This window comes from Pituophis catenifer, unplaced genomic scaffold, assembly GCF_029215685.1.
Source record: "Pituophis catenifer annectens isolate HBS135680 unplaced genomic scaffold, rPitCat1.0.hap2 SCAF_4, whole genome shotgun sequence".
Lineage (NCBI taxonomy): Eukaryota > Metazoa > Chordata > Lepidosauria > Squamata > Colubridae > Pituophis > Pituophis catenifer.
Window position 1 is genome coordinate 39,955,996 of NW_027256884.1, and position 57,888 is coordinate 40,013,883.

Below are 57,888 nucleotides of genomic sequence, written 5' to 3' on the forward strand. Positions count from 1 at the left end.
AAAATTTCTCTGGTGGAAGAAAGCATTTTATTTTCAACTTACGCGGTGGGTAGAACGTGATAAAAAAAAAAACCCAAGAGTGTACTGAGGACAGTGGGCATATACCGATTTTCCCCAACAATTTGAGGTTGGAAAAAAATAGAATTTAAGAACAAAGATTACCCAAGCTTTGGAAAGCAACAGCAGGTAATGGGCCTCTGAAAGTTTTCTTTGCGCTGCTGGGGGATGCTAAGAAACCCGGGGGCGGCGGAGCGTTTTGCTATGCAGGTGCCAGGCAGCCCGACCGGACTCGACCGCGAGAGAAGAGCCGATCCGCCGCCACTGCCGGCAGGGTGGGAGAGAAGGGAAGGGGAAGAGGCGGAGCCTGAGAGGCGGTGGTGGTGGTGGCGGCAGCAGTAGTGTCAATAATACAATAGGGCTCTTGTACCGCCGCCTGGCCTGCCAAGAGGGAGACTACAAGGACAAGGGCCCGCTTCCCCCACAGCGCCAGAGGAAAGAGGGGGGAAGCAGGCGGCATGTTGCCGGGCCGTAGTCAGGACAGGCAGGCCCCGGGGCAGCGCCGCGACGACTGAAAAGAGGACACCGATGAGCGACGCCAGATAGCAGCAGCCCGAGCGAGACTCCAGGCCTGGCGGAGGAAAATCCGTGGTCGCCGCCTGCCTCAGAGCCACAAGGTGAGCTGCGGAAGACAGGGGGCCCCCGGCGGCGGCGAGGTTGCGGGTAGGGCCGAGGTTGTCGCGAGTGCGCCGGAAACACCGCCGGGCGCCCGAAGAGATGGAACGAAAGGCAGCTCCCAGCCCTGGTCGGCGCGATTGAAGGGCCGAGTCGGCTCCAGGCCGAACTCGGGGTGGCGCTTTACCCACATTTGCCGATCCCGCCGCTGCACCGAGTCGCGCCGCGCGCCCCCACCCACCCACGCACGGGCGGCGCTTGGCGCCAAGGCCTGGCCGCTGGAGTCACGCTGGCGGGGCGGGAAGGGGCCGAGCCTCCATGAGGTGAGCGGGGAAGGGGAGGAGCCGCCGTGCTAAGCGCCGCCTCAGGGACCGCTGCCCGTGTTTGGGAGGGGACACGTGGTCGGGCGGGTGGTCGTTGGCTGTTCCCGGCCCGGAGGGTGGGTGGGGGGGTGAGGGATAAGTTTTCTCCTCTCGCTTCATCGCCCCCTCCTCGGCTGGGGGCGGGGGCGGCTTTAGCGCAGCGACTCAGGCCTTCCATTTATGTGGGCTTCTGAATCGGTATGCCCAGAAGCGATGTAGAACCCCCTTCCCTTTAGTTTCCGATTTGTTTTTATTTTATTTATTTTTTTAAATTATTGCCATGTTTTATTTTCTGCCATCGGGTCTACCGTAACGCTGCGTTTGGCCGAGTTACACGTCTGCCGTGGTTTACTAAATTGTTGCCGTTCATCTAGGTTGCCAGATGAACGCGCGCAAGAAATGAGTTCCATCGATTCGTTCCGTTGTGGTTCTGCTGTAGCTCCTATGAATGACTTTGTAGCGCCCACTTCACGGTTGCATGTTGGGGATTTGTAACCGTGATTTTCAGCTTTTCTGAATCCGCTACGGCCCAGAGACAGTTTCCGTCCCGTTAGTAGCTGGAATCCAGAGAGTTGAAATCCGCTGTTATTCTATACAGTTGTTCAGCCGCTTCCAACTTTTTGGTGACTCGATGGATATACCGGTAATTTTATTACCATCAGTAACTCTTAATTTTATCACCATCAGTAACTCTTGCCTTGACGTAAAACAAGCCAGCATGTTTTGAGTTATACTATCCTTTGAGCTTCCCTTGGCCTTTTTTCAATTGAGGAGGAAGATTATGTGCCGTCAAGTTGTTCTCCTGTCCTCCAGTTGTTGTCGAGACTTAACAACCACATACATAGATTTTATCCATGGTGATCTATCCCTACCCCGGTTCTTCAGCTCTTCCAGCCTTGAACTCATTGCTGCTGTAACTGAATCGCTCCACCTTGCTGCTTGCTCTTCTTGTTTCTTTTCCTTCCATCTTTCCCACTTTAGACCTGCCTCTGAGACACATTTCACATGCGTCTGGCACTTTTGCAATAATTCCTATTTCTGTATTAAATGTCCAGTTGAGTTAAGCTTTATCTTTCATTCCTAGTTTTGCTAGCTAGTGAGAGACTGGATTTATTTCTAGTATTTTTGCTGGGACCTGTTGGCTTGTGGCAAATAGGATCTGATTGCTATGCCTTCTGTGTACAAGCAAAAGAAGACATTATTAGAGAGATAGTCTTATGAGATAAGAATTCTTGAATTGCTACTCCCAACCATGTATATATTCAAAGCCACAGTGTGCTATGATCAGAAAATAAATTACTGTGTTTTGGTAAGTGAATGTATCATATCTAAAATATAATTTAAGCAGATGCAGCTGGGGTTACCATATCTGGGCTGCAAATATTTGGTCAGCTACTAAGTTTTTTTTAGTGTGTATGTAGAAAGTCCATTTGTAAAAGATTATATCAGTTACCGCAGAACTAGAATAACTTTTACTTGGTGTTGTCTACTAGCTTAATGTAACTTACTGTATCATACAACAGTTGAAATATTTACCGAGTTGGTTCTGCTTATCCATGAGCCCAGTTCCATTTTTAGAAGTTGCTATCAGTAGATCTCCTTTAGCATAAAGCTCCTAAATGGAATAGAGTAAGATTGGATCTCTTAAATTTGAATTGCTTTGAAGCAAGATGGGCAACAAACAAAGCTAATAATAATGTAAGATTGCCACTAAAACCAATCTAATTGGGTCAAGAACTGGAATAGCTAAATTCCTTTTTTAATTTCAGTGAAGAAGGATATTTAGAATAAAAATATTACCTGTCTGATAAAACCATTCTTACTACTTAATTATAATTGTGGAAGGTTTGATTTTTATTTGATCTTTTAAGCCATCAGGAATGGTTTGCTCAGGTTTAATAAAGTATGAAGAATGAAGCTTTTATACATTAACTGAGATGCATGCTTAAAGATTAAAATTTACTAATGCTGTGTGAAAAGACAGCATATTAAATTTCTAAAGAAATAATGAAAACTCTAATTGGGGATTTGAAGTATTTTGTGACTAGAGATTTCCTAAAATATTACAGAATATTGAAGATATTCCTTTTGATATTAATTTTCAACACTGTAGAACAGTGATTCTCAACCTTTTTTTCACCAGACCCCCTTTAAATATCTTTTGTCACCACAGACCATGGCCTGGACCCCCAAGACTTAACTCAAGATTTAAATCATAAGATCTCTTCAAGCCTTCGCGGACCTCCTGTGATGACATTGCAGCATCCAGGAGTCTGCGGCCCACAGGTTGAGAATCACTGGTGCAGTTATTTTTTAAAAATACAATCAGAAGATTTAAAACTCACTGTCATATTGGAACTACCTATCATTATATACGAATTGTCTTATCTATATAACTTTATTGGAGATATTTATTGGAGATAAGGCAGTTGAAGAAGATTAGATTCAAGAAAACTGCATTTACTGTATATAAAGTGAAAATATTTTCCTTAGGGAGGAAATTTTGCTCTAAACCTGAGTATAAATTTTGCTTTTGTTCTATAAAAATAAGTTACATTAATTAAAGCAAATTAGTAGACTTAATTGAATAGAATATTCAGGAGTTTTGAATAAATAGTAACTCAGAAAAATGAAGTGATATTGAAAAATATTATTAGACTGTATGTAATTGATAGCTGAGATTGTAGAATGGAAAGTTGAAGGCCTTTCAGAAACCATCTTGTTTCCATGTCCTGATCCTGCCTTCTGCTTTGGGTAGTGGTTTGATAGTCCTCATTGCCCTCAGCTATCTTCCAGGGCATGGGTGTCAAACTCGATCACGTCACGTGATGTATCGTGATGTTTGCCTTTGCAGAGCCAGGGTGGGCGTGACGCATCCGGCCCATGGGCTGCCACTTTGACTCCTGTTCCAGGGGCATTGAGCCTCTGCATCCAGTGTACCTGAAAGACAGAATTTTCATATCCTGTGCTACCTTAGTAACTATTAAAAGTAGAAATAAATTAAAAAATGTAGCAATACATGCAGTTTTGGGCATACTGTGGTATACTTATATGATACTGCTGTTATGTGAGCTGCATTGGCTCCCAGTAGGTTTCTAGAAGCAATTCAAAATGCTGGATATTTCCTGTAAAGCCCTATGTATATCCATGGGATCATTTTATTTGTATGAACACCTCTGCCTAGTGGTTTCTCTCTGCTCCACCTGATCTGGCAAAGTGGGCATACTATAGTACCTCAGTACAACAATAGCACTTAGCCTTATATACTGCTGCACAGTGCTTTACAGCATTCTCTCAGCAGTTTACAATGTCAGCATATTGCCCCCAACAATCTGAATCCTCATTTTACTGACCTCGGAAGGATGGAAGGCTGAGTCAATCTCGAGCCCTGTCAGGATCGAACTTCAGACTGTGGGCAGAGCTGGCCTGCAATACTGCATTCTGACCACTGTGCTACCACGGTTCCTAGTCATCTAGCTCAGTGGTCCCCAACCCCCGGTCCGCGGACCGGTGCCGGGCCATGGAGTACCTGGCACCGGGCCACGCAGCGGCCGGGGGACATGAACGCTGCAGCGCAAAGGCTCCTGGGCCGTGCGCAAAAGCTCCTGGGCCGTGCGCAAAAGCTCCTGGGCCGTGCGCAAAGGCTCCAGGGAAGAGAGCCCCGCACAGGTACGCACGTGTGGCCCAAAGCCCCCACCCCTGCGCGCGCTCAGCGGGCCACGGTAAAATTATCAAAGGCTGATTGGTCCGCGGCGATAAAAAGGTTGGGGACCACTGATCTAGCTGATCCCTGGTAGCATGTATTTGTTATGGTGCCTGCTCTTTGGACATCCCCCCTTTCCCCAATACAGACAGCTACTAATCTATTAGCTTTTACAAAGTGGTAAAGACCTTGCTCTTTCTTTAGGCATTGGGAAGTTGAAGTTAGGCTGGGAAGTCTGTCTTGGGTGTGCGTATTCAGTGCTTTGTATATTGAGCTCAATACAGTATTAGATAGGATTTGTTTTAATATAAAACAAATATATTGCTTGTTTACCACCCAGAGTTTCTTGGATAGAAGGACAGACATATAAATTGGTCCTGGCCATTGAATTTAGAGGAATTGTTTCTAGAGCCATAAGCCTTTTCACAAAAGAAGAAAAACAATCCTTATTTTAAAAAAGGAAAAAATGTAAATATTAATTTAAGCTTTAAATATTAAAATGCAAATAAGTATTGGGTAAAGGTATTTCAGAGCTGCCTAGATCACAAAATACTGATTAAAAAGAAACATTCAAAAGTTAATGCGGTGTTCTAAGTAGTTCACAAGAAGGTACTGGTCTGCTAAAAATAAAAAAAAAAGTTCTCAGTATATTACAAATCATAAGGCAACTCCAAAGGAAAAATGTGATTAAAAAAAATTATGAATGCCCGTGAAGTGAGAATCAAAACAATTCCATAACTGATACAGAGAAATGACAAATAAAAAGCTGAGACAATGAGACTGAAGTACCACGGAGAAAACATTAATTAAAGCTCAGTATAATTTTTTGGAGATTAATGTTATCTATTTCTGTAAAATATAAATATTCTAAAACAGTGGCTCTGCTTTGTTCATTTGGACCTCACCACTACTTGGAAAGTTCTCGCTATTTATCAGAAACTACTGGGTGTCATGAAGTTTCATCTCTTCCCTGTCTTGGTCCACGCTTCAGTGGAGTTGCTCCCAAGTTTGCTCCTTATTTAAAAAAAAAACAAAAAACCCAAAACTCCTTGGCTTTAGCAGAAGTAAGAAGTGGAGTATATCTCTTTCTAATTCACCAGCATAATCTCTGCTTCAGAATACATATAGAACATCTGACATTAGGGCCCGAACTTCCTTGTAGGGGGTGTGAATTGATAGTCTGAATGAGGGACAAGACTGTACCCATAGTCATACTGTAGCACAAATCTTTTTTAAAAAAATAGTAATAATTTTTAAAAAGTTGATATTCTGAGTCAGTAAAAATATAGATTTCACGATGCAAAAACCATTTTATTTTATAGACAAAAATTGCTCTATGTTGACTACTTATTTCTTCAGCAAAGTTCTCTAATGGAAATAATGTTTCAGTTTTGTTGATAACAAATCTGCTTAATATTCACAGTAATGTTAACAATTTGAATCTTCATATTTCACAGAGCATCAAATTGATTTCTGTATCTCCTTTTTGAGACAAAATAATAATCAAAAATAAATAAAAATAGCTACCATTTGGAAAATTTCAGCCTGTTAAATCAAGAAAAACACTTTGGAGGTTAAAATCATATGATACCCCATCTCATTTGGTCAGTCATCCACTCAGAATTTCCAGTTGCTAGGAAACCAGGCAATCAATTATTTGGGTTCCCCTATAGAAAACCTCTTACATTCCTGGGAAACACTAAAGCTCCAAAAACTAATTTGGGAAATGCTGAACTAAAACATAGTTGAAATGTATGCCCTGAAAGTTGAAGTATTATACCCTGCAGAAAAAAGAAAAAAAATCTAGACTAGTTAAGGAGAAAATTCCTACCTTTTATAAGGCAGTATACTTTTATAGCAGGTTTTCCTTTTTAAAAAGAGATTTAGTGGTCTTATTTATGATGACAACAAACCTTTATGTAAAAAAGTGAAAAGCTTTTGGTGTGTCCTCTTCATTTTCCAAACATTGCTTTTCATTTCCCTTTTTAAAATCTATGAAGATCTTATTAAATATAGAAGTAGAATATAAATGAATTGATTAATTAAGAAATTGGAATAAATATTTGTGGGAGGTATAAATATTTTTAATAAATATATTGTTAGAGCACATAAAAAAGAATTAAAAGGGCAAGCTTGGAGATGGTTATACTTTTCAAAGAGATATGGAATAATGGTTATTGCATTTCTTTGTAAACTTTCAGAGAACAAAATGCCACTAAAGATAAACGAATGTAGTTAGCTGATTTTTACTTAGTTTTCACAAAGCATCTGGCAGAAAATAGATAAGACAATAAGAGAATAGTGGATGCATTTGAAGTATTTCCAAAATAGGCAGGGTTTTTTTTTTTACGTTCCTTTAAAAATTCTACTTTAAAGTTCATATTGTAAATAAACAATCTTAATTACATTTTCATAAAGCAAAAACTAGATGATTATTTTAAACATTCTATCTGAACTCTTTATATTTATCGCATAAATGCAATGCGTGCTCCCCCCTGCGCGTGTACCCCACGCTCTGTTTTGGGCCTGGAAAGCCGCCTGCACCAACCTGGAACACAAAATGGGGGCACGGGTGGTGCGTAAGGCCCCCCCGCCCCCTATTTTGAGCCTGGAAAGCCGCCTGCACCCCCTGCGCATGTGCCCTGCCCCCATGTTCATGCACACGTGCATTCCCTGCAGACCAGCTGGCTAGCAGAAGGCGCGTGTGCATGCTTGCTGGGCTGGGACAATGGCTGGCGTGCCCGCAGAGGGCTCTGCGTGCCATAAGTTCGCCATCACGGGTATAATGGGTGCAATGCACTTTTTAAGGTGTCTGTTTTCAAAATCTATATCCCAATTTTTCCCTTTTGTTGTAGGTCTAATATGCCTCTATATTTTAAAATTATTTTCTCAAGCCTTCATTGTGGGAATTCTCTATTTGCCTGCATAACACACTCAGAAATGTTTCTGAACTGAATAAAATTTTCTCATAAACTCTTCAAGCAAGCATGTCTGTGATTATATAATACTTTATATAATTATTGGTAGAAAAGGAATTAATGGAAACTGTTACTGACCTTGCAGACTGCAGTAAAAACAGACAAGGATCAGGAATAATCGTTTTGCTTCTTTAGCTATTCCCCACAGCTTTCCCACCAGCTAGATACAGCGTACCTATTCATTGAAAGGATGTCTGCTCAAAGGCAGCATAGGAGTAAAAAAAGAACAGTGTTAACTTGCTTTGGTCCGGAAGGATATGAACAGAGAAGTCCTTCTTTCTAGCATGTAACTGAATAGAAGGGGTAATGAAAAGCGAGTTCTTCCAAAGACATGTAAATATTGTCAAGTATTTAAACAACAGAGTTGAAACAATGTATGGCTATCTAAATAAAATGTAAATGTACTAATTTGATTTCTGTTAGCTGCAATTGTGTTCTGAATGCAAATGGTGTTGGGGATATTTTACAAATTTAAATCTATTGGGTAAATTCTTGGCGTTGGTCACTTCAGGTCTAAAATATAGCAAGGTGTCAGAGCAAAATGGAAATCTAGATTTGCACAAAACAACAGCAATAATAAAATCTGTTGTCTCATCCAAATCACAACTTATTAAGATAGAGTAATATATGTACTATCTCACATTTAATAATTATTTAATGAAACAGCTATGTAATAATTTAATAAAATATTTAAAATATAATACTATGTTTCAATTTTGTTCTTTAAAAGCATAATTGTGGGTGCTATGAAGTTTTTTATGAAAAGCAATTTCTTTAGAAATTGGAAACTTCAATGGGATAGTTAAATTATGCAGTAGTTTAAGCTTTTTTGTGAAATATATTGCTGTACTGTTTTGTGATTCTCATACTGTCTTGTACTTTACCAAACAATGTATTTTAAAAGTAAATGAATTTCTTTCATTTAAATGTTTTTGGCTATTATCTGTTTCTGTTTCTTTTATTTACTTTCTAAATGTGACTTAGAAATAAAATTGGCCCAATTTAATTGTGTAGAAATCTCTGCAATTTATTTCTGCAAAAAGCAACATAGAATTTCAGATCTTAAAATAAACCAATGTTATAACTATAATTTATTACATCCCTATTCGGATAAACCAGTGGTGAAATCCAATTTTTTTTACTACTAGTCCTGTGGGCATGGCTTGGGCATGGCTTGGCTTGGTGAGCATGGCAGGGGAAGGATACTGCAAAATCTCCATTCCCACCACACTCCAGGGGAAGGATATTGCAAAATCTCCATTCCCACCCCACTCTGGGGCCAGCCAGAGGTAGTATTTGCTGGTTCTCCGAACTACTCAAAATTCCCACTACCGGTTCTCCAGAACCTACTGGATTTCACCTCGGGATAAACTGAAAGTAGAATTTGTAAAAATATGCCACTTTATTTCTTTTAACAAGATGGATTTTGGAATTATATATCTTATATATCTTAAATGTTTTAATTGTCTTGTTGTTGATTTTTTGGTATGTATGTCTGTAGTTCTTTTTTTAGACATTTTGTTCTATAAAACTTACGACCTTTATTGAGCCTGAAGTTTATGTTGTTAAGAGAGAAATTTATTAAAGTGAGTTTTGCCTATTTTATGACTTTTCTTGCCACATTTCTCAAGTGAATCACTGAAGTTGTTAAGTTAGTAATATGGTTGTTAAGTGAATCTGGCTTTCCAATTGTCTTTGCTTGTCAGAAGGTTGTAAAAGGTGATCACGTGACCCCGGGACACTGCAATGGTTATAAATATGCATCAGTTGTCAAGCATCCAAATGTAAATCATGTGACCATGGGGATGCTGCAATGATCATGAGAGTGAAAAATGGTCATGTCACTTTAAACAAACTCTTATAAGTGAACGACAGCCTGTAGAAGAGAACTTGAAAAATGAAAGAGTTAATTTTTGTTTCATAAATCTATATATCTTATAACTAAGGAAGCTACTGGGCAAAATTATCTGGTGGCCTAGGGTTGGATATTTTCAGTAGTATGCTGATGACACTCAGTTATATCAAATTCTGCCCAAGTGATGCCATCAAGATTCTGTCTCAGTGTCTATTATAGACTGTAGAAATACACTTCCAATTCAATCCTAGCAAGACTGAAGATTATTGATAGTTGTGAACTGGTGCTGGAAATCTTTCAGGTTAGTACTGGATGGGATCATATTTTTTTCATAGCATAACTGGTATGCAATTTGGAAATCCTCTTAAACTCGCAAAGAGATAATAGTAGGATGGCTAGAATGGTTTTTATACAAATTTATTTTGTGCGCCAGTTATGCCCATACCTAGATCAGGAAACACTATTCATAGTTACTCATCACTTGGTTGCTTCTCTAGATCAGGAAGCACTCTTCATAGTTAATCATCGCTTGATTGCTTCTCATATGGATTGCTGCAGTGTGCTTCACATGGGGCTGCCCTTGAAGATCAGAAGCTATAACTGATCCAGAGCACATTAGTGTGAGTAGTTACAGAACCCCACGAATAACCCCACTAATGCACAAGCCATAGTAGTTACCAGTGATCTTGTGGGTGCAATTCAAAGTGCTGGTGATCACCCATAAAACCATATATGGCACAGGGCCAAGAAATGGCTACCTCAAGTTATCTGTCTACTCAACAAGATTGGACATGCTCCAAGACTCATCTATCAAACATTTTACATCACTCAGATAGCACGCCTTCTCAATTATTTTACTACAGTCTTTGCCCTATGGAACATCATGCCCCCCAAAATATGGATGGCACCAGTAGTGCTAGCCTTTAGAAAGATTTGGACCTGGTTCTTTTTGGCACACTGGGTCAAGAAGTTGCATCAACTGTTAATTTGTGGTATGTGACTTAGCCCTGTTGTTATATGGGACTTCATTTGATTTTTATGTGTTATGATTTTTTAATCTTTCTTCATGGTTAGGGAAGCGGGCAGCCTCATAATTTGAACATAGAAAAACTTGAGTTCTTGAATTTCTCCTTTCTTTGTGTATTGCAGTATTTTTTTTCTTTTTTTTTTGTAATCTTCAAGTTTAATTGCAGATGTAAGCTCTGGTTTACCAGAAATTTAAAAAAGTAGAGAATGATTTACAGTGGAAAAGGGAAGAAATTAGTGCTCCAAATTTGTTCAGATAGCACCAAATTACATACTGGCATTGGATACAAATCTGCTGTTGACTGAAATAATTCAATTGCATGATTAGAAATTTTTGAGTTTTAAAGCAACTTAACAGAACATTCTAAATTGTTGTTCTACAAGAACTCTTTTTGGTAGAAAAGTGATATGGAAAATGATCAAAAAGGAAACTCTGGGACTTTCTTTATGGCAATCATTGAAACTGTTCACTTCATGTTTTTATTGTGTTCTTTTGGAAGTGAAAGCAGTTGCTGAATTTTGTTGCAAAAATGGCACTTTTTTTCAATCACTGTTAGAACTACTGCTATTTTTATATTTAGTTTGTCTCTGATTCTGAAATACAAGAAGTTCTTTCCCGCTGGTATGTATTTTAAGGTGAAATTAAACCTCTTGAAATAAAGTGCCCATCTCACCTGTTTTGGCGACAGCTGTCGGAGGGTTTGGAGGGTCTCCAGGTGCTTGTGGTCTGTCCACACTTCAAAAGGCATCCCCCAAGAAGTGCTGCCATGTTACCAATGCCCAAAGAACCGCAAAGGCCTCCTTCTCCCAGATTGGCCAGTTATGCTCAGTATCCATTAAATTTGGTGACGTATATGCACATGGCTGCAGTCTCCCCTCTGCATTCCTTTGTAGGAGGACTGCAGCCACCACCACATCACTGGCGTCAACCTGCACCACAAAAGGCTTAGCCGGATCTGGGTGTTGGAGCACTGGTTCTTTCGCGAACAGTGCTTTTAGGCGCTCAAACACTTCCTGGCACTCGAGAGTCCACTGTTTCAGATAACCTGGATGAGGTTTCCTAAGGAGGTGTTTTGTCTTTAGGAGGTCAGTGAATGGTAGAGCCACTTGGGCAAACAATGGGATAAACTTGCGGTAGAAGTTGGAGAAACCCAGAAAGCTTTGAAACTGCTTTTGAGTTTTGGGTTCTTGCCAATCTATCACCGCTTTGAAAGTGGGGTCCATCTCCACCCCATCTGGTGAGATAAGGAAGCCTAGATAATACAGTTGAGTCCAGTGAAATTCACACTTGGATAGTTTCACATACAAGTGAGCGGCTAACAGTTTCTTTAAGACCTAGTGTACCAGAGGGATGTGCTTCTCCAAGGTCTTTATGTAGATAAGTATATCATTGAGATATACTAATACCTTGTTGTACAGGTGTTCATGCAGAACCTCATTGATAAACTGCATGAACACCACAGAGCGCCTTGTAAGCCAAAGGGCATTACTCTGAACTGTTAGCTACCAAGGGGGCAATTAAAGGTGGTTTTCCATCGTCCCCTGCTTTTATGCGTACCCTGTAATATGCCTCTCTGAGATCCAATTTGGTAAACACCTGTCCCTCTGCCAATCAGGTCAACATATCTTTCATTAACGGAAGGGGGTACAGGTGTTCCATGCATACTGCATTAATTCCCTTGAAATCTACACATAATAGCAAGCCTCCATCTTCTCTCTGAATAGGACAAGTGCGGCCAGCTGGGATCTTGTGGGCTGAATAAACTCCCGTTTCAGATTCTTTTCGATGTACGCCCTCCTTCAGCTCTGGTGGGGTCATGGAATACATCTTGGGTTTTGGTAATACAGCCCGGGGAGGATCTCTATCTCTATCAGTGGGGCAGTGGGGAGGCAAGGAGTCACATTCTTTATCACTGAATACCTCCTTCAGATCTGCATATAGCCCGGGATAGCCCAATTCTGTGTTCTCCTGTGATTGGGCTATGGCCTCCAGTGCACCCTGGTCTGCGGTCGGGGCTCAAGGCTGTTCTTCATGCCTTGGTGGAATAGGCCCCAGACCTATCCTAGGGTGTCTACAACCCCACCACCACCACCAAATGGGCGGGCCCCACTTGTCCAGCGAGGCTAGGCCCAAGACTTTTTTTTTTAAGACAAAAGGTTTTTTTATTTTTTATATTCAAACAACCAAACACTACACAATTATCATACATCATTTTATCCCCACCCAACCCCCCCTCCCCAATTCCCCCCCGACTTCCCAGAGCAAAAACAGGATATAGCATTTGACAAACATAAGCTAAAATATGCTAACTATTACAGAATTCAAAACTCTCTCACACTTGTTAACTCCCCTTTTAAAAATTACACTTCAACCTTCCTTTTATCACATTTCACATTTGTAAAAAAAAAAAAAAACCATAATCTTATTTTAAACATTTTAAAATCTCTTAGTACATTAGCAGAACATTCTCCAAAATATAAGTTTCAAAACTTTCAAAAAGTTATCCATTAAATTTTAAGTTATCCACCTTTAAACTTCAATACTTTAAAACTACCATAAAATTCAGAAGTTATCCAACTTTAATTAAATCTTTTAACATCATGAGACAATCTCCAAAATATAACCAGTCATTCTTTCTTTCTATATTTTTTCCAGTCCTCCTTCAATCATACTTTCTTCTTCAGCTTTGCTCCTCCCTCTGCTTTTATTTTCAAAAATTTTTGGGTTTGAGATTGTAGTTGATGTGTCTTTGGCATGCGTTCTCTTCTTGGGGTTGTTTCCTTTAATTTGAAGCCCCCATTTCGACTCTTCCTGCATTTGTAGACCATCAGTTCGTTCCTTATATATTGATTCTGTCTATAGAGCCAAAACTTGTCAAAATATTTATCAACCTTCAGTAAAGAGTCTTCTTGCTGTTTCTCAATTAATTGAATGGAAGCCTCTTCCAGAACCTCTGTTCGATATAATAATCTCCATTTTAGCCCCAGCAATGTCTCTTTTATCTTCCAAAGGCACATTATCCTGATTAATTTCTTCCTCTTTTCCAGCCAGCAAGTCATTATTATTCCCCAATTTAAAATCTTGAATAGTTTTTTTAATTATCTGTCTTAACAGTAAAAGATTTTAAAAAATCTTTTAAGTCCTTCGCAGTCACCACTTGTAAATTTGCTGACTCATATAATCCATCTTTAATTTCTGCCATTTTTCAATTGTCTCTTTATGTTTGTATTAATTCGGCTATCAGGTCATTAAATCCAATTATTTTCCACGCAAATTAAGGATGTAAGTTAGTTAAAATCAATACCACAGTCTTTTCCATTCCACTTCCACTTTAAATCTTTTTCTTGAATAACCTGATAGCTTTACCAATGTTACTGATGTTAACAAGGACTTTCACTTCACTTATAAATTTCGTTTTCACGCCCTAAGGCGCAATCTTTCCCTTTTTAAACGGAGTTAACATACAATACTTGCATTTTTAGTCTTCTGGATTAACTCTGCCAGCATCCAAAATCCATAGTCCAAATTCTTTATAATCTTTCTAGTTACTTTGCTGGTGTGATCGCGACGCTTCGGTCTGCTTATTTTTAAGCAGACTCATCCCGGTTCCGGAGCTCTTAAGGGGCTTTCAGGGAACTCTCACCCTGCAAACCCCAGGCTAAAAAAAAAAAAGCCTGGGGGTCTAGGGGAGCTCTACCCAGACCCTTCTGCTCTTCTCTCCCCCTTTTCCCTGGGGGAGAGTTTTTAAGCCGCTAGACAGCTAATTTTTGCTGTTCTAGCGGCTATACGGAGTCACGGGGCTGGAGCTCCTAAAAGGAGCTCCGTCGGCATTTTGCGGAGCTACCAGAAGTCCGGCCCAAGACTTATTTTTGGTACAACCACAAATCACGGTCTCCTGGTGGGCACCCATCTCCAAAACCACCTCAATCGTAACATGGGTGGCTGGCTGACCTCCTAGCAACGACCCGTCCATCTGCTTGAACCTTATGGGATGAGACAGCCATCTGAGTTCCACCCCCAAACTCTTGGAGACCCCCGCGCTTATCAAGCAGTGGGTGCACCCTGTATCCACTAAAGCGGTACAGTTTCTCCACCTCTGGGCCTCTACCATGATCAGGATTACGAAAGGCTTAATGGGCATACCATTGGGTTCGTCTCCACTTCCCCCTCGCTGCTGCTGTTTGGTCCTTCAGTTGGGTTTAGCATCACATCGCCTGGGTCACGAGTACAGCCTGTTGAGCCCTCCGTAATTTTTCTGGCGTGGTCTTGATACTTTTCCTGGCCATCCCCTGCCATACACTGCGGGTTCCTTCTGCTTTTTTCTGCCCAGGTTCCATGCATTCAGCTGCTCGATGGCCCGGTTTCCGCATCTGAAGCAGATCAGGGGTGGCCTAGCTGGCGCAGGCAGGCTTGGTTCCACTATCGGTTGGGGCTTTATAGCCGTGGGTTAGCTTCTTGAAGTGAAGCCAGTAGGACGGAACGGGGCTTTCTGATCCCAGACTGGCCCCTTCGACTGGTCCTCCCTGAACTCCACCCCTAATTCCGTAGCAGCCTGGTACCAAGCAGTCAGGCGGGAAGGCAACCCCTGGCATAGGCAAGCCTGCCATAGGTCCGGTCTAACCCCTCCCTGAAATGGTGTACTATCAACACCATACCTTGCCTGCCAGACGACGGAACTCTCGTATGTATTCTTTCACAGGCCTTCCTCTTTGTCGCACAGCCAGCAGCTCCCCCTCCGCCTGCTGGGAACTGGTTTGTTCCTGGAGGGAGGCTAAAAAGAGGCTGAGGTCCTCCAACACCTTGGTGTGCTCTCCATATTTTTTAATGGAACAATTTTCACTTTTGGGATAGGATACATATTGATGTATCAAACTTATATCTATCCTTTTCTCCAGAGTTCAAGGCAGAATATCAATGTGATATTCGTCTCTCTCTCCACTGGAAGAAATGGGCCCCAGAAGGTGGAGCAAAGGAATGGTGGCTGGGGCCTTCCAGGACTGGGAACTTTAGGGCCCCACCATCCACAGGTCCTGTGCTTACTTCTGATGAGCTTCAGAAATACTCATCTTCTCAGCATTGGTACCTGAGGTCCTCAGTATTGATGGCTGAAGTTTACAGCTACATACTCAGGCTAGTTAAAGCAGATAGCCATAATATGAATAGGATAGATGACTTAAGCCCGTGATGGCGAACCTATGGCACGCGTGCCACAGGTGGTACACGTAGCCATATCAGTGGGCATAGCAGCTCAGCTCTGGCGCGCATGTGCGTGCCGGCCAGCTGATTTTGGGGCCTTCTGGGCCCACCAGAAGTAGGGAAACAGGCTGTTTCCTGCCTCTGGAGGGCCTGAGGGGAGTGGGGAAGGCCCATTTTTCTTTCTTACCTGGCTTCAGATCCTCTCTGTATCTGCAGAGGGTGAAAACAGCCTTTCCCACTCCCTCGGAGGCCTTCTGGAGGCCTGAAAGGGCCCATTTCCCAACTTCCAGTGGGACAGGAAGTGACATTTTTTGCTGTCCCCAGCCTCCAGAGACTCCTAGAGAGGCTCTAGAGGCTGGGGACAGCAAAAAATGTCACTTCCTGTCCCACTGGAAGTTGGGAAATGGGCCCTTTCAGGCCTCCAGAAGGCCTCCGAGGGAGTGGGAAAGGCTGTTTTCGCCCTCTGCAGATACATAGAGAGGATCTGGAGCCAGGTAAGAAAGAAAAACGGGCCTACTGGGCCATCATGTGCCAGGAGCGTGGGTGGGTGGGTGTGTTGCGTGCACAGGGCAGGGCACATAGAATTATGGGTGTGGGCACACGCATGTGCAAGCCTCCCCCACCCACCCCCTCTCCTGGCACGCGATGGCAAAAAGGTTAGCCATCACTGACTTAAGCTATTGTGAGACCAAGAGGGTACTTCCAAGGCTTATCAATTTTTAATGGAACAATTTTCACTTTTGGAATAGGATACATATTGATGTATCAATTTCATATCTATCCTTTTCTCCAGAGTTCAAGGCAGAAACATAGATTTCCTTGGAGGAAGTTGTGACAGTTACTTTCTGTATTTAGATTTGGGTTTACTGTGATATATGTATTCTTATGTCTTCATAATCTGTCCAGATGCTTGGTATTTTTGTACCAATTACCTATGTAAAAAGAAATCAAGTGTTTTACTCTTTTTTTATTTTTTGAATTTTTTTTTTAAAACATACATAAAACCATCTTCAATTGCAAACAGTGTGTCAGTTGGTTACAAATCTTTTGTGCATCATTCACCAAATTCATAGCTTACAATTTACAGTTTACCTAAATTCTCATATCATCGACCTATTATATATCTATATATTATTATCCTCATTAATCATTTATTTGACTATGGCTATTTCTTCCCTCATTTATTCAAAATATTCTAAGATTTGAGTTGATTTTTATTATAACTTATGTGAAATATAACATAAAGATATATTATCATTGGATAGATTCAAGAGAAGATGTTTTAATCTTGATAAAGTATTTTTTGCTTCAGATGGATTTTGCCATAGAGATTTTTTTTTCCTCTAATGGCCTTCTTTTACACCTAGGATCAAATGTGAGTTCGTGTTTAGTCTTGAAACCTGACGCTCATTCAGTCAACATGTGGAAATATCACTGTGTTTTATTATATATGTATAGGAAGATTCTAACTATCAGTACTGAAATGGTAATTTTATTATTTTAACTATAAACATTGCATTTAATGAATAAGAGCGCAGCTGCTTTCAGACATAATGGAAAACCAATGTGCAGATCATTGCTAAGAGGCTGTTTTGAGCTTCTAGATGAGCAGTAGCAAAGAGATGCTTATTTGTTTTCGGTTTCCATTCAAATTTTGTTCAGCACAAGGCTTCAGCTTTCATATGATTATTGCATTTTCAAACGAGAAGTGTTTATGAAATAAAGTCTTCTTAAAATGATACTTACAATTTAGAATACAGGTGTAAAACTTGCGGCGTCATGTTGCCATCATGTGACGTATCGCAATATTTTTTCCCTTCGCAAAGGTGGGGTGGCATGGCCTGTGCATGATGCATCTGGCCTATGGGCCGCCAATTTGACACTCCTCATTTAGAATGATATTTGAATTGATTAGTATTTAAATTTAATGTGATTGATATTTAATTTTATTTATTAGATTTTTATCCACCCTTTATTACTTTATAATAATTCAAGGTAGCCAACATAGATAATACTCCTTCCTTCTCCTATTTTCCCCATAAAATAAGGTGACCAGATTTTAACATTGGTAAAGCGGGACACCCACCATTTTGTGGGCGTGGCTTGGAGGTCATGTAACTGGGTGGGCGTGGCTAGCTGGTCATGTGACCGGGTGGCCATGGCTATGTGTATAGAAAAAAGTCATTTCTGACAGGTCTTCACACTTTTGACTGGTCCTCACACTTATGACCATCCTCACATTTATGTCCGTACAGCATTCTTAACAACCATGTCACTCATTACACAACTGCTTCTCTTCACCACAGTGATAAGATAGGGCAAAAAACGTAAAATGTGAGGACAGTCGTAAGTTCGAGGACTGGTCAAAAGTGTGAGGACCAGACCAGTCAAAAATAACTTTTTCAGCCCTCTGAGTAGTCCATATGCATAAAAGGATACGGCAATAGAGAGAGATGAAGGAAGGGAAGGGAAATTAGAGGAGGAGTGAGGGTAAGAGAGGGAGGAAGAGAGGAGGAGAAGGAGAAAGGAAGAGGAAGTAGGGAGGAGAAGAAGAGGGGAGGAAGAGAAAGTAAGAAGGAAAGAAAAGAGAGAGGTGGTAGGTTTGAGGAGAAAGATTGCTGTACAAAAAAAAAGATGAAAGGGAAGAAAGCCAACCCCAAACAAATATAAAGATATTAAGATAAAGAATGAATTGTTAAACTTTAAAGAATAAAAGAGAACAAATATGAATAAATAGCAATAATTAGAAACACACATACAAACATACAATGTATTTTCTTTGAACAGAATATTTGGCTGGTTCACAAATTTAAACAGTGTTTAGTCATTTCAATTAAATTTACAATTTCTATATTTCCTTTTTGCCATATTTATTCCTCATCTATTTTTAAAAAAAACCAATATTACCCTTCATCCTCATCTCTAATCTTAATCAAATTCAATTTTTCCCTTCTATTCTATATTATACCCCTTCCCATTGTCATCTATTTTTATATCCATCCTCACATTGGTTAATTATGTAATTATGTAATACAGTTGTTTAATACAAATTCAACATTTTAATATAAATCAATTAGTTATATAACTATCTTTTTTGTACATTAATCAATATGAATATGAATATTCCAATTATTTCCATGCAATCCAATTTCTTACAAATCAATTAATTATATTTGTCAATAATAATAAACCAAATAATTTCCCCCATATATTCCTCCAACCACAACTTAACCATTCCTGCTTTCAACACAATATACAATTAATAGTATCTCAATTATTACAATTCCCTAGTTAAATAGAGCTTTTTTTCTTTTGTGTTTTAAAATCTTGAACTCTCCTTTTTTGCCCTAAATTTCCCATTGTTTGCAGTTTTGCACCTACCTTTTTTGGTGAGGAAAAAAAAAAGAAATCTATCTCTGCCTCATTTTGCCACGTTGCAGCAAAGACCCTTCTTTACTTTCAGTTTCGCTTTTAAAGCATAGTTAGGGGGAAAAAATCTCCAGCACTCTGCAGCTAGCAACTAGAGCCCTGAGCAAAACAGCTGAGAGCAAATCAGCTTGAGAATGGGGAAGCCGATCTAATCAACTTGTGCTAATTAACCTATGCTGAAGCTTTAAGGGGTTGTTTTTTCTATTTTTGCAGGCATCGGTCTACTCATTTGTTTTCTTTTAACACTGATCAGATGTAGGGCGGCCCTTTGAAGCCCCGCGGCAAGAGTTTAAACAGTTTTTTTTCCTCTAGCCATCAGCTGGGACTCAGGAGGCAGCCGGGAGCAACCCACCACTGCGCCTTGCATTCTTTCTAAAAATCGGGACTTTTTTTAAAACGCCACGGGACGCGGGACAAATTGTTCAAAAGCGGGACTGTCCCGCCAAAAGTGGGACATCTGGTCACCTTACCATAAAAACAACCCTGTGAAGTGGGCTGGACTGAGAGAACGACTGGCCAAAAGTCACCTAGCCAGCTTTCGTGCCTAAAGCAGAACTAGAAGAGAGTCTCCTGGTTTCTAGGCCAACATCTTAACCACTATATTAAATTGGTGTATTCTCATTTACTCATGTACTTATATTAGAAGATTCCAAGTAAGCATGAGAATTTCTTCATTTTTTGTTATGAGAGAAAATTATTGAACTGTAATGATAAAACTAGGATAGGGTTTTTTTTTTCCTGGTGGAGGAGGTAGTAGAATTTGGCTTTATTTTTTTGCTTCAGTGTTAGTAGATAAAACATTGGAAAATCTGAGAAATTTTAAAAAGTTGAATCAGTGAAAGATATGATTGAAAGTGGGATTAATGTAATTCATTTTAAATCACATAGTGAATATAAATAATCTGCTGTAAAAACAACTGATCTATTACATTTTTACAAAAAGAATAATTGCAAATTACTGTATTTCCAATACAGTACTGTGAATATTTATATGACTATATATAATATGATCTGCTCTTAATGTGTGATTTCCTTAGGCTTTGGCTATGACCATCAAAGTTTTAAACAGTAATTTAATCAAGTGATCTCCACATTCTAAAGTAGTCAACATATTCATCTGTCTCTTTAGTTGAGAAATGGCAGGAAGTTTCATGTAAGATCAGAGAGCTCGCTATAATACTTCAAAAGAATGTAATTAGCTTGCTTAATAGTATTAGTGTTGCCTAAATTACTTTTGGTTGATGGTTGCTGAATCTGTATTTAAAATCTATGCACAGCACTTGATAGTCTACTTATTAGCATAGACCTGTTTTGTTGGATATTGGTTCTAACTGATCAGAACTAAACATTTTTCCTTGTTGCACATGTAACACTTCACATGCAGGCAGGCACAGTTTTTATTAAAGATTTTAATTTGCAAAGAGTTATACAGTTGTTGCCCCCATAAAAATTAATTTTTGGTTAGGCATTTTAAATTCCCAATATAACTGGTATGGAACTATGACAGAATAGTTGGGATATCTGTCTTGTGCAGATAAATACAGTAAGCTTTACAAATGGAGATTTATTCAGGCTTCTGAGTTATTATAGATAGATTGATTCAACTGCTGGAATTTTGGAGTCTGATATTCAAAGCTTGGGATGTAAATACAAATAAAGAATTCCAATTTGTCATATTCATGTTTCTTCAGATATTCTAGAATCTAGATGAACAGTTATTCTGTCATTACTATTCTTCCATCTGGTTGAAATCTCTATCCTATTCACAGATTAATGAAGTTAATGTAAAATTGAAATGTTATTTTATTTCCTATTTCTATTCTAGGGGGAAATATTCTACTTGCTGCTTCCAATTTGTTAAATAGTAGAGCCTAAAAAAATCCATGTTTTATCTGCAGATTAAAAAAATCTCTGGTCTATTTTTATATGATCATTTAATTACTCAAAAAAAGCCACACATCCGTCTATCCATTTTATATGCCCATCTTGCCTGGAGGTGACTCTAGGCTGCCTACAGTCATTAAAAACCATTAAAACCTATTAAAACAATAAATAGCAGCATTAATTTAGTTTAAAATTGACAAAGATGGGTAGGAAGGGAGCAAGATGATATGACAGGGAGGTGTGGTTTTTATCATAGTTGGTTAACCACCTCCAGAATAATGTGCTTCCATTGTGGTCCCAGGTCAGTTGGCAAAGCCAGGTCTTCAGGTTCTTTTGGAAGGCCAGATGGATGGATATGGCTGTCACCTCTGGAAGCACAATATTCCAAAAGGCAGGAGCCACAGCAGAAAAGCCTCTTTTCCTAGACCTCATCTGGAATTCGTTGACCAACAGGGTCTACAGTATGCTCCTTATGCTAGCACAGGCCAATCCCATTGGGGTGAGATAATTCCTCAGATAACCTGGATCCATACCATGAAGGGTTTTAAAGGTGATAACTAACACCTTGAATTGGATTTGGAAGCAAACTGACAACCAGTATAGTTCATAGGACAATGGAGTAACATGGGCCACCCTAGGGGCTCTAAGAACTGTCTGCACCATTGCATTCTGCACCAGCTTTACCTTCTGGATACTCTTCAAGGGTAGCCCGATCTAAAGCGCATTGCAATAGTCTAAGCATGAGATGACCAGGGCTTTAGTATAAGGATTCCTGATCCAGGAAGAGTTGCAACTGGTGCACAACACAAAGTTGCAAAAAGCTGTTCTGGCCATGACTGCCACCTGCTTGTTGACAGGAGTCACAAGTTCAGGAGAACCCTCAAGTTGTGCAGAAGGTCTGTCTGGGGCAGTGCAACTACATCCATCCAGAACTAAAGATGTTAAAATCCTGGATCCCGAAGCTCCGTGTACCCAAAGCCACTTGGAACCAGATTCAGCCAAAGTCTGTACCCATGCAGACCCCCACAGCCTCCAAGCACTGCAAGAAGGGAGCATCATTTGGGTCACCAGGATGGAGATGTAAAGTTGAGTATCATTAGCATATTGTGTGCAGATGAGAACAGATCTAAATTTATTTTTTTTAAAGAAACCCAAAGACTGAACAATTAAAAATGCATCACAAACATGTAACTATCTAGAAAGCCTGCTCAGCTGTTGGAAAGGAAAATAGAAGCAAGCAGATATTTTTTCTGAACAGTTTCTTGAAACAAATCCAAGGAATTAAGTGTAACAATGGGGATAAGATCTTAAAAATGCTAGACCATGTGGTATCATGTGAGAATTCTTAAATTATTAAAATAAAAGAACCACTGATCTTTTAACAGAAAGTATATAATAACCCTAAGATCTGCCTAGGTGTCCACTGAAATCTGATTTTAAAAAATGGAAACGAATACTGGTACTTTAAATATCACTTTAAAGTAAACTATAAAACCATTAGTTTCTATAAAATTAATGGGCATATAGCAAAAAAATACCAATGTAGAAGAATTACCATGGCTTCTGCTAAGAATGAATTGGGATTAGCAAAAATAGCAATAGCACTGAGATTTATATACTGCTTCACAGTGCTTTTACAGCCCTCAGCATATTGTCCCCAACAATCTGGGTCCTCATTTTACCCCCCTTGGAAGGATGGAAGGCTGAGTCAACCTTGCTAATTTCTTGGAATTTTTTGAAATATGAAGCACACTCATGAAGTGTGCTTGCTTGCTTGGACTTTCAAAACGCTTTTCGAAAACACTGATTTAAAAAATAGCATCATGGAATAAGAGGAGAGATCCTCTTATAGGCAGCTAGTTAAATAAGAGAAAGCAGTAAATAACTACTGAACAATTATTGAAATGTGGATTAAGTGGTGAATATTTTCAAAAATTGAATCAAGAGATGTATAATTTATTCCTAGTAATTATACAGTCTGATTTCTCGCTTTTCTACCGAATTAATAATTGTTATTAGTCTCTGGGGAGGAAGCAGGATGAGGCTCCCTATTTTCGCTCGCCGCTGCTCCGGGCTTCGGGAGAACTCTGCGCTTTGCAGAGCCAGGCGATGGGACCAGACCAACTAACGAAAACTAACAGATTCTCTGAACAAGTAGGATGAAATCCGGACCTGGGACCCTAAATTGCAAGTATTTCCAATAACCCTAAGACTGACTTTAAAAGTAAAGAAGAGTGGAAGGGGGGAAAAAAGAAAGTTTAAAATGGCGACTGGCTGAGGCTTGAGAAGAAAGCCGAAAGTGAAAGTCCTTCCGTTTGACTAGTTCAATATGTTACAAAGTAATTGAGACAACAGCGCTGGTTAGAAGTGAAGAGAAAAATTCCTATTTCATGCTTCTTCCTTCTTAGAGACTTGATATTGATATTGTTTGGAGAGAAGTTTTCTTCTTTAAAGGGAAAAAAAATCTGCTTGTGTGGCAGGATGGCGTTAAAACTGACAAAGCGAGACAACCAAGCTGGGGGGGGGGCTCCCCCATTTATAAACCACATGAACAAGTTTTGAGCTTGCAGATGCAGAGGAGTGGCTTTAAAGATCTAACGCAATTTGTTCTGGAGGAGATGGCAAGACATGATGAGATTGTGAACCAGAATCTTGAAAAATTTAGACAGGAAATTAAAGAGTTGGTTCAACAAAAGTATGATAAATTCAAGCAACATATGATAAATTTCTTAGACGCAATGATAAAGATGGATAAAGAGATTAATTTAGAAATAGAGTCTTAAATGAAGGAAGTTGATCATAAGATTTATAATTTGGATAATAAAATACAAAGAATTGAAAATGATTTAACAATGATTCAAGAAAATAGCTCAGAAGTAGAGTCAAAAATAAAGGAAGCTGACAACAAGACTTACAATGCAGATAATATAAAACAAAGGATTGAAAATGAAGTCACAATGATGCAATTCAGATTTATGGAATTTGCGGTCAGAATTAGGGGAATACAGGAAAATAAAAAAGAAGATTTGAGAAAGATGTCTGCTGAAGTTCTGGCTGGGATTTTACAGGTTAGTCCTGAAGAGGTATCCTGTAAGATTGATAAGGCCTACAGAGCAAATTCTTGGTTGGCAAAGCAAAGGCAGTTGCCTAGAGATATGGTGATTTACTTTACCAATAAAAGGAATAAGAAATGATACTGTGCAAAAGTCTTTTAACTCCACTCTTGAAATGCATGGAAGGAAGATTTGGATATTTAAAGAGCTGCCGCCCAAGATGTTAAAAGATAGAAAGGATTTTGGATTTTTGGTGACTGAGCTAAAGAAACAAAAAATCCCATTTAGGTGGGATGCTCCAGTTGGAATAATATTGAGATATCAAGGAGAAAGATATCAACTAAATACTGTTGAAAAAGCGGAAGAATTTTATTATAAGGTTCTTAAAATGGATTCAACATCTCCATGTATAACACATGAGGGGAATAAAGAAAAGCAAAATCAACAAGAGATTGAAACCCAGGCTAAGCAGATGGAGGTGGAGGTAATGGAAAAACAACAAGTTACAGAGGCCTTTTTGGATGAGCCGCTTTTGGATTCTCCTTCAGCGGTTATAGTTGGATTACCTATAAATACAAGAGAGGCGGCTTTGGATTCTAATGTGATGACTTATCAAGTTACAGACCAGCATGGAAATCAATCAGTTGATATACAACTCATAGAAAGGCAACCAGGATGGAGATCTAAGCCACAAAAAGTTAAGAGAAGAAGCAGGTCCTACAAAAATAAAAACTTTTAGACTAAACAACAGTGTAATGCCAGTTACTTAAGAGACGATTAAATACATGAAAATATAGCTGAGGCAAAGTATTGGTTTATACTATTTTGAGGAGAGTGACAGATCTCTTCAGTGCTGTACTTTTGGGATGTGGAAGATGGCCTTAAATTGAGTGGATTGGAACTTTCTATTCTGGACTCTTTGACAAATGGATTACATTTATGCTGAGCTACAAGGCAAGAGAACTATGGGATTGGGGCATGCAGAAGACCTGGTTGTTCCCCTTACACGGTGGTTGGAATGAATAATCTAGATGAAAGACATTACAAAAGACACTATATGGAATATAAATATAAAGTCACTCAGGTGGTTTTTTGATATATGAAAACATTTATTATTGATGGGGGCAGATGGTAATTGAAGATACCGAACATACTGTTGGAATTAGAATTTGATGTTACCCTAACATGGGTGATGGAATTAACAATCCAGTTGAAAGACATTACAGAAGATATCATATGGATTACAAGTTTAAAGTCATTTGAGGATTTTATTTATATATGGAAATATTTTTTTTTAGTGGTATGGGCAGAAGAACAAAGATATTGAAAATATTATGTATGGTAGACCTGTAGGAAAGTGGGTGGAGATAGGTTAGCTTATTGATTGTTTAGTTTAGGAAACGGGATGTTATGTTATATTAATATACGTAAAAGATTTGAATTAAGATATATATATATATATATATATGTATGTATGTATTTGAAATAATTATTATTAACAGGAATCAGGGGAGATAACAGGGGCAGGTCCTGAGAATATTATATGGGAAGAGTTTGATCCTGTGACTCCCAAAAGCGTGGACAGGATACTGAGCACACTGAGTGCGGCCACATGTTTATTGGACCCGTGTCCCTCCTGGTTGGTACTGGCTTCCCAGGAGGTGACGCGAGGCTGGTTCCAGGGGATTATAAATGCTTCTTTGAGTGAGGGTGTCTTTTCCGCCACCTTGAAAGAAGCGGTGGTGAGGCCCCTCCTCAAGAAGCCCTCCCTGGACCCGGCTGTGTTAGCAAATTATCGTCCTGTCTCCAACCTTCGCTTTGTTGCGAAGGTTGTTGAGAGTGTGGTTGCACGACAGCTGCCTCAGTACCTGGATGAATCGACTTATGTAGATCCGTTCCAGTCGGGCTTCAGGCCCGGGTACAGCACAGAGACGGCATTGGTCGCATTGGTTGATGATCTCTGGAGGGCTCGGGACAGGGGTTGCTCCTCTGTCCTGGTCCTATTAGACCTCTCAGCGGCTTTTGATACCATCGACCATGGTATCATGCTGCACCGGTTGGAAGGGTTGGGGGTGGGGGGCACTGTTTTACAGTGGTTCTCCTCCTTTCTCTCCGACCGGTCGCAGTTTGTGTTGACAGGGGGGCAGAGGTTGACCCCGAGGCCCCTTGTATGTGGGGTGCCGCAAGGATCGGTCCTCTCGCCCCTTCTGTTCAACATTTATGTGAAGCCGCTGGGTGAGATCATCCGTGGTTTTGGGGTGAAGTACCATCAGTACGCTGATGACACCCAGCTGTACATCTCCACCCCAGACCACCCCAATGATGCCCTCGAGGTGATGTCCCGGTGCCTGGAGTCGTTGGCCCTCACAGATGGGGTTCGCAACTTGGGCATCCTCTTGGACTCGCGGCTGTCTTTAGAAGAGCATATGGCGGCCGTGGCCAGGAGGACTTTTTATCAGGTTCGCCTGATTCGCCAGTTGCGTCCCTTTCTGGATCGGGACTCGTTATGCACGGTCACTCACGCCCTTGTCACCTCACACCTGGATTATTGCAATGCTCTCTACATGGGGCTCCCCTTGAGGAGCACCCGGAGGCTCCAACTGGTCCAGAATGTGGCTGCGCGGGTGGTGACAGGAGCAATGTGGCGCTCCCATGTGACCCCCCTTCTGCGCGAGCTGCACTGGCTCCCAGTGGTCTTCCGGGTGCGCTTCAAGGTTCTGGTTACCACCTTTAGAGCGCTCCATAGCTTAGGACCAGGGTACTTACGAGACCGCCTTCTGCCACCAGTAGCCTCTTACTGACCAGTTCGCTCCCATAGAGAGGGGCTCCTCAGGGTGCTGTCGGCCAAACAATGTCGACTGGCGGCCCCCAGGGGGAGAGCCTTCTCTGTGGGGGCACCTGCCATCTGGAACGAGCTCCCCCCGGAGATACGGAGGATCCAAGACTTACGCATCTTCCGCCACGCCCTAAAAATGTTTTTATTCCAACAGGCTGGTCTGGCCTAACTCTCCGTTTTAAATTGGGTTTTAAATTGGGTTTTAAATGTTTTTTAGATAAATTGGATGTCTTAATTTGTTCTTTGAGCCTAAATTATTTAATCTGTTTTTAATAGTTTTTTAACTTTTGTATGTCTTTGTATTTTATTCTGGCTGTTCACCGCCCTGAGTCCTTCGGGAGTAGGGCGGTATACATATATGAATTATAAATAATTAATTAATAAATAAATAAATAAATAAATAAATAAATAAATAAATAAATAAATAAATAAATAAATAAATAAATAATATATGCATGGGGAGGAGGAAATGGATAGATTATGAGTAGAAATTGCTAAATCAGGATTTATTATATAATTTTACAGTTGAATGTTGCTTTGAAATGTATAGTATAAGGGGGATATAATAATATTGTTAGAAAGAAAGGGTCAGCATATGGTGGGTGGAGTAAAAAGGATGGTAAAGTATTATATAATCTGTTACTAATTTGGGTTTTATTTTGGAGAAGCCACAGGGGGAGGGGAGGGGGAGGGGGGGGTTAGGGAGGAGGGGGGGAAAAGGGGGAAAATCTGTATTTGAAATAATTGTTATTAACAGGAATCTGGGGGAATTTACTTTATCTTAATGTGTATTTTAACTGATGCAGTTGGTTTAAATGGATGCTTTAATACAGTTTGCCTGGACAGTGTCTGTAAACAATGTTATCTCTTGTGACCCAGAATGTTAACTTCTCTGTTGTTGCACCTGGACTCTAGAACAGCATTCCTCCCTCCCCTCCCCCCCCCTCCCTCCCCTCCCCTCCCCTGCCCTGAGATCTGCATTACCATTATCTTGGTTTCATTCAAATAGAACCTTAAAACATGGGTTTTCCTGAAACGTTCGGTAAGATTGGGGGATGAGTCCCTTGTGGCTATGCAGTATGATTGAGAAAATATTTTTATTCTTTTGAAATGTTTACTATTTTCTGCCTTATTGTTCTTAATTTGATTTTAATACTGTACACTACAGTTACTTTGTTATTAAGCAGCTATATACATGTGATAAATAAATAAGATATCTTTGTATTTTATTGCACAGCAAAACTAATTCTGGGTGCAGAATTAAGGCATCTGGCTGCATACTTCCCTTGCAGGAAGAATTTTGCTAACTGTTTGTTTTCACTCTATAGGATGCGTCAGGATGAAACGCCACAGGCATCTAAGCAGCAGTGACAGTTCAGACAATGAAAGTAAATAAAGTGATCTAATCTTCCTTTGATCTGTAACTCTTCCTGTGGTTTCTTTCTTTGGTTTGAGGGCAAACTGTTATACAGTTTAAAGAGAATTGCATTTTTTGTCCGATTTCATTTCCTTTTGTGTGCTGTGGTATTTAGTAATATCAGAGAGGATCAAAACAAAATTAGAAACATTACAAAGTGAAGTTAAATGTAACTATTAAATGCAGTTTCTTCAGAGCCTTTGTAGAATGTAAAAAGCTGCATAATTCTAACAGGTTGCATGTTTTCTAATATGTAATCCTGAAGCTTCTGTTTTCCAAAGGAAATTTGCTGGTTTACCCAGAAATATATATACCCAAAATATACCCAGAACAGTACTTTATAGATATTCTTGTTTATGGTTAATGAATCAAGATGTAGGGAAGTCAAGAATTGCTAGTTTGGAACTATAGAATATTTCCTTTCACTAGCCATTTACCACTTGAATCTATAACAAAAGAATGATTTTAGGGCAACTTTTACCTAATTGTTTATCTGCTTCCTAACAATGGAAATAGTTATGATTGCAGCAGACAACATTGTTAGAACATGGTGCATATTTCCGATAATTTTAGGAAATTTAAGTATATGTTGGTCTAATTTACATTTAACGGTAACACAATTTTTTTTGTCGTCTAATTTATTTGAATATTTGAACTCACTTCGGACAATGAACTGTAGTGTAGTTCTGGCAAAATACCAATGTTTGAAATAGAGGTTTGATGCACCAATTAAGGCTTCTTTTATTATAATTTGCTTTCTGAAGCTGGTCGATGACTCATTTCTGATTTGTGGAATGCTCAAGCCTCTTGGCAGTCAATTGAGATATAAGCCAAAAATTTTAAAAAGGCTGAACTGTGCTCTCTGGCTCTTCCTCTTGAGATGTTTTTTTTTCCCCCCTTGCTCTGCTCCTCTCTGAATTCAAGGAAGAGTCAGGCCCCTAATTTCCAAATCTGAAGGCATATATGCATGCCTTGCCAAAGCTGAACAGAATGCCCGGTTTACAGAATGAAAAGTATAAATGAATATGAATATCTTTGCCCCTCACACATAGTTGCAACAAACCACAACATCATTCCTCACAAACATATTTTAGAAAAAAAAAATCACAAATCTCATGGAAGAATAAACCTTTAAAATGCAGACAAATGCATATTCCATTAAAAGTATCCAGAAACACAAACATCACCTTTCCCCCATTTCATAAATAAAAATTATGCACATATTGTCGTCATCTAAAATATACATGTCTGCAAAAATTATATTTGAGAAAATTTCCCATATACCCCAGGGTATGGGAAATGTGTTGCCAGATATGTGTTGCCTTTTTTCAGCGAACATAAATTGATATTTTGATATGTTTGGGTTATTTAGAAATTCTTGCTTTTGTACTTCTACAAAAATTAGATGAAAAATCAGAAATTGAGCAAAGAAGGCAGTACATTTTTTCTTATCTGCAAACGTTACTATGATTTATTAAACAAATATTTAATAAATTTTGCTTTAACAGTCTCTGTTGTGGTCAAATTTCAACTTTCTTCCTTTTCATTCTCTTCCTTTTTTTGCTGTTCATATAGGTCCTTCTACTTCTTTCTCCTTTTGTTCTAAATACAGAAGCAAATCAAAAACACCAACAAATGAACAAAAGAAGCCTGCTGAGGTAAGATTTTATTTGATTCATAATATTTTACTATTATACCTAAATGTTTGCTTCTTCATATCCCAATATTTTTGTTTACTGTTGAATATATATTAATATGAATGAACGATCAATTTATTTAGACTTACAATTTATAAAGTTTATTTCAGGATACTGACAGGTATGCCAAACTAAATGAAAGACATTGGTTTATAGTTGCTGCAAAAATCATCATAAAATCGGGTCAGTCACGGGACCAATCCATTTTGCGATGGTTATGACTTCTAACCTTAATGGACAGGCTCCATTACAGTTGTAACTTGAGGACTATCTGCTAGTTGTAAAGTTCTGGGCTCAATTCAAAGTTCTGATTATAAGTAAATGGCAAGCACAGGATAAAAGGCACTGCCTTATCAAGATAAAATCTGCTAGTCCAGTAAAAATATTTTATGATGATGGCAAATCCTCTCCCATAGAAAATTCACAAGGGCTTGGCAAGACAGCAGGGCTTGTCTGTAAGAGCTTGCATGTTATGGCACATTGTTCTTTTTTGAGGCCTGTGCAACACCATTCCTTGTACAGCTGCCAAAACAGTTTTATTCCACTGTGCTTTGAATCTTGTTAGATTGATTGTTTTGGACACACATCTCCATGCATTGTGTTGGGATGGTTAATTATTTCCTGTTTACTTTTGGTTTTTTATTTTTCTGGTTGCATGCTCATAGATTGGATCAACTTATGAAAATATAAATAAATATTACCATATTTTTCGGAGTATAAGAAATTAAGGACTATAAGACGCACCTACCTTTTTGGGGAAAGAAAACAACAACAACAACAAAAAATCTCTCTGCCTCACAGCAAATTGCCTCCTTACAGCAAACAGCCCATTTCAATTTCAGGTTCAGCACATCCTGATTAGCACAAGCAGCTGATTGTCAGTTGGATCGGCCTCCTAAAGATCAGCTGTTTCAGGCTGCAGGGATTGCCATAGCCTATTGCCGCCTCCGCACGCTCCATTTTCCGGGGGGGCTGGCGGGTAGGCGGGGCTACATTTGTGTATAAGATGCACCCAAATTTTCACCCTCTTTTATGGGGGGAAAAAGTGCATCTTATACTCCGAAAAATATGGTAGTTATATTTCTTGTGCTAAAATTGTAATGCAGAGATAGTAAAAAACAAACAAACATTAATTAGGATGCCATGCTTGCCACAAGCTTAATCATGTGGTTTTGAAGGCTTTTTTGTGTAATACATTAGTAGATTTTTATCATTAAATTTAAAAAATGAAGTTTTAATGGATTATTTATTTCTCACTGTGCCTTCAGGTGTTTCGAAAAGACCTCATCAGTGCCATGAAACTCCCAGACTCTCATCATATTAACCCAGATGAATATTACTTGTTTGCAGATACATGGAAACAAGAATGGGAAAAGGGTGTGCAAGTCCCTGCAAGCCCAGAAACTATTCCCCAACCTTCTCTCAGGTATTTCTGTTAAACATGTGTGCCTTAATAAAGCACATAATTTTTGTGCTTCCATCCCAAGTAATATTAACGTCTTACTATCTTATGATGGTTATCAGCTGCAATATATTCCATTTTGTAGAAATAAAACATGTATTGCTTCCATTTTTAGTAAGCAGAAAATAATAAAAAATAAATGAAGGCAGTTTTTAAATTTTAACCCAGAGGGAGTGCCGAGAAATGCTGTCTGATAAGCAGAACTGACTGCAGCAATTTATACAGTTTACTTCAGCAGGTCTTTTTTGCAGTGGTTTTTAGGTCAGATAGAATTTCTGGTGCTTCCAAAAAAAAAAGCATTTTGTGAAATCTTTGGGCTGTTGGCTCCCTTCTTCCAAGCACCTTGTTACTGCATGTGGCCTATGGATGTCTAAAAAACCATCTTTGTAACCAGTTTGGTCTGCAGTCATATCCAGAAAACCTCTGAATGCTAATCTTAATTCCATTTCATCTAGGCATGCCAGGGTAGTTCTATTTTGACAGATGACACCTAAACAGACTTAACAATTCTAGATGATAGGATGTACCAACACCAGATCATTACAATCCTTTATTTATTTTATTATTTCAAAGCTGAACTAATGTTTTTGTATGTATTTAATGGCCATAATTCAAGGCAGATTTTTAGGAAGTACTTCTCTTTATGGTAATTCAGTATTGATTTTGCTTATGTTACGTTTTTGTTTAAGCATACTATTGTCATTCAACCAGCATCATTACTGGTCCTGGTTGAATGAACCAACAAATTGTTACCAATCAAATAAATTATCCATAGGTGATTCTTTGGTAAATAACAATATTATGAAAAATTTAAAATTGTGAACACTCTGTCCTTTGACTTAAGGGTCCTAAGAAATTGAATACCTTGTCATTGTTACTTGATTTTCAAAAATTCTTCCACCAGAGGATTTGTAGCTCACTATAGTGTTTTGCTGCTTAGAATTGTAGCAGAAAAAGTAAAGCAAGTACTTTATACAAGGCCCAGAAAGTACATCCGTTGTTCAAGCCAAGAGTCTGCTGAACCTGGGTACATCAACATTGTAGAATTGGCAGAATCAATGTGTCGATATGACTTGGATGACATGGATATCGTCTGGCTTCAGGAAGTAAATGAGGAACTTGCTGAAATGGGTGAGAAAGCAAAAGTAATAATTTGTTCAACATTTGATAATGTAACAAATGTTCTGAAATAAAATATACATACACTGATATTTGGTTTTATCATTCTTTCCCAGTACTATAGGTTTGTAGAGTTTTAAAGAATACTGGATAATTTCTGATCTGTTGAGTCATCCTTTCAGAGATATTTCCTTACCAGATTCCTCAATGCCTTCAGTAATAACAGAACTTCTGTTGTACTGCTTCATTGGAAAAGTTGGGATATATTTGGAGATGTATCTGTCTTGAAAATAGTCCATGTTGAATTGTATAGCACATCCAAACAGCACAAGTAATGTTTTATGACATTTTGTATTGTGTCATAAACTGTTGTATGATAATTTTTAGAACATAACATATTTTATAAAATTTGCCAGATTTCAGTTCCACAGGCTTCATGGGTCCCAGATTTTTGACACATTCTGTAAGTTAGCCCATATGAAGTACCTTGGTTGAAAACATTTTATCCATTTCACCCAGTTAATAGTTACAGAAATGATAGTTTAGTAGTATATAGATCTAGAATTTGTTTCATATGTAAAGATGTTAGCATGAACTGTAAAATTAGGATAAGTTGTACTAATAATATATCATCTAGCTTGAAATTAGTGGCATCCAGTAGAGTACATCATAATTCTTTACAATCATGTGCTTAAAAACCTATTTCGTTAGTTTGCAATAATGCAAACTGATGTAGTAATGCACAATTCTGATTTTTGCATCTGTTAGTGACAAGTTATTTTAATGAGATTGCCTCCTGACTAAAGCTAAATTTACCTGCATTTATATCTGTCACAAACGGCCCTTTTTCCTCCATTCCTAATTGGAAAAGTCTTTGGGACTCAAGGCAGTGTTATAAGGCACAATAAGATTTGTATAAGGGAGTCATCTCTCTTTATAAAACCAGAATGTAAGCTTGCTGAACCCCTTAAGTGGAGTTTAGAAAATATCTACTAAATGTAGATTGGCCTAATTTGAACCATATATTTTATTATTATTTACATGAAGTTTCTTAGTTTATTGGTTAGAAACATAGAACAGTGAATTATCTCTGATCAGGTCAGATTACAAATTAAAAAAAGAAAGAAATATCATGAATATCGTGTATTGGGGGGGGTTGGCTCAAGATAGAACTCCTTTGTCTTCTACTGCCTTTTTTAAAAAAAATCTTCCCCTGATATCATATCTTCTTTATTATTTTTGGCATTGTTTGTGGTTTTTTACCTTTCTTCCCATGATTATGGTAGAGAACAAAACTAATTCTATATTTAAGAAAAACACCACTCTGATAAGCTCATGTTAAAGTAAAAATCAGCATCATTATGCTTCAAAAATGAAAGATTTGAAGAGACTTAATTGGGGCAATATTCAATGTACCATTTTTAATGGTAATTTTTACCATTTGGCAGGATATGGGCAGCTTGATGAAAATACCATGGAGAAAATGGTAGAAGTCCTGGAACGTCACTGTCATGAAAATATGAACCATGCCATTGAAACAGAGGAAGGGCTTGGTATAGAATATGATGAAGATGTAATCTGTGATGTATGCCGATCTCCGGATAGTGAAGATGGAAATGATATGGTGTTTTGTGATAAATGTAACATCTGTGTGCATCAGGTTTGTTAGGTTTAATTCTTTGCCAATATAAATGCAACATTCAGCCTTTTTTTTTCAGAGTAAGGATTTTTAAGTAGTTTTTGAAAATATGCTAAGTATAAGGAAACATGAGATTTTGTTATGTAGTCAGATGACCATTACGTATAATACAGTGGTACAGTATAAGCTCTGTTGAATCAGTAGCTTTGGACAGTTAATGGTAACATTAGCAAAATGTTACTCCACCCTGAGTCTTCGGAGAAAGGCGGCATATAAATTGAACAAACAAACAAACAAATAAATTATATATATATATATATGTGTGTGTGTGTGTGTGTGTGTGTGTGTATGTATGTATGTATGTATGTATGTATGTATAAAATGTTACTGAGTAACAAAAATATATTCTGATGAAATCTGCCATCAGGAAATATCTCTGATAGAGGACAAAAGAAAATATTAGCAATAAAAGGAGAAGACTCCAAGGATCCAAAATTTATCATAGAAAATATAAAGATTATTATGAAACGTGAAAAATATGAACAACAGCATGAATGAAGTGAAGGAAAACTTACAGTAAATCATTGATGTAAATTGTCATAAAAGAAGGGATGTTATGACAAAACAAAATTTTAGAACAAGGGGAACAATCACATTTTTTAAAAACAAAAAACAGGTGAAAATATTCAAAAATGTACCAGGAGAAGTCAGGAGAAAAATTTGAAGTGCAAAGAAAAATTGATAAGTGATAGATGTAGTGAAACTGAAATATTGGAAGCTAAATATATGCATTAAAAATAAATGAAATTACAGTATACACAAACTATGAATATATTACATACCTGGAAATATACCTGGAATAACTTTTTGTATTGTACTGTATTGTATTGTGTTTGTTTGTTTAGCTGTTTTATATAGGTTACATTTGGGATATTTTACAATAAAACAGATAAAAGACATAATACAAAAATAGAAACACATAGCAGCTTCTATTAACATAACTAGAATCAGTTCCCTCACACACCTGGGACTCCACACTCAGATACAAACCCAACTTTTCTAAGTCTTACAAAAGGCAAGCAGAGTCAGGGCTAATTTGATCTTTGTGGGAAGATGTTCCAAAAGGCAGGCACTATAGCAGAAAAGGCTTGCCTGGACCCCACTAGCTGAAATTCCTCAGCTATTGGTACCCAAAGCCTATCCCTTGCCAGATTGGATAAATAACCCAATCCCAAGCCATACAGATCTTTAAACAGAACTACCAGCACCTTGACTTGTATCTGTGAGCACACTGGAAGCCCAGTCTAAGACAAACATACAGATGTAACGAATCTCTATGATAGCCTTGGTGAGTGATATTTTTAAATGTTCTTCCAAACATAAACAAGAGGATTTTTCAGAAATGTGAAATTGTTTTGATAACTTGGATTCAGGAATGTATTAGGTAGCAGGAATGTTCTTTTTAGCATATGAAAAAGTAGTAAAACGTTGTAGAGATATGAAAGTGGATATTTATTTGTATTGAAAATTGTATGGAAATGCATTTAATTTAGTGGAACTAAATATATTGAAAAAGACAGGGTTGGATGGTAGAGACACATGCATCGTTATGAATTTATATTGGAAACAAACAGCAGTTTTTAAAGTTGAAAAAGAAGAAAATTATTTCAGAGATTATGTGTGGTAAGAATGTGCATTGCCATTGTTGAACTTTAAATACGGTACATTCTGAAGTTATTTTCAAAGAAGATTCAGAAGCATGCCAAGAAGATACAGTAATAATTTATTCAGATACTGTTTTATTAGTAAATATTGAGCAATGTTTGCAAATGTTAATCAAAATTTGTGGACTAAATATAAATCAGAAGACAATAAAAGTAATTATTATAAATAAAATCTCTGAACTAAGTATTACTGTACAGAAAAGCACATGCTGAGGGTATAATGTATAAAATACAAAAATGACCAACATCCTAGCTAAAAAAATGTCTACATCCATGGTTAAGCAAAAGTACAGCTTTTTGGACAAAAACATCAAATAACAAACAGCATTGATTATTGCTGACTGTTTCAGCAGGAGATGGCACTAAAAAAAATAGTGCATTCAAAGTATTCAAACAAAGCATTCAAATCCAACTTTCAGTTACCTCACTAGAACTTCTCGTTTCCATCATTGGAAGTAATAATTTCATCCTACTATGTGCACGTTATCTCACTTTATGTGCAGTCTGCAGTTCAGGTCATCATACAGGGCATGGGTGTCAAAATTGCCGCATTACATTGCCATCACGTGACATATCGCAATGTTTTTTCCCTTCGCGGATCTGGGGTGGGCATGGCCTGCGTGTGACACATCCTGCCTGCGGGCCGCCAGTTTGACACCCCTGATATAGGGGGAGGAAAAGAAGTATTAAAATTGAGTCAAATGTCTGCTTCTCACATCCTTTGCAATATATTTTTTTCTTCCGTCCTTGAAAGGATAGAAAATATGCTGATACAGAAACATCTTACCTTAATATTCCCCACAATTTAACCTTTGCCGCACCTCTGACTGGATGGTCCACTGAGTTCAAGATTCCTTCCCTGGCATATAGTGTCCTCGCACTCCGCATTGTCTGTCCACCAATCACATTCCAGAATGTGTGGCAGAGTAATGTACAAATGTTCAGTTGCCATTTGTCCTATTTTAGTATTAGTCACTAAACTAGCAATGCAACTTGTAAAAAGCATTACATGTTTTCCAGGCCCTAGGAGAAGGGTCAAGCAAGAAGAGTCACAGAAGGCATTCTTTGGAAATCAGCAGTAGAGTACTTCTGTGTCTTGCTTTAACTCTTCCCAGAAATTGAGATCTGAATAGCCGTTATTTCTTCCGGTGAATGTTAGGGTAGATGAGTACAGTCCACAACTGGATCAGACCTAAAAAGACAAGATTTTGTCCTTTTTTTAGTGTTGGGGAGAAGTCGCTAAATGCCTCTTCTAAGTATGTGCTTTGGGAAATAACCCAGGATTTCTGAATAGATATGCCTAGATTTGCACTGTCTATATTGATGGGCATTCAAATCTTGAATGCAGCCAATGTAATGATCAATCTTATGCTTGTCACAGAGGAAAGAAGAGTATTTCTGAATGCGTCTTAGCTGCACATATGAGATGTCTGCATTCAAGTAGAAGCTGGGGAGCCATCTCTTGGAGAAGGTTTAAATTAATTCTTACATTGAATAAGAAATTAGATTTCCATGTCTGATTCTATTAATATTTTTAAGAATTCATAAAGTTATTAAGGAAAATCATCTTCTAAAAAGGTCTATGAACAATGAGAAAGCAACAGGACAGAAAGCAATGAGTTTTTAAACCATAGAATGATTCTTGTTAATAACACTAGAGCACTCATGAAAACCGATGTTCATTTTTTAAAATTTATGGTTGGTCAAGAGTTCCCCCTACTGGATAAAAATAGTACATTCCTGATACAACTACCTATAAACAGTCTTTTTGAGATTCTTTACTCCTAATTAGAGTATTTTCCCAAGTTATTTTATAAATGGTGTAAACATGTAAAAAAGATCCTTAGGTGTCAAAAAGCTCTTTTCCTAAATCAATAATACTTACAAAAGGAATTGTTCATTATATTCATAGTCTATTCCTTGTTTGTATGTATTTAAATTGAAAAAAGGGCTGGGAGTGAAGAAAAGTTGCTACCCAAGTTCCCTTTTCTTCTGAAAAGCCACACCTGTGCCCTTGATGGATATTCTGTTTTTATCACTGAGAATAAAATAAAATAAAATGTAATTTATTAATGAAAAGGTGATTTTTTTTTTCCTGATCATTGTTTTTCTCCTTTGAAAATAAATTTGTGTAAAAACTTACTGTAGTTAAAATGGATAAAGGTAAATAACATATACTTCTTTCTTATATAAAACAGTGTTTTCTTTTTTTATCTCCAGGCATGCTATGGCATCCTAAAGGTTCCTGAGGGGAGTTGGCTTTGCCGTACTTGTGTTTTAGGTATACATCCTCAGTGTCTCTTGTGTCCAAAGAGGGGTGGAGCTATGAAAGCCACAAGAACGGGTACTAAGTGGGCACATGTGAGTTGTGCTCTCTGGATTCCAGAGGTATGATTATATTAATTACATGCTGTCTTTTTATCTACACTGTTAATATACAACGAAAAATTTCTGTGATACAAGAACCCTAGTTTTTGTTTTGTTTTATTTTTCTTTTTTAATATTCTATAGGGCAGGAAGAAACAATTTCAGCAATTTATCAAAAGAAATTATTAGTGTAACTTATTTAAAACATATATAATCTTTCCAGATACAGTTAAAATTCCCTAAGAAGTCAGTATTATTGGCAATGAATATTATTGGCAATTTTTTTCATAAGAGCAATTGGCCATACTTTAGTGCACTAATTACTCAGTGAACGTTTATATAGAATATTCCAGTTTTGAGCAATTCTTTGATGCATTTGCATCCAAGCCTGCAATCTTCTGAATGTTCTATTTGTACCTACATTAATATTTAAATCTTCTCCTAGAACAAAATTCTCCCAGGCTAATTTTATTTAAGATTTCTAACTCCAATTGTTGAGCTTCCCTTTAATAAAAGTAAATCTTCCCTCTTTTTTTGAATCTTTCCTGCTTTATTAGGATGGCCACCTCTATAGTTCTTTCTGGAAGAAATTTCCTTCCAATATATTTATCCTAATTCTTCTGATATACCGTATTTTCCGGCATATAAGACGACTGGGCGTATAAGACGACCCCCTACTTTTCCTGTTAAAATATAGGGTTTGGGCTATACTCGCCGTATAAGACTACCCCTCTTCCAACGAACACCAAATAGAAATTAAAAAACATCAGATATGATTTCAATATGGTAATTTTAATTCAAATGCTTATGACACGCAGGTACTTAGCAGGAAAACTGTCACTTATAAACATAAGGCTGTTTGTCATCAAACATGTCAACATAAAACAGTGCAATTGGATTAAACTTTTCCTAATTCACTCTAAAGCTGAAAGGAAGGATAAGACAATAAACCCATGGGAGCTGCCATGCTGTTTGTTTTCTAAGCTGTCAACCAAACTGGAACTGATTATGATAGGAGGAAGATAACAAACAATAGAGAGCCAGTGCCGGGCAAGTCCCTGGCGAGTCAGTAACGCCCATCATAACTGCAAGCTATTTTTACAGGTTTTGCTGGCGTGACAGTTTCCCTTTAAAAGCCTTCAAAATCCTCCTGTTCGTCATCTGATATCATAAGTACATCAAGGACATCTTGTGATACATTTGTAAGGCAGTCATCATATGGATCTAATTCTGTATCAGATGGTGTGGTCTCAGCTTCGGCTTCCTCTTCATCTTGCCACAAGTAGTCGTCCTCCATACCATCTAATGAATTTGATATGCCACACTTCTTGAAAGACTTGATTACTGTTTCTGCATCAATATCATTCCAGGCTTTTATGACAAACTTGCACAAAACATCCAACTGTGGAGCACGCACGTTTCCTCCTTTTGTGAATGACTTTTCACCGCTAACCATCCACTCATTCCACTGTTCTCGAATGCGATCTTTAAATGGCTTGTTTAGGCACACATCCAGTGGCTGTACCAACGATGTCAATCCTGCAGGAATAACTGCCGCAACTGTGTTTATTCTTGCAAGCCTTTGCTTGGTGCTGGGAGTTAAATGAGCCCTGAACATATCCCACACCAGTAGACTACGTTTTTGAATAAGTCCACCTGGTCGCCTGCTCCATATATTATCAAGCCATAGCTTTACCCCTTCTTCATCCATCCAGCCTTTTTCATTCACATGTACAAAACAACCAACAGGGAACTTTAGTTTCGGCATTGTTTTTCTTTTAAAAATAATCATTGGTCTCAGTTTGGAGCCATCAGCTGTGCATGCTAGTACCACTGTAAAACTGGACTTCTCATGTCCTGTTGTTTTAATTAAAATTGTTTTTTCACCTTTTGGATGGACAGTTTTATTTCCAATCATATCAAAATTCATTGGAGTTTCATCCATATTTCCGATACTACTTAACGCATAGCCATGTTTCTTGCGCTGTTTTATTACGTATCGATGGAAACTATTTACTTTGGCATCAAGATCTGCAGGTAATTTTTGTGCAATTTTTGTCTTTTGCCTCAGAACCAAATTATGCCTTTCCAAGAATCTAGTACACCAGGATACAGTGGCCTTAAATCTGTTGCTGTGATCTGGGTTAGATTTGGCCCACTGAAGTGCAAACAAACGTATTTTATTTTGTGTCACTACATAACCGTTTTGGCGATGCTCATTCACCATGTCTGCTACATGTTTTTCGAGTTCTGGCCAATGTGGGGTGCCTCTTCTTAATGCACACTTACCCCTTGGCATACTCTTTAACGCTTTTACATTTGCTTTCCAGTCCCGAACCATCTTTTCTGTTACTCCATATTGTCTTGCAGCAGCACAGTTATTATGTTCCATGGCAAAGTTTACAACTTTAAGTTTAAAACTGGCTTCATATTTCTTTCTTCTTGCTGGTGGAGCCATGATGGGGTCTTGACTGTTATATTTGTATACTATACTGTATGTACTGTTGCTGTACTGTATGTATTGTTGCTGTACTGTAGAGAAAGGTAATGGGCTACGCTACGTGTAGTGGCAAGAGGGCTATTTTGTACCAGGTTTTTTTCCTTCACCCATGCAGCCTTGTCATGAATCTGAGTTGCTGGCACTGACTGATGACGCTATGGAAGCGCCGACAACATTGACAGGAAGCTGTGCCGATCTAGTCAAGGCTGCATGCTGCTGAATGCTGGAACCAGCTGGTTGCTGAGCGGAGCTTCTCCTAGGCATCTAGGAGGATATTACCGACGCTCCGACTTCCCCAGCTGACCCCCACTGATGGCGAGCCCCACCAGTCTGGGGAAGTCAGAGCGTCGGTAATATCCCCCTGGATGCCTGGGGGAAGCTCCGTGCAGCAACCAGCTGGTTCCAGCATTCCAAGGCGATTCCAAGGAGGTCCATGGTGAAAGCGGTGCCGCGGTCGACCTGGGCCAGCGCCTTGCACACCTGGCTCTGCGTGTCCATTATGAGAAGCTCCATGCGACTTCGCATGTCTCCGCCCCAGTCGCGCAGCTCTCGCAATCCGCTCACCGGAGGAGCCATGAAGTGCTCGCATCGCCTTGCCAGATCTTCCTCGTCCTCCTTTCCCCACGGCTTTTCCCGTTGTAATTGTTGCTGCTGCTGCCGCCGAGGCTGCTCCTTCATCTCCGCCCACCGCACCAGACCCAGCCCGGCCAGCACCGCCGTGGCTCCCGCAGTCCAAGCGGATCGGCGCCCGGGCTCGCAGGCGAAGGGTGGGAGTGCGCAGCAATCGACGCCAATCGCTACCACCCACCATCGCCCCAACGGGAAGAACCGCCCAGCAGCGATTCCAAGGAGCCCGAAGCGAACATCCTGGAGCAGCGCAGGCCGGCCCGGAGGCTTAAACCCCGGGAGCCCAGGTGCTGAACCCCGCACAGCAGAAAAGACATGACAGCCGGTGCCCAGTTCCTTCTGCAGCCGTCCGGATCGGCGCCAAGCCAGGAAAGTACGCTGCGCACTCCCACCCTTCGCCTGCGAGCCCGGGCGCTGATCCGGAAGGAAGGTGACCCGAATTCTGGGGTAGAGTGGGGACGCGTTCCTTTCTCGTGGGCCGCACACTGCCTGGCACCTCTTGTAGGTTGGAACTAATTCAGAGTACAGCTTCCCCTCAATGTTGCCGGCGCTCCCAAAGTGTCATCGGTCAGCGCCAGCAACTCAGATTCGGGTACCCGGCGTATAAGACGACCCCCGACTTTTGAGATGATTTTCCTGGGTTAAAAAGTCGTCTTATATGCCGGAAAATACGGTATATTTCCTGTAAGACAATTTCAGTTAAATTGAAGGATTTTAGTATTTATTAATTATGGTTTTTTATTGAAACAGCTTTACCCCTAGCATTTAATGAAACCGTCCTATTGTTCTCCTATTATACTTCTTGTTTTCTTTACCATTCCTACAAAACAACTTACCAACAATGAAACCCCAACTGTCCTACTCTGACTAGCTGTCCTTTTCATCCCCTATTCTTTCACAGCTTCCCCCAATCTCCTTCTCCACTTACTCCTCCCACCCTCACTATTCAGAACACAAGTGAATAGAGTTCATAGTTGATGAATCAGATCCTCTTAACTCAGGGGTGTCAAAGTCACGGCGGCATCATGTGATGTATCGGGACTTTTTTCCCCCTTCACCAAACTGGGCGTGGGCATGGCCAGCACATGACGCATCCGGCCCATGGGCCATGAGTTTGACAGCCCTGCTCTAACTAGTTACGGTGAGTGCTATATTGAGCTCTCACCTTTCATCTCTTTCTTCCCAACTCATCTTTATTTTAACTTCCAAATATTTATTTTAACTTCCAAATAATACTTTGCTATCCTCTCTATTTTATCTTAAGTATTTGTCAACTAATATAAACAATATCATATAATTTTGTTGCAAACAGCAACCAATTTATGAGTGATATAAACTGAATTATTCCATTGTCATATCTTCTCAAGTTATATGAATCTTTTAAATCTCATAGCTTGTTATTTATTAATTTTTATGAAGCATTATTTAGGTTTATTAAGACAGTTTAATCTCTAGAGTATAAAACTAACTATTTTCCTTGTGATTGAAATTCAGTTGGCATGAAAGTAACCTCCCATTTATCTTTTTTTTTTTAAGTAATTCTTCTGTTAGAGGTTTGAACACCTTTCTTCTTTGTAGTGTGACAAGTTTGTTATCTTGGAAAAAGAACAGTTTGTCTCCATTGTAATTTATCTTTTTTTTTTTAGTCCTACGCTTTTTCTTTTACCTTAATACAACCCTTACAAGTATATCTCTTGATTTTTGCATTTGATTGGATTTAGAGAGAATATGGGGCATTTTCCTCTTTCTCCCATCATTTTACTACTAGTTCAGGGTTGACTCAGCAGTCTTCAATTCATAGCCGTACTTCCTTTGCCATTTTGAGACTTGCCCTTCTTAGACATCTTTTTTATTATTAATCTGCCCAATTAGTTGGATATTAGTTAAAAGTAATTGACAGACATCAGCAAAAAAAACCTGGGTCAGAGTGAGTCCAGTTGGTTCACCTTGGGGTCTTCTCCAGCTGCTAGCCATACTCAACCAACCTCGTCTTTTGTTGGACACATGTGATGCTCAAAACCTCAACTTCCTTTAAAAACCAGTGGTACACCTAGAGAGCCATACTGATGAAAATTTACAGTGCAGGTCATATCATGATACAAATCCCATCTCTGGATACTTTGAAGTTTGATGCTAGTATGGCATTTGCGCTATTTGTATCATGATTATTATTCCATCAGTTCCCTCTTGTGACTGCTTCTTTCAGAGCAAAAAAGCTATAGTATGTTATTATATTTTTACTGTATTAGCTATCCTGAGAACCTTATCAGAAATTTAATTAAATGTTTTACATTGTAGGTAAGCATTGCTTGTCCAGAAAGGATGGAACCGATTACGAAAGTGTCCCACATTCCCCCAAGCAGATGGGCTTTAGTTTGCAGTTTATGCAAAGTGAAAACTGGTGCTTGTATCCAGGTATGTGCTGATTTCTATGCTGTAATCTTTGAGCTTAAAGAATTGAAATGGTTCATTAGTCAAGCATATTTCATTCTGATTGGTATCAAATATCTTCCTCATAATAGGAAGAATGCAAGTTTAGCAGCTGCTTTATTCCCTGGTAAACAGTTTTTAGAAATCTTTGGTCTTCGGATAAAAAAGTGGACATTAAACAAGATAATTAGGCATTTGTAGGATTGTGGAAGGTTTCCAATTTGATGAGGGTGGGGGAGAAATTTGGCATGTGCATGGGTGCATATGTTTCACTGTTGGTACATGCTTTTTTCTTGGATCTGTGGATCACATACAGAAAAACGTAACTTCTTTAAGGAGCTTAAAAGTTCTGTTAAAATCTTGAATTGTTACTAACTGTGTGTCAGGAAGTGGTGAATTGTTTAGAGTGGTCTAGTTTTGGGAAGGACAATTTAGGAGGAACTCCAGAAGTAATCAAAGGCTTTCGGGGGAGGGGGGGAGATACAAGCGCATTGCTGGAAGCAGTGTTTCTTGAGTTTTTTTCTGTAATAGAGGGCATTGGGCCACTATAATTATGAGAGCTTTATTAAGGGAATTTTCAGTGTCTGTTGATGCTTGATTTGTTTTCATTTCAACAGTGCTCTGTGAAGAGCTGTATCACTGCCTTTCATGTCACATGTGCCTTTGAGCATAGCTTAGAAATGAAAACAATCCTGGATGATGGTGATGAAGTCAAGTTCAAGTCATATTGTCTAAAGCATAGCAAAACCAAGCAAAATTTGATGCCTGATACAGAGAACCTCAAGAGCACAGTAGACCAGAAGCAATCTGAGAGAGAGAAAACCAGTTTGCGTGCTCAGAAACTTCAGGAATTGGAGGAAGAGTTCTACTCACTTGTGAGAATAGATGACGTTGCAGCAGAACTGGGGCTTCCTAAACTCACTGTGGACTTGACCTTTAATTACTGGAAATTAAAAAGGAAGAGTAACTTTAATAAACCATTATTTCCTCCCAAGGAGGATGAAGAAAATGGCTTGGTTCAGCCAAAAGAAGACAGCATTCATACTCGAATGAGAATGTTTATGCATTTAAGACAGGATTTAGAGAGGGTAAGTAATTGATGCTGTTATAAATGAAGCTGTTGCAATAAGAAAAAAAAATGTACTGGAGAATGAGGGATAGAGTAATAATTAAAATGGAAGATACTGCATCATTGATGAGATTTTTACAGACTTCCCTTTTAACTCTAGTTTTAAAAACTACCTCCAATAAACAGGAAAGGGACTAATCTGGTTCTCAGACATGATGGCCACTGATAATCTTTTCATTATGGACATTTAAAGTATCCAAAAGAATGATTTGTGAATGGATAGTAAAATGGGATTAGAGTTATAAAGGGGAATATTTTGAAAAATTGGAGTATTTTAAAGGGATCATAAAGTGCTCAGGTGAACATAAAACTATACAACATTAACTGCAAGATAAGATGCAAAGATGATGAATGAAAGTTATCTTCCTGAGATTCTTATAGTCCTCTGTAACCAGATGGGTGTCCATTGTCAGGTGAAGCAGTTTTTTATGCATGGTTAGTTACAACTGGAATTCTAAAAAGAATTGTTTTAAGCCAAGTTAATTCAATATAATTTGAATCTTTAGATTTCATTTTTGTAAATGAAATATACAGATATAAATAAACTTTTGTCAAGGAATTTATTCTTAATGGTTTTTTAAAAAAATACTTTGTAAGCTTTTTCAGGTGCTTGATTTTGTGTTTTCTGTAGGTAAGGAATCTTTGCTACATGGTAAGCAGAAGAGAAAAAATAAAACTTTCTCATAGCAAAGCACATGAACAGGTCTTCAATTTACAAGTCCAACTTATTAATCAGGAAATTGCTGCAGGTAACGAATGCATAACAGACTTATTTTCTATATATTAGTATCTCTCTCAACCTTTAAAACCTTATTTTCACTGGATAGTAATCTTAAAATTCTTTCTCATGAGAATAAGTTATATAATATTTACATGCTATAGTTCAGTTTATGTAATTGTAATACATTCACTGTGCAAATAACTGGATGATTATAGCACATACTAGAATGTGTGAATAGACATCTGGTGAAGCTTGCATTGCTTCAGAGAATCTATAGGATTCCACATCTGGATATGGAATCATCCCTTTTCTCTGAATCTTACCTTGTTCTACTGTTTTTCCCAGGCTTGGCCCTAATTATTTCTTCAAATTAATTCTTTTATTCAAAGTTTATCCAAATCTATATTCTCCTTTTGCATAATTACCCCCAGAATCATTATATTATATAATATAATATATATTATATAATATAAAAAATTTAATAAAATAAAAATAAATAAAATAATATTAAATGGACTTTGGCACTTACATTGGCATCAATCCTTTTAGTCTTTTAGTTTTTAAACTAGAACTTAACAGAAAGAAAGCAGTTGACTGTTACCTCTGGATTTTTCTTTTGCTTGTAATGCAAGCCATAACTAAAGACAGTGGGAGAGTAAAGAAAAAAAGCCACACAAGAATGTTGTCCTGGCAGTTGTAGTAGTTAGCCATCAGAAGAGGGTTGGTAGTCTGTGAGCCTCCTAACAGCCCCTAGCAGCACTACACCATCAGGTTCAGACAGTATAATAATTTGGTTTTGTTTGATTGTACAGTGTAGTTTTTCCCATATGCAGTCCAGATACCAACAGAAATCTATATTCAATTGTACAAGCAGTACATAAGTATTTGGTTTTTTAAAATAATATTTTTTGTTATGGATTACATTTGTGTTCTCAAAACTGAACAGCTTTAATACCTGCAAATAAACAGTATTTGGAGAGCAAAAAGACCATGGTCAGATCACTCCTTGATATCCCTGAGGCTGTCTTACACCACCCACTCTGACTGGACTCATTTGAGCAGTCTGCCCTTGGAGACTGATGGACCCAAATGGGTCCCAGAAGGAACCGAGGGATATCCTTAAATATTTGCTGCGCAATGCTGCTGAAGCCTTAGTAATGGCTTGGAACCATAAGGCCACTGAGAATCTGGACAGGATTGTGCCTATGTGACCACTCTCGACTCTTTGCATCCATCATTTCTTATAGTTCATGGAGGAACTGAGGGTTCTGAAATGGGTTAAGAGATGCCTGGAGTGTCACTGGAGAAAAATGAATGATGACTCCAGCTGGACATGACTTAGACATCTATTAAGGCCTATCTCATAAAAATGACAAAACAATGCTAGTTCTCTATTCTTATTGCTTCTACAGTGTTGCCAATTGGCCCTTTCCCAGATCATCCAATCCCTCCTAGGCCAGGTGGGTTTGAATTATCATCTTCAGGGCCGTGCAGAAGAATTTGTTGAATGCCTGTTGTATAAAATCTCTTAGATTCGTTTCCCGTTAGAACCCATGCATGGTACAGGTCCTTAGGGAGATGTCTTGTTCTGTAATTTGGGAACAATTGGTCCTGTTGGATTTAAGGAAATGGACAGGGTCCTCTGTGCTGTCAGTGCAAGTACCTATCAGTTAGATCATTGTCCATCCTGGATGGTGAAAGCCTCCAGGATGGTGACCAGCAGGTGAGTTCATTCAGTGATAAATTCCTCACTGCAGGAAGGGACATTCCTGGGACCTTTTAAGGAAGCCTTGGTTTGTCCTCTCCTTAAAAAACCATCATTCAACCCCACATATCTGGACAACTTTCTTCCAATTTCCCATCTTCTCTTTTTAGAGAAGATGGTAAAAAATGAGGTTACTTGGCAGTTTCAGAGGGTCTTGGATAAAACAGATTTTCTGGACTCTTTTCAATTAGGCCTGGCTGCGGAACAGACACAGATTTGGTTGCACTTATGAACAATCTGTGGTGTGAGCAAGATGGGGGTTGTACAACCATTCTTGCTGTCCTTGATCTTTCAGTGGCTTTCGATACCATCTACCATGGTCTCCTTTTGGGCCGGCTATGCAAGTTGAAGCTAGACAAGGCCAGACCAATTGGTGTTGAGAGGAAATGAGAGATCCATCCTCATCTCTCATCTGGACTACTACAATGCTTTCTGTATGGGACTACCCTTGAAATCCATTCTGAAGCTTCAGCTGGTTCAGAGTGGCAGGCTTTGGGTCCCTTAGAATGCCCCTTTTTACACCTCTGTTCTTTGAACTTCATTGGCTACTGGTCTGCTTCTGGATGCAGTTCAAAGTGTTGGTTATGACCTTTAAAAAGCCCTTAATGGCATAGGTCCAGGCTACCTGATGAACTGTCTCATCCCACTAAGACAAGCCTGCCCCATTTGTGCTGGCAGAGGGCCTACTGTAGATCCCGTCAGTCAAAGAACTCGGGATCCAATAGAACAGCCTTCTCTGCTATAGTACCCACCATTTGGAACTCTGTACCCTCCAAGGTGAGATCTGCCTCTACCCTCCTATCCTTCCATAAAAGCCTGAAGACCTGGCTCTGCTGGTTGGCTTAGGAACACAATTAGGAGGGGGGTTTACTATGGTGGAGATGGCTACCAGATTGATTGCAAATCCCACCCCTCGCTTCTTGTTTCCTCACCTACCCATCTTTTATTTTCATATCATGTGTTCTCATTGTTTTCTTTTTCATTGTTTATTGTATTGTTCCATTATTTTGCTACTGTTACGTTTACACTTTTAATTCCTCTGTTTTTATTGTTGCAAGCCACCCAGAGTAACCACAAAGCAAGATAGGCAGCAAATAAATTTAACAAATAATTAAAAAAAGAAAAAAAGGGAATGTTCAAAAATGTAATTTACATTATAAATATGTGCGGTTGCTACTGTATATGTAACAGTTTCATAAAGGATACAAGTTTTCATGATAAAAGTTGGGTCTTAAATATCTCTCTCTTATCTTTATCTCTTTCAGGTCATTCCCTGACAAGTGCACTAGAGAATACATTGTTCTACCCTCCTCCTCGAATCACTTTAAAATTAAAAATGCCAAAATCATTGGGAGATTGCAAAAGCAACTTAAAAACTGGTACCAAAACATTTTCTCCTGATAACAATGCCATGATTTATAATAAAAGAGGTATTTCACTATCCAAGGAAACATTTATTTCAAATATGAAGTCCTACTCAAGATTTCAGCATGAAAACAGAAGCAATGGCTTACTGGAAGGCATTACAAAAGCTAGAATTGTAGCAAAGGATTCTGGGTCCGAAAACTTATCAGAACTTTTCCATCCTGGGCAATCATCTGGCAAACCCCTGGCACTTCAAGCTGCATTGCATGGACAGTCTTCTGTTGGGAATGGGAAAATTCAATACAATTCTAAATTAGAAAAATCTAATGGCTTAATGAGCAGAGTTGGAGATATCACTCAGCGAGACAGCTCCAGCCAAACAACATATGAACAACAGTCTGTACTCTCTGCCCACCAGGCTAGCCAGAGTACCTTCAGAAAATCCACAATGGAACACTTTAGCAGGTCCTTCAAAGAAGCAACCAATAGTTTGGTGAGGACTACCGAAGATCTCAGGTGTGAAAAACCCTCAAGAAAGCTTTCAATGAGAGAGCGTCCATGGGGCAAGCAGACTTTTGAATATCAAATGGGGAGTGCCCCCTATCAAGACAATGATGGGTATTGCCCTGATCTGGAACTCAGTGATTCTGAAGCAGAGAGTGAAGAGAATAAAGGGCAGATCAGATTGAGGAAAAGCAGCTCAGGCAGAGAAAGCCCGAATAAAGACTTCAGTAGAGATTGTCATAATAGAAAGAAAAGAAACTTGATTTCTCATAGTTCAGTGCAAAGGTGATAGAAATCCCTGAAAATGAAAATAGCTCAGCTTTGTGGGTATCTAAGAGTAATGATTATAAACCTTGGGAAATCTCCAGGTTAGAGTGCAGGGTCCTCAAGGAAGTGACAATGTTTCTCCAAACTCTACAATGGTTTGCTGTTTTGAGGAGATTGCTTCCCCCCCCAACCATTTTTTTTCGGGGGGGGGGGGGTGGGTTCAAAAAGCTCTTTCATCATCCTGTGACAATCTACAAAGTGACTAGATAATTCTTGTTGCAGCTGCAATAGATTCTCATTTCATGAAAACACTTCAAGTTCAGCTTTTGGAAGAATTGTCACATTTGAAATAATGTCTGCTAAAGTGTTTTTCTGAATTGAGTCATGTGACTACTAGGGGGAAAAAATCATGTTCTCAGTCAATATTAGAACAAATTATATGAGCCTAACTCCTTAGAAGTAGGACCGATTTTACTCAGTGGGATTTACTTTCAAATAAACATTATATATCATCAGAATATATCATATATCCTCCTAATCTATTGAGGAAGGTTTATAAACTCCACAGTTAATGCTGCCAAACACACACTGACCTCTAGATTTTTCCCAATAGTAAACGTCTAAAATTTATGTTCCTTTTCACTATTATAAATTGCTGTATTCTGTAAATACCTTTTAACTTCTAGTATTTTTAAATTGTTTTTAATCCGTTTGTACATAGTAACTTGTTGTGCATTGCACCTGTAAAATAGGTTATGCAACCAGCCAATAAAAATGGCTGGTGTGTGGATAATGTTTAACACTAGAAGTACTTAATTTCTTTTAACATATTCAGGCAATCACCGGTGATGCCAAATTTTCCCATATATTCTTAAAACTTGATCCCCTTCCCAACATGTTAGTATTTTTTGTAAGCTAACAAATATGTTCAGATTTCTGAGCCAAAATGTTTAAAATCAGTTTATGCAAAGGTCTGTGTACATTGAATTCTAGGTTTAAATAATCAAAAATCATAAAGTATTTTTGATTCCCAAACATCTTCATAGCTACTTTAATTTTTTTAAAACTAACATAATATTATAAAATGCACACACATAACATCATTACATAATTTATTATTTTGTTCATTGCTGCATACATTGCTGCATATCCAATTTTTAATCAGAATAAAAATCATTTTATTTTTGGAGCAATCACATATTTAGTTTGGTAATGTAATGCCATAATGTGAAACAACAATAATTGCTGTACATTTGGAATCCAGTAACAACAAATGAGGGCCTTGATGTCCTTGAAAGCCTTAATACTATTCAATTTACTTAGGAAGAATAAATTGACTCATGAAAGTTATATAATAAATTTGGCAGGTCTGTGCTTCTTTGTTTTAGGCATATTTAAAATTGCTTTGTCAACTTTTGTATCAATTTTTTGTCTTTAAAAAGATGTATTTTTAAGGCATTTCCTTTGGTGTAAATATGCAATTGTATTTCATTTTAAGTTTGTTGAGAAAAGGTAGCCTTTGTGTTTTGAGCCATTCAGAATGGTGCTAGAAAATTTATTTCTCTACATACTGGTTCTGAATAATTGGGGGTACAATTTTTCAGCAGCCAGGGGGAGAAAACATTACAGTTAATGACTCATGCATTGAGAAAAAGAGAAATGGTGCTTCTGCAAGCTACAACTGTTTTGCAAATTTTAGGTTGATGATTTAAAATAAATCTCATCAGGCAATAGTGTTTTTCCCTAATACTTTTATATGATTTCCACAGATACACAAAGGACTTTTTAACTTCATAATTTCAAGTATCTGTCTCCAAAATATAATTGCTAGTTTTCACAAAGTGTTCAGTAGCTAATTTTGCAGTGTTACCTTATAATTTGTTTTCTTGTTTTGACACATATGCATACCCAAATTCAGTTTTTTTAAAAAATGGATGTCTTTTTCAGACGTCTCCTTTTTACAATACTTTTTTCATTAAATTATGAAACTGCTAACCTTACCTTTTCCATTGTGATCATTTGGAGACTGTAATACTTAGGAAGACTGCATTTAGTACTTTAGTTAATTCATGTAGGACTAGTAACATTCCTCCAAAAAAAAAAAAAAAAGCACATGGGCAACCCCAGGTGTGTGTAAGTGGCCTTGAGGATCTTGCACATAATCCAGGATAGTCTCCATATAAAGATTTGATAATGTATGACTCTTAATTTTTATAGGACTAAAAATCAGATTAAATAAATATAAATAAGTTTGTATGAGTTTTAATGAATTCTGTGCATTTGATTAATTTGTTCCTTTATTAAATCAGTATGGGGATCAAACAAAAGTTCTGAATCAAACATTTTAACAATATCTTACCCTAGAAAAGAACATTTATTTATTGCATTTATTATATTGATAAATAACTCAAAGTGGTGAATATATTTAATACTCCTTCCTCTTCCTGTTTGCTGCATAACAAGAACCCTGTGAGGTAGGTTGGCTGAGAGAGAATGACTGACCAAAACGCACTCAGCTGACTTTCATACCTAAGATGAGACTAGAATTCAGTCTCCTGGTTTCTAGCCTGGTGCCTTAACGACTAGACCAAAGGCATCCCATGTTATATAAGACAAGGGGAGTAGGAATGCCTCTTACGACAGTCTTTGATAACTTTTTTTTCCAGAAAAACATGCAACCTTTTGCCTAGTTTAGCACAGTACTTTTTATTTGCTTGCTTTTACACAATTAACATTGGAATGTTGGAGCACTACATACTACTATTTCTTGCAATTAGTTTTAAGTTCATGGCATTGTTTCTTTTAGGAAATGTGTAACATACATTTTTAGCCTAACAAAGGGATCCCCAGATAGCTTCTAAATTTAGAGTAAGCTAAATATTTGATTAAAAAAAGAGGAATATATTAAATATAAAATAGGTCAGTTATAATGACCTAAGAAACGACTGATTAAAACCACACATAAAAAGTATATATTAAATAAAAAATTGAGTGCCACGGGGGTTTATTTTCTCTCTCCTTTTCAATATATATGTGAAATTGCTGAGAGATTACTGATTTGGGGTTTGGTGTCATCAGTACACTAATGACCAATTATGTATTTTAACTCTGGCCTGGCCAAATTGATCATTGAGATGTTAATGGAGACTGTGGGTTTGGATGGAAAGGAACTATCTGACTTGATCCAAGGCCCAGTGGCTGTGGGTGTATGGATCACCAAGATCTGGGGTATTCCAGTTTTGACCTTGAATGGGATATCATTTATCCCTTCAAAAGTGGTGTGTAATTTGGGGATCTTCCTGGATTCAGCTCCTGCTTGATGAGCAGGTGGCAACTTTAGCCAGAAAGTCCTTTGCACACCTTGATCTGATGGACCAGTTGCGCCCTTTCCTAGATTGGATTGCAGCTTCACTGCAAAGTGCCCCACAAAGGATGTCCTTGAAGGCCACCTCAAAGCTTCAACTGGTCCAGAATGCAGTGGCACAGACAATGATGGGCATGCCTCAGTATGGCATGTAACACCTCTCCTTCATGAGCTGCACTGGTTTCCAATTTGCTTCTGGGTATGATTCAAGGTGCTGGTTGCTACCTATAAAGCTCTACATGGCATCTGGACTGGTTTATTGAAGGACTACTTGTCTTCCATAGTATCTGCCTGGCAGATTCAATCTGTCAGGGTTGGCACAGTCCAGGTTTCTCTTGATTAAAACAATGCAATCTACTGAGATCCTGGAAGCACTCCTTCTCTGTAGCAGTACTCTGGAATTACGTTACTCCAGATTTGAATGACTCCCACACCTTTGGGTGTTTCTGAAGAAACTTGAAAACCTGGCTCTTTGCCCAGGCAAAGTGTGATTTAAGCCCCTTTTCTTCTTTTCCTTTGTTCCCATCTGGATCTGTTATTTCTGCCATTTTTGTTCCTTTTTATTTCATGTTGTTTTCTTGTTTTTAAATGTTTTTCATAATTTGTAGACCACTCAGAGTCCTTGCAAATCAGGAAGAATATAAATAATAATAATAATAATGTACTGCTCTCCTAAATTTGACAGAAAGAGCAGGTGATATAATTCTAACATAAAATATTACTGCCTGTATGAAGATACTTCTAAAGTATCAGACTTTTAAAGATGCATTACAGGGGACAGAGGCTTGGTGGTTAAATGCAGCACACAACAAATTCAGTACAGTAGAAAGTGGCCTTTCAGATCATTTGATTCCAAACCCTCTTGGACTCAGAAGCATTAGAATTCACATTATCCTAATTTAAACAAAGTATGTGAAATAGTTTCTGTTAACATACGCTATATGCAACCCAAGGATCTGGTTTTTAAAATAGCTATGCATGTGGGGCATCAAGAGTTCAGCTACAGTCTTTATTCTCAAGCAGTAACAGTGTTTTGTTTTGTTTTGTTTTGTTTTGTTGCAACCGATCAAATGATTTGCCAAATATTAGTTTCAGTGTTTGACTAGTCATAGTTACATTAAACACATTGGGTGTCTGCACTGCACTACGTGGATGTCATAGGTTTGATTTGCAAGACAATACTAATTGGATTGTACTTTCTTCCAAAGGATCCTTGGAAAATAGGATTACAATTATATGATTCCTGCTTCTTTTTCCCCAGCCTTCGTTTTCTATATACTTTCTGAGAACTACATGTAGCTACTGAGATCTTTCTCAGATGTTCTCTTTTTTATAGTTATTAGTATATCAGAATTGTAATAGGCACAATAGAAAACAACAGTTTTAAAGCAGTAGTACATAAATATGGGTGGTGGTGGGTTCGCAAGCTGGCCACTGGGATGTCGGGAAGGCAGCGTGGAAGGCAGGCAAGCATGGCAGGGCTTCAGGGAAGGGAGTAAGCTGCTAGCTCCTTCCCCGCAGCCCTGCCATGCTTGCCTGCCTTCCCGGCAGCCCCCATGGCCAGGCCCGCTTGCCTGCCTTCGCAAGCTGGGGACACTGGGAAGGCCGCGTGGAAGGCAGGGAAGCATGGCAGGGCTACAGGCTGCGGGGAAGGGTGTAGGAGAAGCAGGCTGGGACAGTGGGGGGCAGGGGCAGCTAGGTAGGCTGCAACTCACAGGCTTACCTGGCAGGCAGATCAGAGCCGCTCAGTTGGGGCGTAGTGCTTCAGACAGGCAAGCTGCGAGGACCCACACAGTATAAGTGAGGAGTGACTGGGTGGAGGGAGGCGGGGCGAGCGAGTGGGAACGGGTTTGGGGGTGTGGCCAGCCAGCGATTACTAGCGGTTCGGTGAACCAGCCCAAATTACCGCTACCGGTTTTCCCGAACTGGTGCGAACCAGTAGCAACCCACCACTGTACTGTAGTAACCAATAAATAAGCTGGTTACAAATAGTTGGAGATACTAGTCTGGAAACCTTTAATTTGGGAAAGATGATCTAGGCTGATAATAACCTTGATATGTGGAAGATGGTGGAAGAAATGTTTGCTTTTTCTACTTTGTACCTTAACTGGTGTCTTTGTCAGTTGGGAAAAGAGCTGTGCTAATATTCAGGTTTCCTTTCTGCAAGGCTGACTAGCAGCTGCATCAGGCAGTTTTACCCAGACAGTAAACATTAACAGGGATGTGAGATGAGCAGACAGTGAAATAGATCACTCATCACTTTTTATTAGGAAAGTTCTGTCAGTTAAATATTGCATCCTGCAAAGTGAACTGGGGGAAAGGAGAAAAATGTAGCAGAAGTGGACATTTATACTACGATCATCTTTTGAGGCACTCCTATAGAGATGCAGTTTTATTTTTAAAAAACTGTTACAGGCACAGTGCATGAAATATGAAATATTGGTGATGACATATCACCAATACGTTGATGATACACATCTACATATATTTCTGTCCCAGGTGAAATAAATGTTGAAATGTATGAAGGCTATAGAGGTCTGGATGGGGAACAACAGACTTCAACCGAACCCCAATAAGACAGAGTGCCTGTGGGTGGGGCCCTCTATACCCAGGAGTTTATTATCTTTGGTCTTGAATGGGATTGCACTGCTCCAGACAGACCAGGTGTTTAACTTGAGGGTCCTCTTGGATTCACGGCTCCTGCTCAAAGAACAAGTGGTTGTGGCCAGGATGCCCTTTGCCCAATTCCATGTTGTGTGCCAATTACATCCTTCCCTGGACTGGGAGTCTATATCTGGTCACTCATGCCCTAGTCATCTTCTGATTGAATTATTACAACATTTTCTACATGAGGCTACCCAGGGGTGAAATTTACTTACCTTCCCTACCAGTTTGTCAATATTCAAACCTTGCAGCATGCGCAAACCCTTCTGCGCATGCACAGAGGCTTAAAATGTTGCAAAAAAGTGACATCATGACATCTGCGTGGGTGGGCGCAGCCTCCCGCAGCTGCCGCTACTGGTTCACCCGAGCCGGATATAACCGGCTGGATTTCACCCCTGAGGCTACCCCTGAAAAGTATCTGGAAGCTTCAACTGCTGCAGAATGTGGCTGCATGAGTCATACTGGGTGCCCAAATAAGGGCACATATAACACCCTTGCTCTGTGAACTGCACTGGATACCAGTTTGCTTCCAAGTCTAATTCAACGTGTTGGCCATCACCTATAAAGCTACCTACAAAACCAGCTTTGCCAAATCTCATCAGCCTGTCTAGCTGGTGAGCATGGAAGGTATGCTACAGACCAGGGGTGGGTTCTAACATTTTTTACTACTGGTTCTGTGGACGTGGCTTATTTTGTGGGCGTGGCTTGATGGTCATGTGACTGGGTAGGCGTGGCCAACTCAATGTCACTCACATCAAGCTGTGCCTCACCTGGCCCCTCCCCTCCCAGCCATTCCTTGTCACACCCTGCCTCTGTAAAAATGTTGTTCACCTTTTTTCAACTTTATTATCTTCATGCTATGGATGCACTTTCATGGACTACTGAAAGGAGGAAATGGCTCACATGCTTTGACCAAGAGTGTGATAGGCAACAGGCTTTTAAGGGGCTGCCAGAAAGAAGGGGGGCAATGTAGTTTCCAATGCACCAGAAGGCAAAACAAGAAGCAATGGTGGAAGCTGAACTAAGAGAGAAGCAACCTAAAACTAAAGAGAAACCTCCTGACAGTGTGAACTAATATAGGTGCAGAAATATTTCAGTCATAATTTCACATATAAAATAGCCATATGTGTAGTACAACCTGCCTATTGTTCAAAACAGTCATTAGTATTATGGCTGGTGATGTTTGACAACAAGCCTAAAAGTGCTTCTTTCTCTGTATGTATACAAAACATCACATACCAGGAATAGCACATTAAGATGGACTTATGCAGTGGTGGATTTCAAAATTTTTTACTACTGGTTCTGTGGGTGTGGCTTGGTGGGCGTGGTGTGACAGGGGAAGGTTACTGCAAAATCCCCATTCCCTCCCCACCCCACTAACCTGCTCTGGGAAGGAATCAAACTCCCCACTCTTCATTTCCCCAAATAAAATATTACTCATAAGAAAAGCAAGGAAAAATCAAGCTGCTAAGAAGAAAGCTGCCTGATACTCATTCCACATTCCTGCCAGCTGCATAAAGGAAACTTTGTAGGAAGAAAACAGCTACGGGTGCTTAGAGATAAGTTCGGCTCCATTTACAAGCAGGCAGAAAACTCATTCATGACACGATATTTCACAATGGAAATCGCCCAGACCTTTTTAGAAACACAAAGCCCATGTTGCACAAACCTCAAAACTTCAAAAACATAGAACCATATAAGAATCCCTCCTCTTATCCAGTTTGTGGTTCAGCTGACCCAGAAACGAACTGCTGAATGTCACTTTGCTTCTGCAAGCAAAAACTTCCTTCCAGCAGCTGCGTCTTGGTTTGTCAATTTAAAGCGACGGCGTCTTTCCCCCCCCCCTTCTTCTTTGCCAAGTGACCTCCTGGCTGAGAAGCGATCAGTTGGGAGGCTTCTCAATTTAAAGCGACTGTCTCTTGGGTTTTTTTTCCTCTTCTTTGTCAAGTGAGCCCTGATTTTTTCCTTCTAGCCGATCAGCTGGGAGTCGGGAGGCAGCCAATAGACTGAAGGCCTAGCCAGGCAGAAGTGGTATTTACCAGTTCTCAGAACTACTCAAAATTTCCACTACCGGTTCTTGCGAACCAGGGAGAACCGATAGCAACCCACCACTGCTACAGACCCCGTCAACC

General features: G+C 39.0%; 1 protein-coding gene across 1 annotated transcript; it reads left to right on the forward strand.

The window, feature by feature from the left end:
* The first annotated feature begins 589 nt into the window (after nucleotides 1-589).
* JADE3 (jade family PHD finger 3) lies at nucleotides 590-50,216 on the forward strand. Its single transcript, XM_070943401.1, has 11 exons — nucleotides 590-674; nucleotides 28,324-28,383; nucleotides 29,988-30,070; nucleotides 31,378-31,535; nucleotides 32,512-32,702; nucleotides 34,139-34,350; nucleotides 38,274-38,441; nucleotides 43,846-43,962; nucleotides 44,595-45,065; nucleotides 45,738-45,855; nucleotides 48,858-50,216. Exons 2-11 carry the CDS (start codon nucleotides 28,335-28,337, stop codon nucleotides 49,748-49,750), a joined length of 2,460 nt encoding a protein of 819 aa, XP_070799502.1. The 5' UTR covers nucleotides 590-674; nucleotides 28,324-28,334; the 3' UTR covers nucleotides 49,751-50,216.
* The last annotated feature ends 7,672 nt before the right edge of the window (nucleotides 50,217-57,888 follow it).

Bases quoted from the DNA above. Each gene is read 5' to 3' on its own strand.
- JADE3 (XM_070943401.1), top strand. From the start codon at position 28,335: ATGAAACGCCACAGGCATCTAAGCAGCAGTGACAGTTCAGACAATGAA. The intron at 30,071-31,377 runs GTAAGATTTTAT...CTGTGCCTTCAG, and splicing joins AACAAAAGAAGCCTGCTGAG to GTGTTTCGAAAAGACCTCAT. The intron at 31,536-32,511 runs GTATTTCTGTTA...TTTGCTGCTTAG, and splicing joins ATTCCCCAACCTTCTCTCAG to AATTGTAGCAGAAAAAGTAA.